General features: G+C 42.3%; 3 protein-coding genes across 4 annotated transcripts; 1 reads left to right on the top strand and 2 right to left on the bottom strand.

Moving 5' to 3' along the window:
* Positions 1-18,958: 18,958 nt before the first annotated feature.
* On the bottom strand, positions 18,959-31,418 carry gpr176 (G protein-coupled receptor 176). The gene is made up of 3 exons (XM_041959246.1): positions 31,190-31,418; positions 23,743-23,995; positions 18,959-20,195 (listed from the first exon to the last, which is right to left on the bottom strand). The coding sequence occupies exons 1-3, from the start codon at positions 31,416-31,418 to the stop codon at positions 18,959-18,961; spliced, it is 1,719 nt and encodes a 572-aa protein (XP_041815180.1).
* A 1,502-nt stretch (positions 31,419-32,920) lies between these two features.
* On the bottom strand, positions 32,921-36,813 carry acot20 (acyl-CoA thioesterase 20). 2 transcript variants are annotated; one of them, XM_041958678.1, is made up of 4 exons: positions 36,734-36,813; positions 35,114-35,650; positions 34,803-35,005; positions 32,921-34,265 (listed from the first exon to the last, which is right to left on the bottom strand). In XM_041958678.1, exons 2-4 carry the CDS (start codon positions 35,568-35,570, stop codon positions 33,678-33,680), a joined length of 1,248 nt encoding a protein of 415 aa, XP_041814612.1. In that variant the 5' UTR covers positions 35,571-35,650; positions 36,734-36,813; the 3' UTR covers positions 32,921-33,677. The 2 variants fall into 2 exon arrangements, with proteins under 2 accessions (XP_041814612.1, XP_041814613.1); XM_041958679.1 differs by lacking the exon at positions 36,734-36,813 and having other exon boundaries at positions 35,114-36,717.
* Positions 36,814-39,828: 3,015 nt separating this feature from the next.
* On the top strand, positions 39,829-71,219 carry susd6 (sushi domain containing 6). The gene is made up of 7 exons (XM_041959159.1): positions 39,829-40,057; positions 46,563-46,733; positions 65,315-65,509; positions 66,059-66,253; positions 66,375-66,513; positions 67,698-68,185; positions 68,723-71,219. Exons 2-7 carry the CDS (start codon positions 46,595-46,597, stop codon positions 68,746-68,748), a joined length of 1,182 nt encoding a protein of 393 aa, XP_041815093.1. The 5' UTR covers positions 39,829-40,057; positions 46,563-46,594; the 3' UTR covers positions 68,749-71,219.
* The last annotated feature ends 427 nt before the right edge of the window (positions 71,220-71,646 follow it).

The following is a 71,646-nucleotide window of genomic DNA, read 5'->3' as shown; positions in this document are numbered from 1 at the left end:
GTGTCGGCCTCTGAGCCTCGCTGCTTTGGATCAGGAGCTGCAGGGAGCTGAGCCTCGCTAGCTGGCAGGTCAATGGCCTCAGTGTTGCTGCACGACATCATGGCTGCTTCTGCCTCTGCCCCATCTCACCCTGCCTGCCTGAGCTCAGCTTTTCCAGTCGTAACTCATTCCTGCTAATTAGGACAAAGGCTCTCGCCGGTCCGCAAGGGAGCCACTTTCACATGGGAAGCCCTCCGTTTGTTTCCACCCCCCCCCCCCCCCCCCCCCCGTGCCCAGGCACAAGTGAGCGGCGTTGTGAGACAAGGCTCTGACTGAGAAAAACACACAGTCAAGAATAATCCTCCGGCTCTTCTCTGAGGTCACCTTCGCTTGGCAAAAAAAGGTTCCCCTCACGTGAGCTCCGCTCAGCCAAATGCACAAACATAAACAATTGATGGAAACGCTTGTGAGCTGCTCATCCGTCATCCAATAGACATTTTTACATGATCTGCCTCGACGCAGAAAAAGTACCATGTGAATTATTTTCCTAAACCACACAAACTTCAAAACAAGCTTCTATTGATCAAAAGCGAACACGTCACAACTCGCTGACATGCTGGCTGTGACATAAATGACTCATCAATTCCAAATCTACACTTCAGCTGTATTCAGAACCGCCAGCTGCATACGAGTGATGATCACAGGATCATACTGCTGGTTTGGTCACATTGTGAAGGTTTCCCTCTTAGCAAAAACAGCATAACCTCAATAAAATACATTTAAAAAATCATGTATTGACAGAATAGCAGCGGCAAGAAAATTTAAAATACCTTTCAGTTTAGCTTGTTTTTTGTCTCTGCCAACTCCCTCTTAGCCACTGAATGCTCCACTATGTTCACCAGCTTTGTCTGCCTGCTGTTTGGTGCTGGGTAGATACTGCATTGTGGCTTTACCAGAGCTTTTTTTTGCTAAAAACAGCTGCCTGCTGCGGCTGTGCTGGCCAAAAAAGTAAAGTACCAGGCAGTAAAACCAAAACAATGAGCTGAAAAGCACTAAAATGTTTGGCAGCGCAGAGGTAGCCTGCAGAGTTTATAAGGACGATGTTGGCATGCATGAATTTGGCATCCCTCAGCGGTAGCGTTAAAAAAAACAAGTTGATAGACAGCGATGCACCCCTGCTATTCAATAATTAGACTAGGAGGCATCATTTTTCAACTCACACTTATCACATCACATCACAAATCACATAATAATCGCAACCATAATGTTTATAATGCATGACCTCAACTTTTGCATTTTGTGTATTTTATGCAAATGCGTAAAAAAATACCCGTATCAAATCAACTTTGTCTTGGCAGACATCTACAAAAGGAAGGTACACTTTGATCTAATATGCAGCTTTGACCTGCCACGTATGTTCATGCCAACATCAACAAGTCTATAACCCCGTAGCCACCACTTTAACATGCCACAGAATGTGACTTTTCCAGCTGATAAAACTGCACCTTGGTAGCAACAACACTCGGCCTGGGGAATGAGACTCCAAGAGCCATTGTGCACGTTTTTATGTGAGACACAGTAAAGTATGTGGCAGAGTGAGGTGACTGGATGGAAATAACAAGAGGAACACACAGCCTGAGCCACTGTGGGGAACAGAGAGAGCTGCTAAACCAGAAATCCTCCCTTAAAATTACAAGAGGCCAAGGGAACAAGAGGCGAGGGTTGGAGGCCAGGATGGGAGCAACAGAAAAAGAAAGAGAAAGTAAGAAAACAAAAATACAAGTAGGAGGCAGTGGCAGTAGAGAGAGGTCATAAAAACTGGAATACACCCTCTGAACATCCAAACAAAGGGCTGCTCGCTCAAGAGGAGCGTCAGTAAATGATTTTAAACGGGACACCCCTCTGAGCTGTCTGTTGTTAAAATGTATACTGCCCTGCAGGCTCCATAAGCTTTGAATGAGGCTTGCAACATTATATCATAGTGATGTAAAAACAACACGTGCTTTCACCGGCCTCTCTGGTCAGAAGCATCTTGCTATGATGGTTGGTATTTTTATGGTAATGATGATTTTATAACATAACAATAAACATATCCACACACATACATACGTGCATCTTAAGGGATAAAAGAGAAGGAAATTTGAACTGCGTTTAAAGGTCCTCTAAAAACACATTCTTGTGTTGACGTTTCTGCCACTGAAACCAAAAGCTTGTCAGAAGTCTTGCGTTGTGCTTGTTTTGTGGGACTCCCTTCTTACAAACAAGTCTATTTGGCACCCAGGAGGTGTTTCTGGCACCAGGGTGAGACCCTGTTCCATGCTAGTTGCAAATGTCAACGTTGCTCTGTGCCCCAGAATAACAAATTTTCTTAAACCAGATTTCTCTCCAAGGCAAAGCACTAGTAAATCTTTCATCAGGCTCATGCAACAAACCTATAAATCAGCATCATGCAGCTCCTGAGCCAGTGCATGTGCTGGAACAGTGTCAGAAAGATAGATTTTCATGATCTGCATTCATATTCGTCTCTTTTTCAGCCCCTGTTCTGTGACATAGATGTGTCTTGGCATCCAGGCTTTGTCAAATTGTGTCAGATATCCTAATTTCTGGTGCATAAAGATGGCAGCACAGTTTAAAAAATGCATTTGTTGGCCCACATATAAACCCACTCACTGCAGTATGGAAATCAAGTGTTTTAACCTGTTGTATCCAGCAGATGGAGCTAGAAGTCTAATCAAACTGAAGTCCCAGATCAGGGCTAATTACCACTTTATTCTGTCTGCTTTGTGTACAGAATTACAAATCAGTCACAGCTGGGTTATTTCTGGGATTCTTATCTCATCCAGTCATATAAATATAGAGCTCTGAATGAAATATCAAGAGGAATTTCAAAGTATTCTTGCCAAACCCAACAAAGCCCACAAATCCTAATTACATTCTGATGATTAATTCCCTTCAGCAGCACTATTTTCAACAGACATTTTTAAGCAGAGCTCATCCAAAACCTGAGAAATTGACCCAGAAAGACCTTGTCAAGCTCGTCCGGTCTCCATGGTCCCACTGGACCTGGTTGTAAATAATATCCATCCCTGTGTTAAGTCCAGCTTGAAAAGTCTTAGACAACATGATTGAGGCGTGCATGAGCATTTCATTAATAATGTAATAATAAATATGTGTTTTTTGTCGGCACAAACAGGGCTTGAACAGCAGTCTGCTGCTTGGCAGTCTACCTGCGGTTTGCAGAATCGTGCAATGCCAACGTTTTATTCTATCGACTGGTAATGAAACAGATGAAATGATATCACATCAGCAGGGGATCATAGCACATATTTGATGCAAATAATGGAAAGATTATTCAGTAGTTGCATGGGTACTGGAATACATACATAATTTAGTTCAGCACATAAATATATGAAATTCCTGCTCACAAATTGCTGTTATTAATGAAACCAAAATTGCCATACTCAGCATACTGAGAAACCTGAGAAGCATTTCCATTTAGATTTTGTCTTATTTCCAGTTTCTGTCCTCCATGTCCTCCATGTGATTTTTTTTTATTTTTTTAATCTAATAAAAACAAATAAAAAGAATATTAATCGTTTGATTTACATGTCTCTTGTTGTGGCAGGCTAAGAATGGCCACAGCTGCTGTAGTTTAATGGTGTTGTGTGTGAAGTGCAACCATTTTTATCGCTGATTTATGTTGCCCTGTCAGCGGACTGTCAGGTTGTGCAGCTTGTTCCATACACAGATCAGCCACAGCATTAAAACCACTGACAGGTGAAGTGAGTAACATTGATCACCTTGATGCAGCGCAGTGTTCTGCTGGGAAATCCTGACATTCACATCGATGTTACTTTGACACGTACCATGCGCCTAAACATTGTTGTAGACCACAGACTGTATAAACAGTGGACGGAGCATCCAGGTCTAAAAAGTGAAGCCAAAGCTGAAGTGCTTGAAATCTGTATTCTTTCTAGTGGCCAGCAGGGGGGCGACTTAACTGGCTGCAAAGTCAGATTGTATGTAAGCTTATGAGAAAATGACCCTACTTCACACTTGATCTATTACCTCAGTAAACAGTTTCCTAATTAGTTCACGGTCTCACATGCTAGTTTCAAGTCTTCCACACTGCATGATGTTCATTCTTGTAAATTATGATCGCATTTCGAGTAAAACATTAGACAAAGCAGGGTATGTTATAGGGTGTGGCTGCAATGTGATTGACAAGTCATGAGCATGGCGTGTCTTCAAGTTCTCAGGCAGAACCAGCCAAGAAAAAGGCGCAGCAACGCCTGGAGAGCATCATTAGAATACAGAATTACAGCAGGGTTTGGCAACCTAACACTGCAACCGAGAAACAGCGATGAAGGTGATATGGATGAAAGATGCGAGCCCAGACAGAGCCTTTATGAGAAGGCTGTCATGAAAGAAGCAGCAGAAGTCATTGTGGCGTCTCATCTTCTTTGAATATGAACCTCAGCCATCAGTGGGAAGACTGTTTGCCAAAGTGCAAATAAACCACTTGAAGATATCGTTTGTTCCAGCCTCCATCAAGCTGCTGAGCAGTCCAATGATACATTTTAGTGCTACAGAACAACGTGCAATAAATACACAAGCAATTTAGTGCTGTAATCCTTAGTTTCTGTTTTTAAAAAATGTTTGTGCTGTTTTTATGTGCGGTAAAAGGCTGTAGCACTCTGCCCAAGACTAACTCAACTTTACTCAACTCTATTCTGAGCATTAGCTCATCCTCCCCAGTCTCTTCTGGCTCCAAAAAAACAAGACGGCAATGGCTATAATGTCAAACTCCAGGCTTCAAAACAGTAGTCCGCAGCCAATAGCTGACGCTACGGTGGGTTTATACGTGTTGCAGCCTCCTGCCCCCAGCAGGACACTGCCCTCCTCCACACATAGAAACTGCTGAGGAACAGCTCAAAGAACATGACAAAGAGCCCGTGGTGTTGACCTCCAAATCTGACCGAGGATCTGCGGGATGTGCCAGAACAAGCCTGATCCACAGAGGCTTCATCCCCAAATCAAAGGATCTGCTGCCAACTCCCCAGTGCCAGACGCCACAGGACATCCCCAGAGGCCCCAGCATCCATGCCTCGATGGGTCAGAGCTGTTTTGGCTGCACACGGAGGGGGGCGACAGAATATTAGACAGATGGTTTTAATGTTGTGGCCGATCAGTGTGGGTCAAAACAATAACAGATTAAAACTGAGGTCAGTGTCAGTCCTCTCTTTTATTTCCTCATGTCAACAGCCATGTAAATCCAATGTCTTTGCCCTAAACCATGTAGCTGTTGGTCTCCGTAGCTGATCTATAGAGGTCTGTCAGGTATATATCAGTGGGAAATGAAACTGATTGCAGACCAGGAGCAGCCCAGCTAACTAGCCTGTATATGACTGATAAAACCCTTAATTCATCCATTAGCAGCCAGTCCTGATGTAGGCTGCGTCTACTGCTGCTAGGACGCTGGTGAGAAGTCACAATTGCATTTTGTGTTTCATTCAAATGAGTATAGTTTGAGATCACACCCAATGCAGGCGTGTGGCAAACTCACAGTCCTGTATGTAATGTTCCGAATGCTTCAAAATCACTGGGTTGAAAACTGAGCCGAGGTGGGTCACTATAAGCGTTGTAACATAGATAAAATAAGACTATATTGATCCCACGCTGGGGAAATTCACTAGTTACAACAGCAAGAATAAAAAGGAGAAGTTGAAAAAGAACAAATAGATGATAAAAAACATGCAAAAGAAAATCAGCTATAGAGGTTATGCACCTTATATACAAACGAGTATAAGAAATATTGCCCTGTGAAGATCTCACAGTGGATTTTGAATTGCACATGAGTAAAATATGAATAGTGAGCTACAGTGTCTTTGTACTATTGCACAGTAATAGCTTTTATACCTTCCTCTTGGAGATTCTGGGGTTGCTAGCCCTGAAGTTGCACTTGCTCCGTCTCTAATTTTAGTTTTTTAAAAGTTCACACTCACTCACCCACCAAGGGGCTGTTCTGATGCAGTAAAAATAACACTACGATGTGTTCTCCTTCACTGGTTGCTGTAAAGACGGCATTGTTAAAAGGAGAACACGGAGTCTCAATGAAAAGGGAGGTATGAAGGAAGAAGGAACGAGGCCACTTATCACAGTCATTTGTGACCTTGCTGGGAAGACTGATGCTATGAAATAGTTCAACACGAAACCACCTGCGTGACAAAAGTGTGTCATTCTTAGGTCAGTGATGCTATGCTACACGTCCCACAAATGTCTGAGGACATGCACAGCCAAGCGTGCACATGCAAACACGTAAAAACAAGTTTATCTCCAGCCTGTGCTTCAGGTTTTTGCACAGATGAACAAACAAAATCCGTGTTAATGAGTAAAATGCAGCACAATAATGACAAAAATAAGAATGATGTGTAATGTGAATGACTTACTAATTAAGAACAGTCTTCAGGAATGCTTGTAATTTTTTGTGCTTGCATTCCTGCACTAAACAACATGCAACACCCCCCCTCTCAGACTGCTGTTGTCATGCAGGCTGCAGCCTCTCTGATTGCTATCAAAGCTTTCATATCTTCCACTGATGTTGGAGATTCTGGGGGTTGGGAGCCCTGAAGTTACACTTGCTCTGTCTCGTTACCGAGCCGAGTGTGATGCTGTGAGTATTTCATTCTTGGCTGACCTGATGTCGAACGTGCACATCATGTTTAGCACACATCCATCTCACGCCTGCTAGGCTGTGTTTGTCTGACTGTTAAAAGAGATCGATGGGCCTCTGTCAGCACATCAGCCTGCCTCCCTGTAACGCTGCTGCAGCTCACATTCCACATGTGAATCTGCTTTAAATCCTCCAAAGCGCTGAAGCTTTGATGGTCGCTGTCATAAAAACATGAAATACATGAAAACGTGTCTCGTGAGCGAAAGCTGTTCTGTAATGTGCGTTTAATTGTCAGGAATGGAGAGAGTGCCCGAAGGGTGGGACAGCCTGTTATCATGACTAGTCAGAGCCAGACGTCTCTCACTCCAGCATGAACTGGAAGTATTACTGTTTTTTTCTCTGACCCAGTTAACATTCCTCAACACTTTGCAGTTTTGTTGATCAAGGAAACCTTCAGTAAATCGGATGTCTGTCTGTTTATTTATTTATGTGCTTTCAGATGTGTGCAGAGAATATGCAGGACATGTCCATGCATCTGGATGTTACTGTCAATAAAAGGAAACCAGCTGAATGGTCGAAGTGCTTCCCATAGGGCACTACTGCCCCCTACTGGCAGAGTGGCCTGTGTTTTAATCTGTTTCTGCCTTCAGCTGTGTGTCCATCCATCCATTATCTATACATCGCTGAATCCTTTGCAGGGTCACGGGGGGGCTGGAGCCTATCCCAGCTGTCTCTCGGGCGAAGGCAGGGGACACCCTGGGCAGGTCGTCAGCCTACCACAGGGCTACATATACAGACAAACAACCACGCACACCACTCATTCACACCTATGGACAATTTAGAGTCATCAATTAACCTCAGCATGTGTTTGGACTGTGGGAGGAAGCCGGAGAACCCGATGAAAACCCACACTGCACAGGGAGAACATGCAAACTCCACACAGAAAGACCCCAGGTGGAATCAAACAAGGGATCTTCTAGCTGTGAGGCGATGCTGCTAACCACTGAGCCACCGTGCAGCCCCTCAGCTGTGTGTTCCCTGACAAAAAAGTTTATATTTTTATATTTTTACTATGTATAGTTTGTTCTTTATAGTCTTATTTTCACTTATTTCACTGTGTGTAATGCTGCTGCTGCACTGCAATTTCCCAGCTTGGGATAAATAAAGTATATCTATCTATCTATCTATCTATCTATCTATATGAAGACTTTATGTTTGATTTAAAATCCTTGATTTTATGCTTTGTGTGTGTCTTTTAATAGGTATGCGTCAATAACTGCGTGATGATTGACATTTGATTGACAATGTGCATGTCCTATTTTCACCGTTGTGCTGATTTCCCTGCAGGGATAATGAAGTCTACTTTGCGCCTTGTATCAGGGAAGGTGTTGAAACAAAGGTCAGGTAAAATTAAATAAAGAACTAACCAACCATGTCATCTAATGGTTCTGGACAAATTCAGAAAATGAAATGTCACGCTGCATCAGGGCCATGTGTGTTAAATGTCTGAGGAAGCCGCATCTCAGCTGAATCAGGAATTATAGTCATGTTCAGGACAAAATGTCAGCTGTCTGGTTCGGCAAGTAATGAGGAAGTCGAAACGTTAAGCCTTTTAAATCACATTCAGATGAAACTGTATGAAATCTCTCCTGTGAAATGCAGTGATGTAACTGAAAAGCAGTTTATAAGCTCGCTTTGAACTCTTTGCGATACTTCTTAAAGCGGCCAGTGCCTCTCTGAATTAGAGCATGAATAGCATGAGTAATCAGCCTTCTCAGTTAGGAGAGCAGCACTTGAGATCAATAGAGGGAACTGTATAATCAGAAGTGCCATAAAACAAACACTCAAGATGAAGGGCTATGTCCAAACTACTGCCTGGGATTGAGTTTGATATTAAGATTAGATCCACATTGAATAAATCTTTATGTTTTAGTGTGAATGAGTAACAGTGATTTTGGAAAATAGAGACAACAGTGTAAATTAACCTGCAAAACCTGATATTTGGTGAACAAAATACTGACATTATCATCTAATAAAGCTGACATGGTGATTGTGTTAGCAGACTATTGCAATAATTTGGAGTCGTGTGTCCAGCCACCTAGCAAAACAAATCCAGTACTCACTCTCTTTTAGCTGTGTGTTTGGTCTCTACCACCTCCTGAGGGCGATATCTGGCTCTTTAGCTTTTAAATGCTCCACTATGTTCACCAGCGAGTCGCTAACTTTGCCTGTCTGTGACAACATGAGAGCGTGGGAGTGATCAGCAAAACCAAAACAATGAGCTTAAAGAAGCTAAAGAAGCTTTGACATCACTCATATTTGTTTTTGCTGTTTTTTGCTGAATATTCATTGTCATCAGAAAAATACTGTATCATAGCAGCTTTAGGGAGCTTTTCATCACCTCTAACCATCTGTGATCGCTCATTTTAAATAAGATGTTCTTTGTTGACCTGTATTTAGGCTGATTTTGTCAGAAGAGACTTGGCAACCATCTGCATCATCTCTGCTCATCAGATTGTCCTGATTTAACAGAAGAACCGTGACGACTGATGTTGATTGACAGGCGATCTCTAGGAACTGTATTGCAGATGATATTGACTTACACCAAAGGTCAGCACCACCTGACATAAGTCCACTGCCACAACTGATTATTGATTCTGTTCGCCCTCTAATTTATGAATTCATCACCTGAAGCAGGCTTGCTGGCGGGCAGCGAGACCTCCAGACCTCCTATTGACTTGTTGGACGTGTTTCGCTGTCGTCACTCCTGAAACAAACGTCCGACACAAGCCCTGCGTGAGACTCAGAGAGCAGAAGACGCCTCGGGTGAACAGGGATGACACTGATGTCTGACAGGCCGGGAAAAGCTGGGGTTCGGTCTCACCCTGCGCTCTCTGCCTGCCTCTAACAGTTAAATATAGACGGCAAAGAGGTGTTTTGACTGCGATTGCCTGAACGACGGGATATTTGAGCGAGATCAGTATTCAGCTCACAAAATTTGACTTGTTGAGACATAAAGCGCAGACTGCGAGAGACTAAAAAGGGAGAAGTTGTTGAACTTTGTCTGGAAAAAAACAACCTTGCATGTGTTTTAATGCTCAATCTTACAGTGCAGATTATACAGATTATATAACAGGTTGCTCTATTCCCACTTTCACCATCATCACCATTTTTCTGAGAACTGGGGGAGAGGTTGCCATGGGGATATTTGCTGGTTGCCATTCACCAGCGCAAATAATTGTTCCTCTTCACTGTCTTTCTCTCTCTCTCGTGTGTCCTCCTCCCCACACTCATTCACCACTTTACTGACAGTCGAGGATGCTCTTCAAAATAGACAAAAAGGTTCGCAGTTCGTTTACTTTGAACAGTAATCACTGATCTAAAACCAAACGAGAGTGTTTGCTGTGCTTTTTGTGATATTCGTGAGGTGTTTTTACCTGATAGTGAAGCTGAGAAACACGAGGTTTGAAACTCAGCTGCTGAGCGTGGTGTCAGGAAATCAAACCCAGAAGACAAATAAGATGCAAAAATATTTATGTTATGATAAAGATGCTGTGAATTACATGCATTAAAAAGTACATTGAATGATTTTTCAAAACAGTCCCTGCTTGAATATCCATTAACAGCAAAAACATACCGTACCCTTGACAGAAACTAAAGGTGAGGACTGCAGGTGTTCACTGTGATGGGTTAGCCACTGAAAGCAGATTTTAAGCCCCTGCACATAGACTGCATTAACTAGTAAATGGACTGCTTTTGTATAGAACCTTTATACTGAACACAAAGGGTTTTACAATAGCTCACATTCACTAACACACACACACACACACACTATTGGTACTGACATACAATATATGGTGGAGTGTGATCAGACTGTCCATGCAACAGACTGCATTTGACCTGGTTGTAGACACAATAGTACAGGGGCCCAAGGGCCAAGGCACTGCGTGGGGGTGGACTTTCAAATTAAAAATGTATTTAGGCCTGATTATTGTTTAGTAGATTCACTTTCTTACAACAATATTGTTATCTTTATGAGTCTATCAGTGTGAACAGATGCCTAAAAACATGAGACATCCATATTGATAACTGGACACTGAATGAATGAGTCCTGGTCACAAAAATAAACCCAAATGACCCGTGGTCCGTCCAGTGCGCTGCTGTCGTTTCCAGGGAATGGCTCAGCTGGGAGCCGAGTGGTTTGATGGTGATGATGATGATGGTGATGATGATAGAGGTGGAGAACAGTCTGTAGAGGGGGTGAACTATGAGTTGCAGACTTTGGAGCTGCCGTTGACGAATACTCTCAGGACAGACTGGGCCTCTTCCACTGATGAGTTAAGTTGTACGCATGCATTTTCTGAACGCGCTAACATCCTGCAGGCCAGATGGGAAGCTTTGGCGAGCAGGATGTGGCCGCCATTTGACAACCACTGTCTTTCATCTAACTTCAGCACTGCAGTAAAGTTGTGTTCATGTTGCCTGGCTGTTCATACATTCAACACTACAAGCACGTCCAGTGCAGTATATATGCTCTCCGTAGCTGGTTCTTTGTGGGGAGGAGGAGACGGGAGTCTAGATGGATCTGCAGTACCAGCATCAGCTCTGCGACAGCCTCAAGGGGAACATGATGGCAGGCCTTTGTCTCCATGAAAATGCATGCTTGATTAAGAGACGTGGAGGTGGGGCTGAGGGCTGCCAGCTGAGCGCTGAGGCCATGTACACACTAACAATTATAAATCTGAAAGTAAGATTTATTCCACGGTCTGAGTTCAGAAAAGTTTATGTTAAAATAGTCCAAGTTCTGTAAACTGTTGGCTGGATGGTGAAAATTCAGTTTTCTGAAAACACTCAGGTGTGAATGTCATGCTTTCACAGATGTGGAGTCAGGGTCAGGACGACCTGACACTCACAGTGATCACACCTGTAGTCACACACACACACACGCAGGACCAACTGCGGTGCTGGATGTTACCATGCAGGCCAGCTTTGCTTTTCCTCTTGATGATTTCAATTTTATTCCATGTTTTAAAACTCATTTCATACCTCCATTTAGCATGTTTCATCAAATGATCATCTTGTCATCATTCAAACATTATCCTCCTGGGCTTCATGACAGAGCTAAGGGACGTGCCGCTGATGAGTTCCGGGCCGAGCGAAGCGTTCGACTCACTCAAACTCCGGCAGAAATGCAAAAAGTCTGCAGAAGCACAAGACTGTGACTAACGATGTTTTCTTTTCCAGGCTGTCAGACAATGTGAGCTGAGCTGAGAAGAAAAGTTGGGTCCCTCTGCCCTCCGGCACTCAAACGGCTCCATCCCACCTGTCAGATTGGGCTGCTTTTATTTATTAAGGCAACAACAACAGCTGTGACTCAGACAGAGTGTCTCGCACCTTTGGGCATATATTTTTATTGATTTTTATTGTTTTGGCCCAACTCTGAGACCACAGAGTATAAGCACAGTACATGTGAGGGATTAACTAAAAGAAAGAGATTTTATTTAACCGAGATTGATTTAGATTAACTCGTAAACAAAAGCAAAAAAATTGCCTCTGACAAATGAAACTGGCAGGAAAGCATGCCAAGGAGAGTATAAGTCAAGAGGCAACTCAACAAATCCACAGTGTCACAGTCATCCACACTACAACAAAAACACTCTGGTTACATCAGTAAAGGTCCGACAATTCAAACCAGTATCAAATTTAATCCACATGAAGATGCTTTTTCATCCCTAATTAGCCAGCAGACATGCTAATCTCTCACGTTTCTGCTGTAGCGCCACGTGACACCTCACTTGACCAGTTAGAATCTTCCATGCCATGTCCACAGCCTCCAGTAGCCACTGAGAGTCTCTGTGAAGCTAAAGTAAAAGTATTAACCAACTGTGCAGAACATCGGCTCTCTGTATAGCCAATGAAATTCCCAAGATGAGGAAATGTTGCTTCTGTAAGTAAATTACTTCAATATAAAGATATTTAGCCTAAATACATGTATAGATACCCAAAATATGAATATAGATAGCCTCAATACAGATTTCCTGAATATACACATGGATGTTTATCTGGATAAATATAGTAAGTGGCCTTTTTTTTAGGGGAAAGCCTTCACATATTGTTAGAAAAACATATGTAAAATATTCATTTTCTGTGGTATTATCAATTAATGTGGTCCCGTTGTGTTTTCCCACTAATAAGTCCCAGATTTGTGTCATCTGCAAGCATCTATTGCAAAAAAAAATCTGTTTTTTTTCTATTTTATTCTACTCTAAAAAGTATAAGCGGAGGTACAAGGGCCATAAAATGAGTTATAAGCAGGAGTATAACCACAGGCCCTGAACCAACATACACCTCAAACTGCTGCAACGACCAAAATAAAGCTAAAGCTTCTTTTTCGATTAACTGATGAACAGGTCTGTTGATACCAAACGGATCCTCCTGCAGTAGTACCCGACCTGCAGTGACATGGCAGCCATTGACCTGTAGTTTCAAAGATTCACCTGTGGTTGGGGCAGCCAGGGCAGGAGCCTCACAGAGGACTGCAAACACACCTTCAAAAGCTTTTTCAGGAGAGCAGATATATTTTACTTTACTCTTCAGAAAGACTGTCAGCAGCGGCACAACATTTCTACAGAAATCTCTGCCAAAAATATATAACAAACCAGAAAAAAGACATTTACCTTATATTCATAAAATTGGATATGGTATAATGCAGCAAGAGGACAAACTGGTGCTGAAAATTGGCCTTTGTTTATCTTCTCCGATTATAGAATTATTATTTTAAGAAAACTGATTTCTGAGCTTTTCCTCCTAAAATCCCTTTAAAGAAATTACCATCAGAGAGTGAAGAAGCACAAAATGTGTGATTGTTCATTCTTGACTTTGGAAACGTTCGTTGGTACAAAACATTTAACTCAAGGTCCCACTTACGTTCTTTCTCCACAACAACTGTGTAAACACTTTCTGAGGAAGGCTGCAAAAATGAAAAAGGCCTGGAAAAGGCCTTCGCTGTGCTTCCAGGTGATTCCCTTGACACTGACAGAAGTGCACGTGTGAAGTCTGAATTTTGAGGAGGAAGGATGCAATTGTATAAGTAATAATCATAACTGTATGAGTAATAAGTAATAAATTACATTTTTTGAATAATGGGCCCAAATCTTGATAAGACCATTGATATTACTCTCCTGTTTGTGTGTTAAAGGGACAGTTCACTTCAAAATCATATACATTTTTTATGTATGTAAATATGTATTTTTGATTTTGAGGTGAACTGTCCCTTTAATGACCAAGCTAAACCAGGAGGTGATTAGCCTAGCTTAGCATAAAGACTGGAAATAGAATGCAACAGTTAGCCTCGTTATCATATAGCGCTGAGGAGTGAGAGCTGGACAAGACGTATACGTTTGTGAGCTAGATTGATAAGTCATATAAGAAGCTGAAATGAGGCATAAGGCGTCAGACAAAATGTCACATTGATTTCCAAAGAAGCTCGGCTACGTCAAGGAGAGCCTGGGTGAAAAAAAATGGCATTTTTTTTTTACTCTCCTTTCCTCTTGATAGGAATTGAAAGCACTTTGCCAGCGTTCACTGACTCATTCCACATGAGCACCATCTTTCTATGTCACGTCCTCAGCCTCACACTTGGGCCGGCCTCAGCCCCTGTGTTTAAAGTCGGCACTGTGGCTACTGCAGAACCTGCTCTGAAGCATCTGGGTTACCTGTTGCCTAGCAACCTGGCTAATTAAATCAGCCTTTCCTTCCAGTTATTACGAGTGATAGCAACCATGCAAAAAAATCAAGTTGTTAAAAACTCTTTCATGCTGCAGCGATTTGTAAGTCCAGTAAGTGGACTTGCTGTTAATGAATGTATCCATGGTGCCAACATTGGCTCAGTGAACACTCTGGTGATTGATTTTCTCTAATGACAATAACCTTTGACTGCTGCATAATAAGAGAGAGCATATTAAATGGTCATTATTGTGCATCTGAATGAACCAGTCACAGGCAATGCTCCACTATTGTTTTCTATGATTCACTGTCAGCAGCACCAGTTCATATTAATGTATAGTTTTATCTGTAAAACAGCTGAAAATCAGGTCCATGTTCTTTCAAACAGGAAGGCAATTACTATTCAAATGTTCTCATCATACTGGGTCTCTGCCTCCCAGTTACCATGTAACTGAAGTCTCTCTGTTACGTTTGCAGGCTTCGCCATCAGCCAAGCTCAGTAGCTGATTGGTAGTCAAACGGTCGGGTCACAGTCCTTGCTGTGAACATTTGTCTACTGGAAGCCCCTAAACAGAATCCCCAAAATTACTGTTGACAATCAGATCTGTGGGTTATCCAGATGTACTTGGACCTGCAGGGACAAGCGACCTCTGGTGACAATGGACGAAGAAAGAAGCAGTCTGAAGTTGTTGTAGAGCATCAAACTTTGACACAAGAGACTGTTGGTGTCCCGTCCACTGCCGTTAGCCCACACTATTTCTATTAACCGTGCCTGCTGTCCGTCCCTTTCTTTTTAGCTGCCTTAACTTAACCAAACCTTAATCATAGAGGAGAAGATATCTTGTGAGAGCCACAAACAAAACTCCATTCACCTTCATTGTATTGGAAATGAACCTGAAACAAACTGCATGGCTAGATGCTATTAGGGGTAAGTAGAAAATATCTCTCTATTGTATCTCTATTATAACTGGGTGAAATGAGCCTTTAAACCAGCCAACCCTCCCGTCTCTTTGTAGTCATTTCAGGGTGCGCCCGTTGACCTCCATCATCCTGCTGTCTGTGTGGTAGAAAAATGTGTTGTTATAGGGGCTCTTTAAAGCTTTTTTGTCTGTTTGAATTTCCATCTCTTAACTTCTGTGAGATAGTTCTTGATGACATCACTGCTTTTGTGTCCGCTGACTTTCACTGCACCAATAACACAAAACCATTTTCCACCTCCATGAAGATCATGACTGAGGAGAAAAACCCCAAGAATGACGATCCCGGTGACGACATGAATAACGCCGCTGACGGCAGCGCCTGCTTAGATTACCGCAAACCAAAGCTGATAACAAACGCAGACTTTGTTCTCCTGCTTCTGCTGCTCAAAAGCTCCTCATGTGCTCCTTCTTACACAGACTGCAAAGAGGATTAGACTCTACTTCTACATACTTGTACAGTCTGGATTGCAGCTGCTATGATTTGCTAGAATTCAAAATGTTGCAACCACGACTCCGCTGCCATCGAACGATTCAGATGAGGAGACTGTTAAACAAATGAAAAGCTAATAAAAGGTTTGAGATGACCTGGATTTGGGGTTATATTGTTAATGTGCTGCTGGATGTCCAAACCCAGTGGTTGTGCTGCTGACGGAATACATTAGAGCTTTTGCGTGGGCAGTAAGCCTCTGATCTCTTATTAACATGTCTAGACATTTACTACCCCATCAGTTGCAAAAGCAAAATCCTTGAAAACCACCGCTTTCTTCGAGAGCCACTGGAGGAAAAAAATATATCTATCCACTGTACCCCTGCACAGTGGTTATGTAAGGACCCAGAGTCTTTTATAGATATGGTGCATTATGTACTTACATTAAGTGGCAAACATGTACAATAGCACACATATCTCCTTTCTCCAGTTTCTTTGGCTAATAGTACATTTGCATTAAAGCAAATAATTACTTTGAGAAAATATATCACTACAAGGTCCATTTATTAGCTGTTCAGGAGCTTTCAGTCCTATCACACCATCTTCCTCTGCAACTGGAGTTTGTCCAGTTCGAATTTCTGTTTTTTTTTCGCATCATTTTAATGACTACTTGTGCACGTTGGCTTAAAAACTCAAATTCAAAGTTGACTTTTGACCTTGAATCCAGACGAGGGGAAGATCAAATGACCAAAAGCTCCGGAACACCTACTAAATGGGCCTTGTGGTGAGATTGTTTTCAAAGTGAAGTCATCACAGTGCTCAGCAAAATAATAATAATAATAATAACTTGAACATCTACAGACAACTGGGCTAACTCCACCCGCTGATGAAGATCACACGATATGATTGAAAGCTCCAGAACAGCTGCAACACTGCGGTGAAACCTGTTTCTGAGGTCAAGTAAACTCGGAAATGATTTTGTTCAACATTAGCATCTAATGATAATTCAATAAATTACAGGCGCTGTTAAAGCCCATGAAAACTGCAGAATTTCTCTTAACATTTAATATTCATGACTGAATTAGAAACAAAGTTAAAGTTTGTGGATAAAAAACAAACATTAGTCATTATTTTTAAAACAAGAGTTTAAAACACTAAGTTAATCTGATTTGATTTGACAGCACTAACATCAAACAACCAACCGTCATCACATTTTGTTGCTAATTTCTGATTGGTGCACAGAAATACATAACATCAACTCTTTCCAACTAAGCCCCGCCCACTTTGGGCTGGTGATAATAAAAATAAAAAAATAAAATAAAATAAAAAAATAAAAATCTCTCGTGTGAAACCAAAACTGTTCTGCATAACTTTGGCAGAGGATTTTGTGTTCATGTTGGATCCCATCAGTCAAGTTTGAGGGCCTTTAATACAAGAAATGACACTCTGAACTGAGGGGTGCTTTCAATCCTACCCTTTAAGGACCCATCATCTGTGCAAATCAATGCTCAAAGATTCTGAAACTCACCTCTCTGTATGTTAACAAACAGTATCTCTGTTGTCAAGCTCTAAATGGCTGGTGTTTGGATAAGCCTCGAGTCAAATCAGGTGGAAAACATGAGCCAAGGCTAGAATATTCTTAAACACTCACAGCTGAGAAAGTCGACCTTCCTGTTTCGTGTGATGCTTTGAATCACCGACAGCATTTTGGGCTCAGTATGCTCTGTATCTGCGTACAATCTGTAATAACGCTCACAACCAAAGCAGACGCGTAAGAATAAACACATTGCTCATCTCGTTCCCATTTTTAAGTAGTAGCGCTGGCTGCTGTTTCCAGTCAGGCGTGACTCAGTGTTGCCTGATAACACCAGGGACAGGACGCAGCATAGATTCAGGTTCTTTGTGGACATAGCAGGGGTTTGCGGGTAGCCCCCGAAGGGAGTTACGGCTTGACAAATATTTGAAGTGCAGCCCGGCTCTGTTTACCTCAGCCAAAGCCTCAGGATGAGGCTGCTACGACTGAATTATGCATCAGAGACAGCGCCGACAGTGTCAGAGCCAGAAAAATTCTCAATTGGAAACATTTCACAGACGTTCTGATGATGTGAAAATACTTTCGCTCTCATTCGCTTTATTTTACAGTCATTTAAATGAGCAATTGATTTTTTGAGGAAACCTGGGAGAAATCAATAAGATTGATCTAAGAGGACTACAAGATCCCCAACCTGGATGACTGATTTTCTTTCTTATTTTTATCAGAACACACTGGTAATATTCTTCCATTTTTTCCTCTCTATTTCATGCACTCTGTGTTCCTGAAAACAAATCTAAACACTCAGTTAAACTCTGAAGATTTCACATTTTTATAACATGTATTTGCATACTGTACATCTGCATTTTCCATCTTCTCAAATCCGGTTACATTTAAAGTACAAATGACAACAACACCTACCACATCAGAAGAAATGTGAATATTCCAAAGGTGAGGAAAAAAAAGGCCAGCAAAGGGTTCTGCAAATCCCAAATATTGAAGCAAAACTTCAATCATGGTTACAAAAAACAGTCCCACAAAGGGTTAAGTGAAAGGACTGACACTGAGATGTGTTCATTTACAGAGTGCAATCACAGCATAACCATTTTACAAAATGTTTTGTTTCGGAGGTTCAACGTCCTCGCTTGATTATTTGCTATGGAAATATATTATTCCATATCAGTGCATCTCTCAGGATAATTGGATTTGTACAGGGTGTTCATTTACCTAATGGTGCCAGCTCTAATCAGAAGAGGGAGATTTAAAATGATATCTGCCTTCTCAATCATGTAGCCGTTGTAGGAGTCCTTAATTACAGAGCTGGATGTGTCCAAGTTGTAGTGCAGTTGGACTAAGCAGACGTATTTCTCGCAGCATTGTAAATATTTCATAACAAATTGATTTTCAGCCAATAAGAAAGTTGCAGTGCCTCAGGCGTCTGCCGTTTGTGCAGCAAAGTGGAAACCTGAATGCTGGAGTTGCGACGGCATCTGAGAAAAAAGGTGAAAAGGTTTAAAAGAAGCAAACCATCTCACTAAGCAGCCTGACACATCAATATCCTTCCAAGGCCTGGTCAACACAAGAGACCTGCCCTGCATGTGAATCGTGTCCAGGGTTGCACATCAGCGGCCGGCAGGAACGGTTCAGGGGTCCACAGTGGGGATGGTGCTCACTTTGTTGTTCCTGCTGATTCTCCGTTCAGGCCGCGGCCTGGGCAGCTTGGTCTGGATCAGCTCCTCAGGTGTGTTACCCAGCGGAGGCAGCAGCCTCTTCTTGCTGTTTCTGGTCTCTGGTAACCACTGAGGCGGCAGCTCGAAGGGTCCAAAACCAAACTGTGTAGAGTCCTCGGCTTCTGTAGGTGTAGCTGGTGCCACCTGAGATGAAGAGGCATAAGCACATGTGTGGACCGGAGAGGCCCGGGGCGCTATGATTGAAGGAGGGCCATCCTTGGTGATGACCAGCCCTCCCCCAGTCCCCTGCTGAGGGTCCTTTTTGGCGATTGCCTCCGCTCTGAGGCTACCCAGTCTTGACCTACCCTTGTGGTCCTCTTTGGGTCCAGAGCAGCCTCCTGATCCTTGAGAAGGGATCTCATTCTCTACATCTTCTTCTTCCTCTTCTTCCTCTGAGGGCCTGAAGATCTGCTGCTGGCCGATGTTAAACATCTCCAGAAGCTGGCTCCCAGACCGGCCAGCTGTCTCCAGTCCCACCGGCTCCCCGATCACACCCTCTGCTCCTAAAGAGGCCAGACCCCCGGTGCTGACCACGTTACGGCGGCTGTAGCGTCTGTGAATCCGAGCCAGCAGGTCCAGCCAGCTATGACGAGCTGAGCGGTTAACAGTTAGAAACAAAAGTGGATTGGTGAGTAGGGACACCTTGGGTAGCCAGAGGGCTGTCAGATACAGTGAGATGGGCAGCTCTTTAGTGTCTGCCAAAATGGTGCGATAAACCACCAAGGCGCCATAGGGGGCACTGCAGGCTGAGAAAGCCAGCACCACAGCCAGCAGGGTGGCGTGTAGCTCAGCCTCTCTCTGGGACACATACGGGATGGAGATGCTGTTTTGGGGAGTCCGCAGCGCTGCAATTATCACCTTCTTCTTCTGGCTGGCACTGAGCGCCCTGCGGATCAGCAGCATGAAGAGGAAGACCAGGGCGAGGGGGAGGATCACCGTGGTGACGTTGTAGATCAACACGTACACCATGTGGCCCAGGGAGCGGGCGTGGTCATCTGAGCAGGACGTGGTGACGTACACATCCGTCACGTTGGTCACAGCGAAAACAGGGAGGCTCACCACCGCCGCGTGGACCCAGATGTAGATGACCAGATCTCGGGATCTTGCGTCGGAGATCTTCCTCTCTAATGGGTACAGCACGGAGTAGTACCTAGACACAAAAAGACAAATCATTTGAGCATCGAGGCGTACATTTATGGCTTTTTTAGCAGGAGAAGCCCAGTTGTGAAATAACATTAATGATGCCTGAATTCCATTTAGCAGCTTCAGTTTCAGGGTCCTGGCATTGTTCATGCTGGCACACTGTCACGGCTTAATGGGACACTTGACTAAAACAGAGGAATTGTTAATGTTATTAGCAAATGTGCTTCTCTTTCTATGACAAGTCAAAGTGTCTGCTCATAAAGGGGCCTATTGGCTGACTAGAGTGTTACCTGAATACAGTCATGCTGATACGGCTTATGAAAATCTCTCTTAAGATAATCTACATGAAAATACAAACAAACAGACTGGAAATAAAAAAGTGAATGCACCCAAAATACCCACATCAGTAACAGAAGCTTTAGCAGACTGCTCTGAAAATACATTTCCACTATTTTTAGTGGGCGTATAGTTAATCAAGTACATTAAGTAAAACTAAAACGATGACTCTCTCACCGAGGTAGAGCTTCAAGTGGTTCTGTTGGAAAGACAGTACAAACCCACCCATTCATGCGCCCCTTATATAAGATAAAATACTGGCAAAATGGAAATAGGTGCAGCAATTTTTCTGCTTTCATCTGTAGACACCAAATTTATCCTGCAACCACTTACGGTGTTATTGTATTGCAGGGGCTTAATTGGAGTAAGTCTTTGTGGTGGTTTTCTTTAAAGAGTGAAAATGTAATAAATGCTTCTGCAAAAAAATTACTTACTTAAAATACAGACAAAAATTAGTTGAGAACACACATTTTTAGCAAATAGTAGCTCATTTGAATGTGCTTAGAAGAACCCAACTAATAATCAATCAATTTTAAAAAATCAATAACAAAGGTATCTTGAATCATATTGGCTTGTCAACTGAATACCCTTTCTGAAATAATGCTATAACCCAAAAAATGGCTGCAACATAACCTCCTGTAATAAATGTAAAAATATGGGTGAAAAGAACAAATGTGCATCTTTTAAAAATGAGGATGAAAGGATTTTCTCTGCATTTATCTGTAGCGTTTGTCCCTTATTAATAAACAAAACAAATTGCATGAAGGCCTTGCTTATTTCCCTGGATTGTCTCTTCATCACCACATGCAAGTGCATGAGTGTGTGTGTGCATGAGCCTGTAACTGCTGCAGCCTGCCTGTATATTCACAACCTCCACTGCCCTCCTTGAGAATAAATAATTCATTGCTTTGATAGCTTTCTGACTGTATTAGTTGCTATGGAGGCAATATAATCTGCGTAGCAGTGAAACCAAGGCTGAGACGAGGCTGCAAGAAGACAACATCTGAATGCAATCGTTATGGAAACAATAAATTGAATACACACTTCAATTTGTTTTACCTAACTCAGCATGGTTATACTGAAGTCCTGCATGGTTTTTAAATCTTGGAGAAATAGGATTAATAATGTAGCAATCATGCTTCCAATATTAGTTTTTTGCATTGACATGTGGTGTCTGATACATTTTGAGGAAGCTGCATTTTCATAAATGCCGACTTTATGAATTAAACATCCAGAACGAGGTGCACTCCCAACTTGTGCAGCAGACAAGCAGCAGGAATTTCATATATGCTAATGCTATTTTTTATGCTAAGAATTGGAGCTAGCATTGCGCAGTCTGGGTTAGTGTTATCCCTGGTATTAGCTGCCGGAGCTGACAGTGGCTGATAAATGGTAATTTATTTCTAAATAAATTTCTAAGCAGGTTGGTTTATTTCTAAATACTGAAAATGAAAATATATACACTATATATTCACTGTGCATCACCATCCACTTTTATTCAACCTGCTCTGTTGGAGCATGAACTTGTCCCATTAGTGACCAAGCTAGCTTGACAGCTAGCAAGCCTGCTAGCTTGGAGAACTTTACTTCCCCTTCAGTAATTTTTAATGAAAATGAGGACGACAAAATGCCAGAAGGGGTAAAACATACAGGACAAAAACTGACTAGTGCTAGCATGTTTTTGGATGGCTACCTTGTGGGCAGTTAGCTCATGGCTACAGTGATTAGTTAGCTAGCCCTGCCTGTAGTCACGTTTCTAAAGCCAAATATTTACAATAAGGTAATGTAAAATAAGTAGTCATTCTGTTCTTTTTACTTAAAATGAACAGAGTACTTACTTTAATGGGAGTTAAGACTTTTTAACAGTTAGCTCATAGCTATAGTGTTTGGCTAGCTAGCCCTGCCAGTAGCCAGCACATCACCAAATTTCTAAAGCCAAATATTTGCAAATATTGCAAAGTAAGTGGTGATTGTGTTCTTTTTACAAAAACAGAGAGCTTGCTCTCAGGGAGGTTAACATTTTTTTTCCAATCTAGTTCAGATATTTAGTGTTTTATAGACTAGCAGAAGCAGCAACAGACATGGCAGTAAGCAGCCTAGCAGCAGGCACGGCCATAGCAACAATTAAGGACATCATGATCATCATTGTCTTCGGTAATGTTTTTATCACATGAGAAGGAGTTTATATTCTATGATTTCCAATTTTCTGGTCTGATCCTTTTTAATATTAGGTTTTAGGTGAGAAACTAATATTAACGTTAACTGAATTAGGGTTTGGTATCTAAAATTTGATTACTGGGGGTCTTTAAAAGGCTTTAAACATTCAGATAATTTCCTAAGGAGATACAATTTGCAGAAAGTTAGATATTTTTAAAAACTTAACAGAGTTTGGTTGGTGCCTAAAAATGTTTTTAACTATGTTTTTCTGGTTATCTCTGGTATTAAGGACAATACACGTAGCTACAGTACTGATAGGCTTATTCTAATTACTAGCTGTAAACAAAAACACAGTTTAAAGTGAGAAAGCTACAAAAAAAATGTATATTTAGTAGAGGTAAACCTTGCTTCCAGGTTCGTAAGGGCATGATTAGCATTATGTCTAAAAAGTGATGGGTGTGTGACACCTTCTGTGGGCGGCTGCAGCCATCTCAGCCTGCTTTTTGCTGCAGCTTTCAGCCCTACAGGGAGGCTGCTCAGCATGGCGTATACACGCTCTATCGACCCCCAACCCCTCTCGTCCACACCACAGGGTGCAGATGGAGATTGAAAAAGACTATCTCCCCTATGAGAAACAATCTTCCAGAGCTTAGCCCCAGTCGTTGCTCCACTTGTGCAGCCTGAATGTTTTATTCTCACAAGTCTCCGTTTTCAGAGAATTGCTACCGCTCACTCAGCCAAGCAGCATATTGATAAACTGATCAGAGAATTGATTTAGACTGTCCACCTCTCTGAAGTGGTACTTTCAAATCCTGTGAAGTGAGTGGGAGGTACCCACCAGTCTTTTGCAAACACATATTTCAAAGTCACTGGTTTTTATTGCAGAAAAATAAAACGTCACTCTCTACCTAGTCCTGGACAAAGGGTTTTTGGTTTTTACCAGTTCTGTTATTTAATTATGTATCATTAATTATCTACAATAGAGAAAAATATGGTCATTTATTATCGTGTCATGCTTTAACTGTGTGTATAAACTGGCCAGCATTTCATGTCAAACTGACCTGTCAAGTGCGATGGCGCTGAAACTGAGCACAGTGACCGAGCAGAAGAGTTTGTGGAGGAACTTGAGGGCCTTGCAGATCAGCAGAGTGTGGAGCCACCAGCAGCAGCGAGGGCTGGCCCCGAGTGCAACGTCGAAGGGAACGCAGACCAGGCCGGCGCAGATGCCCGAGCACGCCAGGTTCTTGATGAATCGGTTGGTTACGGATTTGAAGACGTTTGTGCAGCAGGTGCACCACAACACCGTGGCATTTCCTGTGTGGAGGAGGAAAAAGGTGCATTATTTTTGCAGCCTGAACTCTGCTGTCATTGCTGTCACCTGTCCAACCGAATGTAGCTAAAAGGAAAAAACCCTTCAGTGTTGTTGGAAACAACTCCAAACATTGGTGTTAATCCATCCTTTAACAACTAAAATATTTATGAAGGTTGAGTCCCTGGATCATTCTGTATCCTCTTCTCATGCTTGTTTAGGTTTCCTCCTGGCACTCCATTTTCCTCCCACAGTCCAGACAGAAAATAGTGAGGTCGCCTAGAGACTCTAAATTGCACATTGGTATGAAAGAAGGATGACAGTCTGTCTAATCTATGTGAGTTAGCACGGACAGATGATTTATCCACCATGTCTTTCAGACTTCCATCAAGCACAGAGACTGTGATTGAAGAAATTAAGGAATAAAGGATTGCATGAAGTTAAGATTTAACCATATTTAACCATATCACACACCTAATAACATATTGCTTCTGAGCTCTTCATCTTACAGCCTTTAGCTATTACCTGAGTAAGGCCAAAACTGCCTACTAATTGCCTACTAATACAACCAAGATATCGACTTTAATGTCCACACAATCAAAGAAAACCCTTCTGTTTTCATTTCTTTAAAGGGCACTGAAACAGATAATAATAATAATAATAACAATAATAATCATAATCATAATAATAGTAATAATAATAATAATAATAATAATAATAATAATAATAATAATAATAATAATAATAATAATAATAATAATAACAATAATAATAATTGTGTAATTCTGTTTGTGCTGTTGTTGTGACGTTAGCTATAGCCGCAGGTGGAGAGGTGAGTATCGCTGTCTGGAGCCGGCTTTGTCAGCAACTGCAGCGATAGCTTGCTAACCCACAGCCTAGCTAGCTAGCTTAGCTATGTTACATGCTTTGTCTGGACAATGATGACAAAGGGTTTTATACCCACAAAAAGCTAAAACCGCTGCTAGCACGGTAGGATTATTTTGCTACGTGCATAATTCAAAATGCTATGCTAGGTAGCCTTACCTTCTTGTTAGCTTAGCTACAAAACTGCAGCCAGGTCTTTGGCCGATGTGGTTTTGGAAAAACAATCTTAACGACTAGTTTTCACTCTGTTGTGTTTTAGACGCTGCGTTTGTGTGCTTCCATGTCATACAGCTTCATGCTTGCTTTGCGTCAGCTATGAGAAATATGTTAGTGTTAGTGAGCATGGAATCATGGATGTGGGGGGCAAAGCTTCTGAAGGCGCACTGATAGGAGGGGCATATTTGTTTCGCTGTTGAATTCAAATAACAGCAATCTCTAGAATTGCCAACCCCACCTTTAAATAGTAAACGTTTTATAATTTTAATGTTTAAATATAAACTGCTGCAGGTAGCAGTAGTTTATAGAGAAAGAGCTCTTTGCAGGGTGAAGAAATCAACTGAACCTTAACTGAGTGAGACAGCACACAATCAGGTGCAAGCGGGGACACTGGCATTTTGAAGATCCCTCCATAATTTGGAGCAATTGGAGAGCAATGACTGTTAATTAGGTTTAAAAGGTGAACTTTATCCTCCCTGTGGTGCACTGACTGATGTCAGGTCACACCGGTGATCGTATGTGATAGCAGCCTCTCCAAATGCAATTACCTGCAGAGTGCTAGCAGTGCTCTCATCTTCAGAAACAGAGAGACATCGTCTCTGCTGAGGAATACTGTTTTCTTTTTTTCCTAAGGTTGTTTGCGCCTGATGTCTGTAAATGTTAAAAAAACAGCCCACAGTCAGTCTGAGAACAGCACTCATCATCAATGTTCTGAACCACAAAAGCAAGACTGGATATAAGATTCAATTATCGTGGACTGGGTTGTTGAGATTTGGCCTGCGAGCTTTTAGATGGAGCTGGAAGAAGCTGTTTTTCGGGGAACGTGGTGCTTTGTTTCTAACTGTGCAGGATTTCGGGAACACTGCGTTACAGAGCAGCACACAGGAGTAGTATTTCGGGGAAACCCTAATGTAGCGGTAATCAATGCTCAGCCTCCTCTCTGACTCACACGGGATAATGAAACTTGTTCAGAATGCAGCTTTACGTTAAACATAAAAGGATGTTTACAGCAGAGATATATTCAGACTCCTACATGTACCGAATCTACTATACTGACACTGTGACTTACTGTGACTAATGAAGGAGATGGACAAGAATAGGAACAATGAGGTGTAAGGGGACAAAAAGAAGGCCTCCACCAAACCAAATGACATGACACGTCCTTTGTTACCGCCGCACAAAAAAACCCATTAGCACAACATCATTTGCCAGTGCCCTCGCAAAACATTTGCATATGAGTGTTAAAGAAAGAAAGTCCTTGGCCATGGTCATCGCTAAAAGACATCAGGGTTTGCAGTTCATCGGAAACAGGATGCAAACTGCAATCATCTGTGTCAAACACTCCTTGCATCCAGCAAGTTTTCTGGTGTTATCACAATGCCGTGCCAGTTCCATCTTTGCTTCTGAGCACCAACAGATCCAGTGAACCAACAGTTCACTGCCAATGTGTCGTGCTGTCTAGAATATCTGTGTATGTACAGTGGTTAAGGTATGGTGAGAGGAGCAAAAGGCTTAATTAAGTTTGGGATATTTTGGGATATGATTAATTAACACAACTAAGAGTCAACAGCCATGCTGAGATAACAATAGGGGGAAACATTAGAATTTTCCTGTAGGGGATTAATAATGTAACTCTATTTATTATTAATGGAATGTAATGTTGACAGCTAAAACGTTGAAGCTAATCAAGTACAGTGTTCACCGTCTTAAGTTACCTTGTGTTTTGAATGTAACACGAAGTACAGCTGCGGCTGATGGGAATGTCATTAATAAATAAAGGTAATTCGTCAAAAAACAAAATATTGGCACTGAATGGTGAGGGAAGAGGGGGGGGGGAAAGAAGGGAAATCGTACAATCATGTTTTATTATGCTGTATTATTATGAGGAAACATTTGTCACACTCAAAACACTATTTCAGAAGTGGCAAGTTCAACCTGTATTCAATCCCTGATCATTCTCAGCGCTTGCAAATCACTGGAGGTAATATTAGTACGTGGAGGCTTCTCAACAGGAGCTGTGAGAGTGTCACTTTAGTACAGCTGCGATGGTGCGATGTCACACCCTCCCTGTGGGTGCAACGCGAGCGATGTATGTGGGATCACACAACACAACACAACACGATATTTAAGATGAGAAAAACGTGCTCTGTTGCCCTCATTTCAAATAATTTAGCACATAAACAAACAAACAAGAAGCGGGAGAGTGTTCAGATTCTAATCAGCAAGTAACATTATGTATGATATTTCATTATTCCTACATAAGAATTATGTATGGAGGTGATAAAAGCGGTATGCTTGGACAAATATTGCATAAATAAGAGTGTTAGAGGTTATTAAGAACTTCTATGAAAGTAAAAGTTTTTGAGCAGCCTTTGAGGCTTAAGTGTTACAAAGCACTTTACATAACTGCATCCAACTCATCAAATATGTCCTTGTAAGTGTCTTCCTGCAGACAACATCGGGACTTTCTTTTAAGTCTGAGCTTGCGCTGTCTGAAAAATCACCTTGTCCTTTTGTGCCTGAAATACTCACCTGGCACTTCAGGGACACCTTGGCAACCATGCCTACAGCAGCCAATGGGGAGAAAGAGCAAACACTAAACATGATTGCTTTTCCCACTTATCAAATGGCAGCCCACCTACAGGTAGCAACACACAAAAAAAACCCAATACAGCAAAAAAAAAAGGCTACCTCTATCTGCCTCGCGTCGCACATGACACAAGTTGTGTCATCTGTGGATTGGTGTTAATAAGCTGCTGTTATCAATGAGGGCTTTCAGAAATAAGACTCATCCAGGGGTCTAAACATAGTAGCCTCTGCTGTTAAAACTGAAAGTGTGAAACATCATTATCACGCTCAACACATCCTTACTTGCATCCCTGAGGTGTTAGAATTACTTCAGTGTCAATGAAAGACTTTATGAATGTAAGCAACAGAGAGCCAGATGTCCACGTGGTCCACGTGCACATTGTGGCAAATTAATTGGATTTACAGTCGAACTCTGATCTGGAAAAACTGATAATTGCCTCTGCTAATTAGTTGGAATGCCAAAAACTTAAAAGAATAGTTCAGCATCTTGAGAAACACATTTATTTGCTTTCTTGCTGAGTGTTAGATGGGAAGATCAATATGACCTCCATGTCTGCGCATTAAGTACAGAGGAGACTGTTAGCCTAGCTTAGCATACGGACTGGCAGCAGGGGGGAAAGAGCTAGCCTAGCTTTGTCCAAAGTTCAAAAATCCTCCCGTCAGCACCTCTGAAGCTCATTAATTAACCACCGACTCAGAGGTACAAATGACAGATCGTGGTTTAAGGGGAGTTAAGAGCTTGAACTACCTCATGAAGAACATTTTACGTATCCGTCCATGACTTCTGTGCAGCTGTTTCCGCTGTAGCACAGGTTGCCAGATGAGGTCTGTGGCTTGTATAGGTCTCTGTCCAGGCACAATGTTGCCACATCTGGCAACCTCATCGTCATGACAAGACACCAGAGAGTGCAACAGAGCAAACAAACAAGATCCAGCAGGTTAATTAGTGAGTTTTAGGTTTGCTGGTATGTGTAATTTTAAACATGACTGAACCTTTTCAACATCGCAGATCTGCTGCTTTGTTCAAACCCACAAAGCTTTATTTTAACTCCTAGTGGAGATCCCAAAGGTTTTAAAGATACCAAATATGTGAGGCTGAATTTTGGGGAAGTGTGCTGCATATAAAGCCTCAGTCTGAATTTTTCACTCTGTGTACACCTCATATTGCTGCAATGATCCGGAACACGCCAGTGCAGAACACACTGTATGACACACTCAGACTGTGTGGAATAAGATGTTTTTCCAACACTGCCAACCATCCGCATCACTGCTACAACCTGAATGATCACTGCTTGTTGTCAGGGCGAGACCTTGTATGCGAGTGTGCAGTTTGAATAGCACGAGGTCACGCTTTCTTCTCACCTCTTCGCATCTCTGTGCGTCACGGACAAGGAATGGAGATGAAGACGAAGCAGTTATTTATAACCGTGTTTTTCGTGTCCGCGTGTCACGCTTTTGTATGTTAGTCTGCTCATGCCTTCTGGTTGTTTAATTGTTCGGGTTCTAACTCTGCTGTCATTTCAGATCTTGCCACTCCCACCAGCAGTTCCACCAATAGAATCACCTCACCTGCTCACCTGTTTCCCATTCCCTCATTAGCTCCCTCGGGTATATACTGGTCCATCTCCAATATGTCTCTGCAGGTTGTTTATGTGCTATGTTATTAGATTTTGCCTTAGCCTGACCCTTTCTTCCTTGGATTTCTGTGTCTTCATACCTTTTTTCCAGCCTCCTGTGTCATGCAATTTACTTCTATTGTATTTTTTGATGCCATGCATCACAAATCTGATTTGTGTGCATGCATCATACGTTCCTTGATCTGCAGAGACGCTATGTAAGTGAACCCTGCATTTACCAAAGCTCTCTTAGAGATCTGGACAGCTCAAATACTCTGGATATGGATTGCTGGCAGGGGTGGTCTGGAGTCAGGGCAATACTCATTTTTTTCATGTCAGTTTCACCCTATTTCATCATTTTGAACTATTGGTGGAAGCTGCACAAAGTCCACCGTCTAACTGGGTCCGTGCTTTTCCAAACTGCGATCACAGCTGAGTGTGTTTTGTGCAGCGAGGAGACAGATGTTGGACGTTTCAGCCACATTTGTGACAAATGACTGCTTCTGGCTGCCAATAAGATGGAGGGGATGTCAAAGCCAGGACTGTGCGAGACTGATGTGCTGGTGCGAGCCATCAATTCACTACTTCCTCACTTAATCAGCAGCAGCAGCCTACTGGCACAATCATAGAGCCAGTACAGATTCAGCTTGAGAGAAGTTCAAAACGTGTATGTTAAATTACTGCTACTATTATTTCCCACTTTCATGGTGAAATATGTAGCTGACACCTGTCAGGTTGCCACCACAGCCTGTACCAACATGCAAAAATTGCCTAAAAATCCACTTAAATTAAATAAAATACGCATTCTACATTTTGCTGAAATCTACATTTGCTTCGTGTATGTTATTGCGTTTGTGTTTGATTAACATATGAATGTAGTTCTGTTTAACATCCAATGATCAAGTTAGATTATGCATATATGAATGAGCACACATGCACACATGGGAGCAAACAGGATGATTTGGTCTCCAGTTATGTCGTGCCCATGGTCAGCGGCAGTTCTTTAGGGACAGAGCTGCTAACAGGAGCGTTTTATAATGACCGAAGAACTGGTGCATGCCTTCAAATCCCCGTAACCTCAAAATAACAGAAGGAAGTGGAGTTCATTGTAATGAAAATATGGAGGATGTGCACAGGGAGTCTGACCAGGCACAGGCTGAATAAAGGGCGTGTGATCACCTGTCACGGGCAAAGTTGCATCCTTCAGGTAAAATGCCTCCATCCCATTCTGTCACGTGCACTGAAGTCAAAATTTGGGGACCCAACATGAGGGAGTTTGGCTGTTGGGTAATGTTCCAGTGTTTGTTAACAATGGGAGGCTAACATTTATATTGCAACATGACTAAAAGAGCTCTGATCAGTGCTTTGAATGGAGGATACCAGCATATTGAGTTGTTTTCATTATTGGTTATGTTTTCACATCTCCACATTGATTGCTTTTTCATGTTTTTGGAGGTGTGAAACAGCCTTTTGTGCACAGCATCTGTTTCAGGTGTAAGACCTGCAGGCATCTGGGCTGTTAAGATGGACAAATCTTTGCACAGTTCAATTCCAGGCCTGTGGTGACCTGTGACCATGTGACTGTGTTTCCAGGTAGAGAAGACACCATACTGCTGCTTCCTATTCACCCGAAGTCTTTAAAGCATTGATGATCAGGCTACTTTTGCAGATTTCCTCTGATATCTGAATGATTCTGCCATAAAGGGTCTCCCCATCGCTTCCCCTGACCCAGATTCAGGAACCAAACTGAGGCTCATGAAAACATAAAGAAAGTGAACGACCTAATCAAGCAATTCCATTTTTTAAAAAATCATCTGCAGGATTCTTGGGGCCTTTCTGTCAAGTATGCACAATATTATATGTACTGATCAATATTTATATGAGGCGACTTACCGAGCAGCGAACTTATGAGGATGAGAACCTGAACGGCGGTGGTGAAGTCCCGGTAGGCTTGCTCTCGGATGAGGCGCTGCTGCTCATCCAGCCCGGTCCCCTCGGCGGGTGGGCTGCTGTCCCACCGGGTCGGCGGGCTCGACGCGTTCAGGAGATCCAGTCTGAGGTGGGCTGCTGTGAAATTGGCTGCACCGTCCCCGACCGTCGCAACCCGGCTCCCACTATCCATGTCGGTCCTCCACCCCTCCCTCGGCGATCCTGACGGGCTTTTTTTTTTTTTTTTTTTTTTTTTAGAAGGCTGGCGGGATGTGAGCATCCAGCGCTGAAGAGGCATTTCTGACCACTGCTGTGCTACTTGTGGGGATGATGATGATGATGATGATGATAATGATGAGGGCTTGCAAGAAAAATCTACAAAACGCTGTGCGGAGATGTCAGTGAAGCTGTGAGACGGACACAGGTAGCCAGTGCGCGCAGCTGCCCGCAACGAGAAGCCGGTGAATATGATGAATTAGGCAAAAACATGGTGTGATAATCACACATCAGAGCAAGGGAAAAGACCGGCCGAGGATGCATGCCCCATCATCCCCCAATGCGGATGCATGGCAGAGAGAGCCACAGAAATCCGTGCGCAGGGAGCCCGGCTGGATGCTGCTCTGTGACACCCGGTGCACCTAAAACCACACCGGGTTGCGAAGTGTCCATTCCGGGAACGAAGCTTGCAGCGCCGGGAACACACTGGCATCACCTCTCGCCGTCCATGAAAGCATACTGAGCGCGTCGGGCTGTCAGACCCTGGTTATTGGTAGACTGGCTGGCGTGGGGAGCCCGCAACGGAATATTTCACAGCGTGAGGTGCAAGACCGGAGAGGAGAGCCCCTCCTCTTCTCACGGCACCAAGAAACTCCACTGAATCTTATGAATGACAAAGAAGAGGGAGGAAGGGGAGTGTGAGCAAATGACACAGTGATCGGCGATAAGATGGGCACACTTCCTCCAGGGGTCATCACCCAGACAGACAGAAATCCAGCTGGAGAATTCATATGGGTGTAGATGTTAGAGTGATCAGCCTGTGTTAACCCCAGAAGGCTGTTTTCAGGCACAGAAAGGTAACCCAGCATCACTGGACATGAGGTTTCCCCTCAACAACAACCCTGCTGTTGTCTTGCACTGTTCTCTCGCAGCAGCTTGTGACATTCCTCTCTGGTTTGCTGAAAATGGCAAAATAGGAGAGGACACAGGGTGCCTCAGTAAAACAAAACAGCATCTTAGAAATGACTTTGTTTTCATCTGTTCGAAACAGTGAGTCCAACGGGGTGTCCCTTGTGTTAAGGCGTGGAGCCACAGCAGAGAAGCAGCTCCAGATCCACATGGAAGGCGAGAGAATGAAAGAATTGCTTCATCCAAACATGCATGTGTTAAACATGTTAATAGAAACCTCTGTGGAACAAAACCAGAATGATCATGTTTGATAATCATGATTATTATAGAGCAAAATAAAAACATAAATATAAAAATACATGTCATGCACGACTGTCTTGATAAAATGGGATGTGGTGGGAGAGACGCTTTTGTCTTTGTCTCCTACTTCAGACTCCTTTCTTTGATGCAGGCTACAGTGTTAATAAAGCCCCAGAGAAAACACTTACACCATCAAAGTAAATTCACCTCCTTTTTGAAACAGAAAACAGCCCTTCCAAGGTTTTCAACTTTAATCTGGGAGTACAACAGTGGGATTCACGCCATCTAAAATGCATGCTTTCGTTTCAGTCTCTCATCATGAAAGCTCGCCTCCCCCTCTGCTGCACATACATTTTGTATCTGACAAAACATTATCTCACGTTTGCTATGTGTTAGAGAAAATGTGGGGATAAACGTAGGAAGGCCGAGCTGCCACTAGATGGCGGCATTTGCACTAACTGAACTCTGGGAAACAAATAAATGTCACTTAACTGTGTTATAACCGCACTGATCGGTGCAAGAGGAGGCATTACAATGACAGGCTGAAACATGCTCATGTAATTGTTATGTACTTTTATTATTAAGACTATTTTTCTAATATCAATATAAATCATAATGAGGCAAATGTATGGAGAATCACAAACCAAAGTCATATTAATGCTCAGTGTAGCTATCTGCCACTCATTTAGTTTTTAAAGATCTATTTGTACTGCAAAATGTTTTTAACAGCAAAAATATGACAATATCATCACAATACCACACCAAAATATAATACTTAATAACTATTAGCCCTTTGCAGGTGCAAAAGCAGTAAAACTTTTCCCACCAACACTGAGAATTCAAATGGCAATACTGAGGCAAAGAGTGTTCTATACAGAGAGCTTGATTTATCCCAGATGATTAGTAACTGACACATTATGTTATGCACTCTGAGATATTTTATCCTTTAATTCATGACAAACTAAAGACTAGGCTAAGCAGAGGCACGGACGGCCGTTCTGGGAGCTTGATTCAGCACTGCTTGCGATCAAGTGCTCTTGGCGGCCAAGTGGCTCTTGAAGAACTCCTGGACTTTTTCCCACAGGTCCAGCTGAGCCTCAGAGTGGGCTTTTGGCTCCCCACCAAACACCACGTCCCTCCCCACTGCCGCATGAAACGTTGACGGACAGTAGGGCATGTGAGGGACTTCCAAGAAGTGTCCAGCTTTGGGGTATGTTAGCACCTTAAACGACTCTTTGCCGTGATTTCTCAGAATTTCAGCACCCCGCTTGGCAAAAAGCGGACTGTTCCAGTTGCGGTCATCTTCGGAAACGGCAAACAGGAACTGGCAGCTGGCACGTTCAATTGGCAACAATGACGCCCTGTTCTCTTCCAAGACAGGGTCTGGTAAGGCATCGCGTATATCTACAAGCCCAGAGTCTGTGAATTTAACATTCTGAATGACGGGCGTAAGTGGAGGTATAACCATGTCTTTGTAGCGTAACGGAATCACAGTGTTTGCGATGCAAGCATTAATACAGACGGTCGCTGAGATGCCAGAGAGGAAAGATGACATGGACAAAGCCAAACCGCCACTGTGAGAGATTGATATGATGCCAATCCCAGGACCTTTAACCTGCACAGAGAATGACCATGTTAATAATCTTGGTACAGCTAATATATCCAGTGCCATACGATGTGATGAAATAGAAATAACAACCACACCTCAATTCAACCAAGAAGCAGGAGCTCAAATAAACTGGGGTAATCAATTAATAGTATTTGTATTTTCATATAAAATAAATGAAAATAGCAAATTCATGATAAGAAGATGGAACTTACAATATGTGGCAATTTTTGCAAATCAGTTATCAAAATGGTTGCAGATCAATTATCTGTCCATCCATGACTTACGGATTAATTAACTGATCATTTCAGCTCTTAAATATGCAAAATTTACAAAAAAAAAAAAAAAAAAAGTAGAGAGTAGCCAGCAGATAGCAACATTAACGCAGTAGATATAAATATGGGCCTTTATCTCAGCTACATTCTCACTTGGGTATGAATTCAGTTGACACAGTTTTCACAATAAGTAAACATCCCATGATGGGATAAAATGGAGATTCAAATACCATAAATATGATGATCATTTGTTTCAATCTTCGCTACTAACCTCCGGCTGTCGCCTGAGATATGTTACAGCCTCTTCAAAGTACTCCAAATCCAAGCATTTTGGTTTTTTTGGTAAATCCTTGTAGCCGTAATAGGCCAGTGCCAGGACAACAAAGCCATTTTTTGCCAGGAGGCTGGCTCTGGGCTCAGTGAGACCCCCACCAAATGTGTACAAATCCACTATTCCTGGGAATGGCCCCTTTCCTGGTGGAAAGAAGGGAATAAAAAAGGAGAGAGTTGAATAGAATATTGACATCCCACAAACTTCTATGGATCGTCTTCAGCGCTCATCCCTCACACTACACAACTAACCTGGCGGTACGAAGAGGACTCCTCGAATTCGTCCCTCCTCCACAGGTATCCTCTTCATCCCCTCGACCATGAATCCTCTCTCGTTGGTTTCAGAGGCTAAGAGTTCACCGGTCTCTCCACTCAGCGCTTCTATCTCCACCAGCGTTGGGCTGAGCACATTCTTCTTCATGAGTTTATTGTGCGGAGTCTCTGGTGCCATGGCCCAAAACAAACCCATGGGCTCCACTCCGGTGTAACTCCCTCCCAGAGAGGGCGCACGGCAGACATCCACCTGGCCAGCTTCGTCTGCTTTGTACTGGGCCGAAGCCTTGAAAATCACCCCTCTGTCATCCACCAGTCTGGACCTCAGTTCAACTGGTTTGTGAGGAGCAAGTCCCTCCACTTTTACCTGCACCCGTTTGCTGAAGAGACAACGAGCACTGGGCAGAATTTTCAGGCGGATCTGTGAGTAAGCCATATCAGCTCCGTGGTGACGTTCTGAATGTCCTTTCCCTTTACCAGGGCCTTTATTGAAATACAGCTACGGCGTCAATACAACTGTCAGCAAAACAAAGAATTGAATGAATGTAAAGTGTTACTGAGAGGCTTTGCTGTGTGGCTGTTCAGCAATAACCAGTAATCTTGTCATAGGAACATTTGAATAGTTATTTCATGTTGTGACTCAAAGTTATATATAGAGTGTCCCAGGTACCTGAGCTCATGCATGCATAATTAACCACCATAAAAATCTACACTGGCAAGGCAGAGACATTTCTTAAAATACTGAAATTCTTTGAACTTCTGTAAATTGCCTCACATGCCACCAAACTTGTTTTCTATTTTTAGAATTTTACATTTGTTTTACATGTTCGCCATAAGCAGTGTGCAGGGGTAGTAAACACCTGTCACCTTTCACACAGATAATTAGGAACCCATTAGGGCAGTACTTCTGTATTCAATCTGTTAGAGCATTTGAAACACTAGATTAGAGCTGCAACGATTAATCGATTATATGTCAATTCCAAACCATGATAATCAATTAACCGTTTTGAGTAACTGAATATCTTTGGGTTGTGGACAAAACAAGACTTTTGAGGACGTTATCTTGTGCTTTGGGAAAAAATGATTCAACACTTTTCACCTTTCCTTTCCTGACATTTTGTAGACCAAACAACTAGTTGATTCATTGAGAAAATAATCGACAATGAAGATAATCATTAGTTGCAGACTAGATGGACATTTGGCACCCAATGACCTGCCACTGACAACGTGCTCGAGAGAAGCTAACTGACAATGAAGGTGGGGGTCTTCAGTTGATGGAGAACAGTGCATTCATGGACACACAGTGTCTGACTGGGTGAAAGGTCAAGTAAGGCTAACACAGCTCACTATTCTGCAAAATGTAGCCACATACGAGCAGTTAACCAGCAGAACAACAACTAACTTCACACTGTGGATGAAGTCCTCATATGGATTTAATGTTTAATGAACTAGCTAGTTAGCTAGATTAGTTAGATTTAAGCTTAACTGTCGTTTGGGCTTTTGCTTGCCGCATTTGTTTCGAAACTATACACTAATCATACTGTAAAAACCTAACAAGATAATATCTCCCACCAGCCAGAAAGTGACCGAAACGCATACCTGTACAAGCAGGAGTCTATCTTGTTTACAATGGAAAGTCAACACTTTTAAAAGCAGCACACACCAAGCAGGAAGCAACTGGGCGCAACCACTTTGCCAGCGAAGGTGGGGGGAGCAATTTTGAATCAGCTGCCTTTGGTGTTTGTTTGCTCGTTTGTTAATCTTGTGAGTGTACCCCATCGTATAGCTGTTTTTTGAAATAATATCTGAAATCTGAAGAGAAACCTATGGTAGTCCGACAAGGACAGCAGAGCTTTTACCCCCCACCCCCCGTGTGGAATGAAATGGTCTATATATTTACCAGGCCCTTAAAATATGTAATATAATACAATAAACATTTTATTTAAAAAAATACATTTTATTTCAATACTATTTCAATATTATTTGAATGAAAAAATATTTGTAAACAGAAATGCTCCACTCACGAACCTATACACGGATGTAGTAAGGTGAAGTAGCCACTAGATGTCATCATTGGCCCACAGTATTAAAACTTGCTTGAAATGTTAAGACGCCCTTCCTGTACAAGAGAAACATTTAATTTTGATCTCGTTACAAGGTATATTGTATTTGTAGTGTGCCCCAGAGTTATTATCATGAGCACAGTGAGACAAGGAGAGCACATGACATGAAACTCATTTACACCACATGCTCACTCTATGGAATAGATAATCTGATTAGATATTGGACCACCTTGCTGCCTGTTTGAATTAATGAGCAAAGTGGTATGAGACTGGGCTTATCTGTCTCTTGTTTATCCCCAGGGAAGACCTGTGTGTGTCGTGTCAGATGTTTTTTACAGGACTCAATGTCATGTCAAGGTGTTTAGCAGGAGTTTTATCCTCTTAATCAGTTGTTGGCCAGTGCCAGGACTCCCAAACCGTAAAGTGGGGAAATTAAGACAAGATTGGAGTGTAAATAGAGATTAGGCAGGGAGCCAAATTTAATTGGAACTGGAGGAAGTGAAAGTAAAGGTGGATTTAATGACACCCATATAGAACTGACAAACTTGTAAAGATCTGACAGAGTTTGTTTCATTGTGCCAATGAAATTAAATGTTCTGGTTTTAAATAAAGGGGATTTGTTTTTGGACTTGGCATTGTGGCATCTTTCAACTTGTGCATTTCTACATTTACAGGAGCACCTTTTAGTCATTGCTGAGGTACGAATTTCCCGGCTTGAATTTTCCTCCTACTTACAACTATTGCATGAAAGGATTTATATGACCGGACCTTTGCACCATTTGCTAAGTGCTATAACATCATACCGAGTACAAAGAAGAGTTTATTGAGACCAACATTTGGAGGACAGACAATGAAATATGTCAAGGTAGAGGGAAATCACAGATAAGTTAAACATGCTGTACATATCAAGAATTGCTTCACTAAACACTATGAGCCATACAAATTCTTGTCTATAAAATGTAACACTATAAAAAATCTTGCCTCTACTTGCTAAATATTAATAGGGGTGTAGTTTTGTAAAGGCAGTAGAAGCTTCCTATAATGCTCTATACATTTGTCTTCACCCACTTATTACTTTCTATGTGAGTTGAAAATGGGTAAGAGGATAAAGGACAGGTCACTGTATGATAATGCAAAAAATTATCCTCACATTCAAGCCAGTTTATATCTTCCTTGTTAACATTTTCCTTAATAAACCTTATTTGGATGCCATAGCATCCCTTTAAATTCCAAGGATTCATAATAACCCATTAATTTTCTATGGAACAACTACTCCTTATGCGTGGATGACATGATATCTTGAATGTTTTCTGATCTCTAGCTTTAGGACAGAGATGTTTGCAAGAACTTCATGAACTCTCTCAGAGTATGGGATAGGGATTTCAGAAATATGTGACTGACGCTTTTGATGCTTCTCTGCAGTGACGCATTGTGTTTTGCAAGGTCACAGTACAGCATGAACTACGATTCAGTACGATGAGAGATCTCACTTTTTCTACCCTCTGAGTGAATGAAAGTAACATTTCCACCCACTCATTCCCTTCTATCTTCCATCTGCAAGCACTTTGTGTAAATGCAGTGCAGAACTGTATATTATATAATGAAATATACCCATTCTGTATAAGCACATTTAGATCATGAGTCTATTTATTTATCATCTTTTGATTTTAACAGCTACTCGTCTAAGTGTATATCGATTGCATATGCACACTGTGATATGGTACCCTTTCCAGTGGCAGCAACTACAAAGACAGACCATATCAGAGGATCCAATGAAACATCCTAGAGGCAACAACCAAGACTTTGTGTGAACTGTCAGAGATTAAAGAGGTATTGAATTCACAGTAAGAGCCTTTCAGATGGTGTAGCTATAGGTGCTGCCAGATAAGCATTTTAGTTTGGTTTAGTTGACTGACAACATTCTATTAAATTCATAAAATGCAACTTGTCAGACTTTGTCAGGAATATAACAATAAAGTCTCAAATTTATTTTCCTTTTTGTCAGTGGTGTTTACACAGTCCATCAACCCCTATCAAGATGGAGGCAGGCATGTGATGTCTGACATTGAAACACTTATTAAAAGGGACTAGAAAGCTACAAAATTCAAATTACATGAGCAAACCTAGGAACAAAGAAACCCCCCTTTTTCAGGAAGCAGACAAATAAAACACATTATAACACAGGGGCCATTATTCTGCATTTTAGATTTTGATTTTTTTGAAAAAGGTAAATGGGCCAACATCACATAGTCAGGTTCAGTCCTCTCTGTACTTAAATTATGCTCACCTTAAATATTAAATGATGATGGAGTATAGTGATAAGATGATAAAATAAAATAACAAAATGACATAAAAATATATATAGCTGTTTTTGTCACCTTACAAGAAGTAGTTGGATAAGGATAGCAAATTATCTGCAAATAGTTCGGTTTATTTAATCCATCCACATTTTAGTATCTAGCTGAGACATTATTGTTCTGAATTTTGTCGTATTTGTATTTTCTTTGTAGATTCTTTTGTCTCTCCCCACTGAATTCCGTGCTTTTATTTTGAAGTCAAGCCTTGTGGTTGGCCTGACAGATTAGGACCCGCCCTTCAACGGGGTAGCCATGGAGACCGCGCGAGAGCGAGGCAGCTGGTAGAGTTCTCACAGCGAGTGTTTCCGCACACCTAGAATAAAGAGCTGGCGAGCCGAGGACGAGGGACAACACGGCCGCGCTGACGGAAGTAGACGACGAAAACATTAGATTTTTGTATTTTCCTGACACATTCTGGTTCGGGTGTAGCTGTTTTAACGACCGTTAATGCCTCGAATGTGAAGCAGTGAGAGGAGGGCTCGCCGCTGGTAACCTTTACGTTGGTGAGTCTTGTCTGTTTTTTTTTCGCAAGCTAAGCACAGATAGGCCACTACGAGATCTCTGGCTGCCTTTCTCTTTCCGTCCGCCTGTACGTGTTGGCTACATAATTAAAAACACGAAACAAGTGGCTCAAGCTAGGTCAACGTTTAGCAGATTCTCAATGAGAACAACGACTAGTCAGTTTTTTGTGTTTGCCAACTAGCCTAATGAAGTGTGCTGTTAATTAAGCTAGTCATGATCCGCCGCAAACGGTGATATCTGTTAACGTTAAGATAACTAACCGAAATTTTGACAGGTCTGCCGCATTCAGTTGGCTGTAAGTCTTTATCGGCTAACACCCCTTGCTTTACAAAGTGCTTAGACATACAATGAGGGAGAAAACCGGCTCGAGAAGCTAGCTTGTTAACAGTTAAAATCTGTAGCGTTACTGGATCGTTACGTTTCGGTCATGTGAACAAAATAATAAGTACAACGCAGCTGTGCCACGGCTAAAAAACGTTGTCGCATAATGTCTTAATTATGAACGGTGTATAAACATGAGACTATCTGAGACAAAGCACTAACAATTCCATTTGTTGCTTTGTTAGAATGGGATTGCTTTGTTTTTGTCCAACTGTGTGTGTGTGTGTGTGTGTGTGTGTGTGTAGTCCTGGCAGCCCACCACACTCTTTGTTTAAATGGCTCGCAGTACAGTTGTTGCACGTGTCGAAGCGTGTGACTCTGCTTTAGAGCTGCTATGAAGGCAGTTGTCCACGTTTCACAGAGTTGCGGGGCTGCATTAGTGTGGAGGGTCCCTCTGCTGAGATTTGCCCAACACTGTAATTTCCCACACCCTCGCTTCTGTTCCAGTAAAAGTTTTGTGTCGTTTCCTGCTAGCTGCGTAGGATAATATATGACGCTGCACATAGCAAAGGACAGGGAAGTCCAGATGTGAGCTGCTGCTTATCATCATAATGGAGAACAAAGATCAAAACATTGTGAGAGACCTATTAAGTCAGGAAGAGGAAGGCATCCAGGTACCCTGTGTCTCATGGAGTGCTGATTAGTGTTTTGATCTAATCACTGCTGTAAATTAATTGTCTCCCCACAAGTATAAAACCAGCTGTTAGTGAACGTTGTCCTCACCATGGATTACTTTGTCGTGCAGGACAGAGATCACGAACAAAATCTAAAAACTGACCAAACATTGTGTTGTTTGCACTTAGTCATTGCTCCACTTTGCCCATACAAATTCAGCTGCTTAAAGTTTTAACGGTAGCTGTTATCTTATGTGAGAGAATGTAATGGCTTCAGTTATTTCCCGATGTTTTAATGTTTTTATTAATTCTATATTTCTGATCTATTTTCATTTTTATTGTTCACCAAACCTAGTGTTTTTGTAAATATTTGGAGGCAGCTTATTTTGTTGCACAGTATGAGTTCTTTATTTTATGGCTTGATTCAAACCTAAATATGTTTTCCTTTGCAGAACTGATTACATTTTTCAAGCGTCACAATCACTCATTTGACTCCCATTGTTTAGATTGCCGTGTTTTGTTTTGACACGTTGTACATACTCTGGCTTTCACAGAGGAACTAGCAGACATACAATGTGCAGCTTTAATGGTTCTCAATTTAAGACCCATTGTGTTGCTGCAGTGAGATTTTTATAACTCCCAGTCCAGCATTCAGAGGCTTTTTCTGTTTGACAACATAGTTCAGAGAAAACATCTTGTGAGTAAAGATACGAACACTGCATTTGGCTTCAGTCCCGTTCTCAGATTTCCCTACCTTTCACCACTGTCACATGACAGTGTTTCTCCCAGTTTTAGCGTGTTTCTCCTTTTAATCTCTTGTATCGTCTCGCTTCTTTCTCCTCGTGTTTTTACTTTTCACTCTCTTTCACTCTCTTCTCCATCTTTCTGTCTGTTTCTGTCCCCACTTCCTTGCGGCAGTACAGAGGGATGCTTGGGTGCTGTGGGGCTTAACACTACATAATACTTCATAACAAAGGGTCCTTTCTGTGCTGCCATGCAGAGCCCCATCTCTGGGCTCCCTCCGCAGGCCCAGGCGGGCTCTACCATCAGCAGTAGCATTGGGGCCTATCGGGTGGAAATCTCCTCCCGGCTGTTTCTTTGGCACACTGAGTGCTCTCTGTTCCCGGACCACATGCCTGTGCTGCTGCTCTCCTTGGCTCCCTTTGCATTCCAGGAGCCCCGGGCAGCTGAAAAACTGCAGTAGCAGCCTGCTGGCTGGCTGGTTGTCTCACTGGTGTCTGAAGTGGAGAGTTGCATAGTTTTTTCCCCAAGTGGTGGACTAAACAGACAAAGTATTTATGCTGTAAAAACCTTGACTTTCTTATTGCAGAGGGCTGAAGCATGACCTACACAACTGACAAATAGCATTGCTATTTTTAGAAATGTCATTTAGGGCTGCAACTGACGATTGCTTTCATTAGCGATTATATTTGTCCAACCAACAGTTGCAAACGCAAATATACTGAATTCATATAAAACAGAGAAAAAAGCAAATCCTTGGAGCTTCTTATTGGAGGAGCTGCAATTAACAAATTTAGCATTTTTGCTTGATAAATGACTTTAACCATTATATTGACAACCAAAATCGACCGCTAACCGACCCCAGATAAGCAGCGGATGACCTGGCATGATGTTTGATTTCAATACAGCTTCTCAAGGTGGACAACTTCAGAGTAGCTTTGCTCTGCTTGTGGCGTTATTTCCTTCTTAAGAATGACATTTTACACTATCCTGTTAATCTGACTGTCTGACAGATTTGAGATTTTGTACAATATACTCTAGTCCTTTATCTACTGTGGTAGACTAGAACTGGTAACAGCAGTTTCATTGGATAGCTAGTATTGCCTCTTCATGCACTTGTGGCATATATATTTTTTATAGAGCCATTGTCTCTTTTGTAAAACTGACGCTCAAATTATTAATTTGTCCCAGCCACACAGAACTTTTTTTATTATGAAACTAGGAGCTTGTCTTGTTCTTTTGTATGACGCAAGGTAGTGTTCGCGTTTCTTGCAACATCTGTGTGCATGGGCTGCTGGTGTTTCATACCATTGCATGTTCTTTATCAAATCTGTTAAGTCAGTCTAGATGACCTTTCCTTTGCTTCCTTCTGCCTGTTTTGTGCTCCTTTAATAGCCTTATTGTTGGGTGCTTCAGGTCTGATGAGATGCATTGTATTCTGTCAACTGTCCCGTTTCAGTGACACTGATATAACTGAGAGTAGTCGTAGTGCAATAATGGCTTGAACGTCAGCCATTTAAAATGACTTTGAAATGATACGGATAGCTATTTAAACATGCACTGTTTGACTGTACACACACCAATGTCATTACAGGCCCTAAACTGTGATTTGGATATGCTAATGTTACCTGGCTACATGCAGCTGCCGGCAGGAAGTGTTTGTTTATGTGGTTTTGTACTGAATTCTGTTCCAGGAAACAAGGAAACAGAACCTAAATCTCTTGAAGTTTAAAATAGCAGCACAATCTTTAATGTGATGTGTCAAGCTTAGCATTTTTAGTGCTGCCTGACAGGAAACACACACACACACACACAGCTGCAAGTTAGAAAGTTGACATCCAAATTTGAAGTATTTCTGTTCTTTTGCTGTCAAGCTGCCTGCCATGTTACTAATCAATTAAATGCATGATCATTAAGTCAGTGCATTAAAAGATCTGCAGAAAGGCTCCAAGCTAGCTTGTTCTAGTTAATTAGAATGCTGTATTTTGTGGGATACCTTAACACAGCGTTAATGACTTTCTCCTTTCACAGATGCTCTTGTGTGAAGGCAATTAAGCTAATTCTGCTTAAGTTTTCACTTTACAAACATACCGGCCGGTCAATACTCTGCCCTCAACGCTCTCCGGAGGTCAGTCCTGCATTATAAGTGCAGTCCCGAGTGGTTATTTACATCTCAACAAGCGCCTTGAACAAAACACGTGTTTGTTTTTTCTGCCTTTAACTTTTCTTTGCCGTTCTTTCTAAGTCATGCATTTGGCAAGAACATTATCTGAGTTTGCGTTGGGCCTCTCAGTAACCCAGGCGTTAGTAGCAGTGTGTAGCTGCAATGCTTTGATCCCAACATGGACAAATGAGAAAACTGTCTGTGGATCAAATGGCTGGCACAGGTCCCCTGCATGTGTTTTTGACTGTTTGCCCTTTGGCTCAATGCAGTATCCAAACTGTTCTGCCAAATCCAACTTACGTCACTCTCTCCCACTGACCTGCACTGCATGCCGGTATGCCTCACCATCCTACTCTTGTGGTCATTAGAAAGGTGACAGGCAGTAGGGGGCTCTGCTCTTTATGTGTTTTGGAAAATTTCTGCAAACTATACTGGTATTGTTCAATTTTGGGTAACTATTGTACAGCAACCTGTCCTTATTTAGGAGGCTGCTTTTGCCAACCTGGAGTTTTGTAATATGTTGATTATTTTCTCAATTAAGCTAAAAAATATCTGAAAAATCCCAAAGTGTAGAGCTCAACGATCAATCAGTTAATTAATTAATCTGCAACTATTTTTGAGAAGCAATTTGTCTCTTCAGTCATTTTCCAAACAAAATGGTGAGACATGATCAGGTTTCGGCTTCTGAAATGAGAAGATTTGTTCATCATATATGTTTATAAACTGAATACCTCTGGGTTTGTGAATTTAACAACAACTGGCTTTTAAAATAATTGCAGTTTCTGTCGATCGACTCATTGATTGATCGACTATTTTTTTCTGTTTTATGCAGTATATAGTAGTTAGCAGTATAATAGCTATGCAGTATAATAGTTTATGCACTGTCAATCAACCATATACTGTATGTGCATGTGCGTCTACAGCTACTTCCCTCATTACAGCAGTTCCGGGTCGTCGGTGGCAGTGCCAGTGGCCATGCAGCAGATCTGCAATCAAATTCGCGGCTCTCTAAGTGCAGCCATGCCATTACTGTAGCCATTAGCTCAGCAGCCTTGTGTAACTGTAATGGGCCCTCTGCCCTCTCTTGAGGATATGCTGCCTGCCAGCAAGCTAGTTCCTTACAAAACGCAACTACTGCTACTTCATCCCAGTCTGTCTGTAGCAACGTGACCGTGACTATGTGCACCTGCATCTCATTTATGTAATGACAGTGTGCGTCTCGCCGTATCCTCCCAATCAACCAACAAATGCTTTTAGGTAGTTAGTCAAGTTGGTATTACAGAGAGAGATTTGTGAAGAGAGGATGAGGGTGTTATTGTCTGTGTGCAAATGGATGTATTTTTCCTCCCCCTAATGTTGTTTAAAGGTTTTTCCCAGTAGCTCTGTATCTCCTCCCTGCTTTCCTCTGCTGTTCTGGGAACATGGCGTTTGACTTTACATTTACACTGTAGATTTTTTTTTTCAGAAATTTAAATCAGATATTACTTAAGGTGGACATAAACTTAGACAAATGAAGCAACAACATTTTTGCAGTCAGTAATAACTGGTGAAAGGAATAAAACAGGAGCTTATATGGCTGATATGGTTTGCATGTTATATAGTGTGTTGGTCATATTAGCAGCTAAAGAATACAGCAGATATATCAGAAAGTAGCACCTGATGTAGTTTACATAATTTATCCATCAAACTCAATCGCTTGTAACTATCTGCAGCATATGGCAGTGTAGCATCACAGCTGAGCACACGGTGGTACGACATCTGTTTATCATTCAGCTGTAAAGTACTCTACCCGCTTTGTCATAACTCTTTCATTGCTACGTTTGAGGAAGCCCTGCTACGAAAGCTTTGTTTGGATGCATTCATAAATGCATGAGAAAACTAATATTGAACAAACAACAAAAAAAAGCTTGGCTAATAGGCAGTGCTGCCCAAACACCAGGGAGCAGTCGGAGTCAAAAACCTGTTGAAATTTTGCTTATTTTATTATGAAGCTACAGTAAAATGCAGCTCCTTTTGCAAACTCCTCTCCTGACCTTCAGGACTTTTGCAAAAGTTGCAGTTATAATCACTGTTTTGTTTTTGCGCTGACTCTCCCATGCACATTTTTAGCCTCTCTCGTCCTAATGCTGCTACCTCATCAGCAGCAGGGATCTGTTTCCCCGTTACATCATCTACAGCAGAGTGTAATGGCTGATTTATTTAGTTAGATCTTGTGGCAGAGCCAAATGTGGGGATCGAGGGGAGATCAGAGGGAGTGTCCTGCTGCTGCTGCCACCGGTGATTTTTTTTAAAAAGGAGAGCTGGAAATTGTTATCTCTCTGTCTGGGGGGGTAGGTTAAATAGCAGGATGCAGTTGTTATTATCAGTAAACCAATGGTTGCTTGATGATGTACAAAGAAGGCCTTTTCTCTGTCACTCTGACATTCTCTCTGCTCTGTTTTTACAGTCTTCAGAGCTCTGTCACTTTATTTCCCCCTGTCTCTCTGTGTTGCTTTTGGTTACATAATCCTCGTTGAATGTTGATAGTAATCCGCGTCCTCCCTCCCCCTCCCTCTCTATCCCTTCCTCCCTATGTGGCCTGGACAGGTTAAGCCGTAGAGGACTCGCCGGGGGAAAAGATGTGCGATGGAATGGTAGCGTTTCAGACGAGAGCCCTGTCCTCCTCTTCCTTCGCCTCCTCCTCCTCTCTAGCCCACAGGCTGGCTGCCTCCGCGCTTCTCCTCCTCTTCACCCTGCTCCCTCATGGTCACGCATCAGGTAAGACGCAGACACACAAACCCCCACACCTTTTTTTTTTCTCTCCATCTTTGCTCCCACATGAGACACCTCGGCTAAACCGCCATCTTCGCCCATCTCTTGTGAATTGATTGAGGTTATTTTCCCCTTGTCTTGCAGGTCAGTTAGATTAAATTGGCTTCCTTTACCCTTGCCTTGATCAGGTTGCTCTGCCTCAGAGCGGCAGCTGAGAGCTCAGTCCCACACACTGTGAATCCATTCACTGCCCTAATGAGTCACAACAGTTTTCCTCTGCTATTGAGTGAAACAGAGAGATGATGTTGTCTGCGGTCACATTGCTGTCATAAGGTTTTAATCAGCCATGACATTTACTGTCCTCTGAGAGCTTTTAGCGTGGCTAGCCAGCTCTGGTTATTACTCCACAACAACCTTCAGATCAGGTTTTGTATTTCAGCCTTAGAGATATTACAGTATTATCTCTGAACGTGAAGTATCAGGTTTGCAAATGGAGCTGATTTTTGTGTGGTGGTGGCATTCACACATGGAAGTTAAAGTAAACATAGGTAGCGCTGGTATTTATCAAGCACCACAGGACCTGTAGGGCTTGTGTCCTTTGTTTCTTCAAAAGGAATACAATGTTGACGGCATGTACTCACTGAACCCCTTCACTTGTGCCAGCTTTCCTTTCACTTTAGACCTCCAATGTTCCAGTCCCCTCCCCCCAAAACAAACACACACTACCTACACACATGCATTAACCACACACGCGCACGCACGCACACACACAAACACACACACAGACACACACACACTCCCCTCACATAGCCAGCTTGTGAAATGTGCCAGATGTCCTTGCCACAGAGAGGAGGCAGACTGAGTATGTGTGAAAAAGTGAATATGTGTGAGGGGTGGTTTAAGGCTCTGGGATGTTTTTAAAACATTAATTAATTTCATTTCTTAAATGTCTTCAATAAATTAATGTGTGTATGTGTGTGTGAGAATCAGCAACAGAATGAATTGACAGAGAGCTGGGCGGATGGGCAGGGGGAGGGCACTGCTGATCCCAACTATATCCCCTCCCTCTCCCTCTCTCTCTCTCTCTCTCTCGGTATGTGTGTGTGTGTGTCTTATGTAATACACATGATTCATGTTGAGCCCAGAGGCGCTGCTATCACGCTCACGTTCTGCGTTTCACCACACTCACACACTGCCTACCAATAGCAAGGAAGTGTGTCCTCAAATCCCCAGCCCATGTGCTCTGTGTAGTGTATTTGAGTGTGCAATGTGTGCAAACCTGCATTTCTATGTCCTCCACATATGCTGATTATTCATGGATGTTATACAGTACATACTGCATGAAATACAGTATAAGGTTGTACCCAAAATTCTGTCAGTCTATCAAAATACAGACCCTGTATCGACCATGTTCGTGACAGTTGGTGCATTACGTAGGGACAAATGTCCTCCCAAGAATTTCTTTCCAGTACCCATGATGCACCTGTGCCTTTAAGACTGCCAGTCAACTGATGGAAAAGGACAGATAGTTCTCTAGACTCCACCACTAGGACTATTTTCAACTGGCTTGTTTAAAGACATTTATGAACTGCGTGGTCTAAATCTTTCTAGAATTCATGAGCTGCTTGAAGGAATGTGTGTGGACAACACACCCAAATAAACCAACTCTTTATTTTTCACATAGTTTCTTTTGTTTTCATATTACCACTGGAATTATTTCTTGTTGTAATTAGCCCAGCTTTCACACATGTCATGGAAAATTGTAGAGGGTGCTTTGAGTGAACGTGTTATTTGTAGGCGTTGTCATAGCTGTGTATTAATAGCGTGATTGCTTCCTTATACGACACAAGACGGTATTTATGCTGACTCACAGCAAAGAGTTACGGCTCTTCAAAATGGTGGATAGCACTTTATATTTGCTTTCTTGCATTAAATGAAGCTAAAATATATATTAGTAACACCGGGCAATGGCTAATGCACAGGTTTCTATGCAAACTGTATTGAAATCTCTTCCCTAACATGTTAATAATGAATGAGAACAGTATTTTTGGGGGGGGAGGGGGCATTTTTAAATTCAGGCACAGTAGTTTAAAATATTAAATGCTACAAACTTTAATACGATGGACTTGAAAAATTAATCAAGCATCACAAGTAACTTAACTCAAGGAAGAAGACAGTATGTCCTTGATAACAGAAGCAACAGAAAAACCTACAGCTCCTTTCTCATAGTTGCTTTTTTTATGATGAAACTTTAATGCTTATCGATGAGAAATAGGTTCACTTCATTGCAGTTAAAAACAAGATGACAGCCAAGAAAAATGAATATAAATCAGAAACAGCACAAATGGAGTGAATGCAAACATATAAAGACATGGCAGCAATTACAAATACTTAAAAAAACAAGACTTGAATTTCAGCATGAGAATTATGAAATTAAACCTAAAATTAGAGGTATTAACATAAAGGTGGGACGCTCATTTTAAAGCTTTAAAGTCATCATGTTATTAGTTCTTCTGTTCACTGGCCTCCCTCTCTCTCCAGCTCACCATACATAATTCACATAGGTAATCCCTTGGCGTGTTCCAGGGATGGAGATTGCTCTGGAAATTTTCATGAATATGAAATTTCATCACTGCTGACAGGCTTATTCCAGACTCATACAAATAGCAGTGTGCAGTATGAATAGAAATTGATACTTAGAAAAAATATACTGTACAGAATTTGCATACTAGAGCCTAAATTTTAAACGCTAGAGACCAGCATACAGCACAGAGCAGCAAAAACAGAGCAGCAGCAAACTTCTATTTTTGGTCGATGGAGGTTTGCGTTACTTTTGTGGTTTGTTTTGTTTTTTGTGGATATTATTCTTGTGGAAATGTGGCCTTTAAGTGATGAGAAATAAGATGGAGAGACAGGATGATAGACAGAAATGGTCGAGGAAGTCTTTGCTCCCACCTTTGCTTACTTTAACAAAGAAAGGAAAAGCTTTAAGCTTCCTCATTGGTGGCTTCGTGTTCTCTGTTGAAAGGTCAGGACAACAATTTCTTGTATCTGTTAATACGCTCTGTTAGGAAGTAGTCACAAAGCCTTTTGGGGCTGAGGTATTTTTAGAACCAGTCACAGTCCAAGTCATGTCTTTTTTATCTGTCGTTCAGCTGTTCATTGTAAACAAGATTACCAGCGGGGTATCTGCTGAGCTAATGTAAATGGCTCTTTCAAATTTGTGTTTGTGATTACTGTGTATGATTACATTCGTGTTTATGATTCAGAACATTCTTCCAAAAGTAGCAACATGCTAAACAAAACATCCTCTGCATTCAAGCAGGGTGCCAGTAAACAAACACAGCAACAAAGCAGCACCTTGAGTCTTGTGTATGCACAAGCTAAATGGCATCAGTCTGGAGGATTTTCAGGGCACAGTGCAAATATTGCTTGTTTCACATCTTTTCTGAGTCTATTTGACATCCCACTAATGTTGGCTGCATAGAGCTCAGTTCTTAATATGGTGTCAGTTCCTTACAGTGAGCCTTTGTGGTTTGTGTCAGAGGAAGTGGACCTAGACAGTGAGTCAGAACTGAGAGGGTAAAGATGGGAACTCGGAGCACCAGAGGGTCTATTCACATGATTGCCTGGCTTGTTTTCTGTGCTAACAGTGTATATGCCAGGAGGCAAAAAGGCTTGGACCATCCTTGTGGGTCCTCTTACATAGATAAACGATGCCCTCTAAAAACCCATTGTCCTCTGAAGTTGAGTTAAAGCTATACAGGGAAGTGCCAGCGAGGACCAGAAGTCTCCCACAAACAAGCCTGCTGTGTGCTCTGCGTGGTGGCGACTTTTATGTATGTTCATGTGTGAGAACGGGAAATGGTTTTCCCCGGGCCTGGAAGAAAAGTGGTGTCGTAGGGTAAAGAAAAGAACAAGGTGAAAGGGGAGGGGAGCAGAGAGGTGCCTTTGTAATTTCCTCCGAGATTTGTGCTTTTTTTTGACCATCGATTGTTATCCATTCTTGGCTTGGCTTGAATACATTTTTGTCCCCCTGATGAAGGCCTATTGCACAGATTCATCCTTTTGTTTTGGCAGGCCTCGCACCGGTGTGTAGGACCTACCCAAGGATATGAGGAAGTTTTCTCGACAGTCAAGTTGCTCAAGGAAATACTTGACAACTCCCTTTTTGTCTTTAATAACAGAGTAGACTCCAGCGGCTAGCATAGCGTCATTGCTTTGACCACAGAGGAAAATATCTGAATGAGCCATGCCCTACTTCTGGCGTCTTCAAACAGCTGTAGCCTTTGAAACTTGTTGCTTTCTGTAGCCAAACAAAATTTGGTGTGTGTGTCTGCACAAAAAACCCCACAGTGTATGAGCCTGTCTGCGCACTGTGGGCTTCCCCTCGCAGAACGTTTGCTGGGGTTTACAAACAGTGCAGCCCGAGGGGCGGGGCGAAACAAAGGGTCCTGTGCAATTAACTGTTCAGAATAGTCCCCTGTAGTCCTGTTAGCAAGGCAGCTCGCAAGCAGGCAGGGGTAAGGTAATACGTTGGCTACTGGCTCCTTTCTGAAATGTGAGAAAGATAAGATCGACTTTATTAATACCCAGCTGGGGAAATTTGGTGTTACAGACAACATCAATAAAAATAGCAAATAGCAAAGGCAATGGAAAATTAAAAAAATACAAAAAGCAAACTAAGAAGCTGACTTTTATACAAAGGCCTATAGAAAATGTATTGTCAATGGAAAGTACTTGAGAAAGATTGAAAAATAATTGCACAGGGATTGAAACAAAAATTGCACGTGGTTATGGATAAATGAAGTACAGTAATTGCTCTATTGCACAGTAGATGAATATAAATATATATGTAGAACTGTGTGTCACAGTGGAAATAAAAAAGAGGGCTTTGGGTGGTGGTGGGGGTGGGGGGGTTGGAAGCCACAGGCCAAACCATAGCAGGCTGCTGCACCACAACTAGATCACCAGTCTGCAATTAGGACTGCTAAGTGTGTGTGTGTGTGTGTGTGTGTTTGTGTGTGTGTGAGAGAGAGAGAGAGAGAGAGAGAGACTGAGTATATTGAGCACAGCACGGCCCCCCTTTCTATGATGTCTCTGTTCTTCTTTCTCTGCCTCTCTCTAAGGCTTCAGCCATTAGCCAGGTGAGACCAGAGCCCATTAGAGGCAGTCTGGTCGAATCCATCAGCCTCTCTCTTTCATTACCTGTGTGTTTATCACTTGAGCCATCACTCTCTGCTCTCACCCTGTGTCATTTAACAGCTCTCCCACCCAATCAAGCCCTAAAGGGAAACTTTAAACGCCTCACCAGACACACACGCAGACACACACACATAGACAGACAAAAACCCACCATGGAAACAGAAACTGCAGTGTGGACAAGCGACGCAAGACCATTTCATTCACTTTAAACAGTTGACCACACAGTTCCATTACTTGGTGAAGGTCCCAGATGGCCAGGATTTTTGTTAGCTACACAGCACTGCTACTTCCCCTGCTAACACTAAGCTCATCATAGTATCTGATTTTCATTTTTTGACTCCCATTTGATGTTTTTTAAATTTTGTTTTAATGGTTTTTGGTGTTTTCCTACTGATACGGATATTTTTCAGCTGTAGTCTGACTGACTACTTTCTTTCATTTCTCCACTGGTGAGAAGCGCTGTATAGTAAAGGTTAATGAATGTCGAAGCGAGGGAGTGGTGGCACTGGCAGCACCAAGCACATCAACGGTCAAATCTGATAACTTACAAAATAAGTTAAGCATTATGGAGCTGCATTCATGACCAAGCTCTTACTGGTTATTTTTCAAGCTAATGCAGTGGATGTAATGTGAAAACCCACGCAGTTACTATTAAAATCACCATGCTACTTTGCGTCGTTCAAAGCTTTGTTTTTGGGCCTCTCTCCAGAACTTGAGGATTATTTTGAAGCTACATTAAGGCTGGGGAGAGGAGAGGCAGTTTGTAAATTGTTTTCCAGTGAAATGTGTGTGGTTGTCTGAAGCAGCAGGCAGTCATAATGATTTCCAAAGGGCCTCATCCGAGGGACCAGCCTGCTGAGTAGAGGACATCTCTGACTAATGAGCTGCTAAATATATCCCCCAGTCTCTCCTGTCTTCTGTTGCTTCTGCTTCTGTTCGTTCTTTCAGTCTTTTATTCATTCTTTTTCTTTAGTTCTTTGCTTTCAGTCTGTGTTTTGACCATTATTGTACTTGCGTGTGTGTGTACTGGTGTGTTTTTTTACTTTTGGATTTGCATTGTCAAGCTGTCTCCTCAAAATCTTGCCCAAGTACATATTCATGTTAATCTCTTTTTTTTTTAACTTTTTAATCTCTTTTCTGTCTCTTATTTTCTTCATCTGTCTTGTATTTTCTTTCCCTCGTCTCTCACCTCCTCTTTGATGTGTGTTTTTGAGGCCCACTGAAACCGTGTGGGCTGGTTTTTCATTACACCGTTAGTCAACAGCAGCATCCTGTTCAAGCAAGTTCATCATCTTACACATAAAGCACTGAGCATCCTACACACATGCTGAATTTGCCAATGGTTGAGACATCGACGGCACGCCAGACTGTGAGCAACCATGTAAGAGCTCATGACGTGGGTGCAGCATGAATGGTTTGCCACACTAGAGTGCAGAAGGGTAAAAGATGATATCTTGATGAGAAGTTTAAGGCCTGGGGTTTAATCGTCTAACCAGTGTTCCGTAGCTTTTGCCATTTTCCCAGAATATCATCAGGAAAATTTTAATCTGTAAACTGAGAACAAGTGCAGAAAAGCATCCACATCATGCCCATAGAATAAGGAGATCGCAGTTGTTCAGCAACCGTGGTAACAAATAATGCTGCACTTCCTGTATCCGATTCACACTAAAGCTTTCTAGTGGTTTCTAGGCTTTTAATGTGAAGCAGCAGCAGCAGTAAATGTTTGGCTTGCATTAACACTATCTTAAAACGGCAATTACAACTCCAAGCCACAGAAATTCTTAGGTTAGACAGCAGCTACTAAATTACTGGCAGCTGAATATAACGTTTTCTGTGGTTTCTATTTAGCAGCTTGCATAACCTTCAGTTTAGCACAACAGCGCGGCTAGCTCGGAGAGCGGCGACTGTCATGTTTGGACCGAAATATCGGCGGTCAGCGTGGTTATCACCTGCTGGGAATCCACACTGGAGTACAGAGCAGAAATGCATACAGTCATGCCTCAACGTGCCACAGCTGTAGCGAGACAGTGGAAATGGGGCAGTGCTGTGCTGCATCAGGCACAAGCCCTTAATCTGTTGATTCAGCTTTTAGCTTTAGTCCAAGTTTAGCTTTGTCAGAAGCTCTCTGCTAGTTTACTTGCTAAATAAATTATCCAAAGTGCCTCGAGGCTACTCAAACACAGCCAGTCTTAGGCAGAAAAATAAAGCAAACCACGAGATATGACAGACTTGCTGGTACTGAGCTGAGGGAAAGGGTTGGGCTATACATGTGCTATCCTGCCACATTTGTGTTGCTTGCTGTCATGGGTGGAAACGTTGTACAGCTGTTTCTCTTTAACTGACTGGAGTTCAGCAGAAACGGCTCCATCATTGCTGCCTTTATTTTTTGGCAATTTCTGCTTTTGTAGATGCTTAATTGAGATTGTAAATAATGGAAAGAGATGGGGGGAGGGGGGGTTCTTTTCTGATCTCAGAGCTCTGAGTTAAGTACGACTTAAGTCCTTACTTAAAGGAAGGCCTCCCGAGTTCCCACACCACCCTTTTTTCACAGCTAGAATCCAGTTGTTACCGTGACTACATGGTACATGGCTTGGCCTCATTTCTGCCACAAGGCTTTGCTAATTATCATTCAATATTTCCTGTCTACTTCTCATTATTTCCTGGTCGCATTCCCCTTGAACTGTAACCAGTCCATTAGATGGAGTGTTGAGATGTTTAGTGGCCAGTTGGCTTAGCTCCACTCTAATGCCCTCTGTCCTTATTACATCATCTGTAAACAGCTCTCTGCAACAAACAACAGCCAAAGGGTGAAGGCCTTTGTATAGGCTTCACTGGAATCCATTTGGATAATTGTGTCTGGATTTATGAAGAGTATTTGTGTGTCTGTATGTCTTATCTATATGTATTTGTATAAGTCTCTTCATTCATACATAATTCTTTGAATTTATATTCAGCTGAAAAAATAATGATGAATAGCCGTCACGAGACTATCAGAGTCCAAAGACTTATTTTAATTGCTGCCTTAGTCTGACCCATTGCCTAAAAGCTCCAATAATCAGCTTATAATGAGAAATGTGAGCAACTCTTAGCATTTGAGAAGCTGCAACCTGCAAATATTTGGTGTTAATTGATAAATGACTGAAACAACTATCAAAACTGGATGTGATTAATTTTCTATTGATAGGCTGATCTTTTCAGCACTATAAACACGTCATATTTAACAGCTTGTATGTGTAGGTCGAAGTCATCGTCCTTAACTGTACATGTCAGTTGGGCTTGACTCATAAATGCTGTTATTTATAATTTACTTGGCACATTTGAAAATAACATGAACGTGTGACTTTCCTATGACGTATTTGATGACTAAAGGCTTGACGACTTCTAAATCACAACGTAAATAACTAGGATATTGTCTAATGTTTATTGTGCTGTGCTTCCGTTCACACTCTCAGTTGCTCACGCAGCTACATGTTACGTGAGGAGTGTAGGTGATGTACCCATGCTCTTTATGCTGGCATCATTCCCATTCAGGCTTTGGTTGAGTTTCATATCTGTGTTTGAGTCCTCAAACTGTTTGCTGTGTTGGAGGTCTAGCCAGCAATATAAACAATACTTTGTATCTTACTCTTGATGATAAACAGTAGTTTCTGCTTGCCTGCTGAAAAAATCCAGTCATATAGAATTTTTGTCTTGAGTCAAACTTGTCTACGAGAATGTTTGAACTTGGTCAACTTTGCTTCTTTCATTGTGAAAATGTCAGGCTTCAATATTATATTCTCATGTCTCAGTTTGATTTCAGTGTTATGCGGCAGTGACTATTATCTGAAAGAAAATGCTCACAGTTAGAAACTGACTAGGACTGAAGCTTTCTCCAACTTGCCCTGACATGGTTAGCTTGTTTTTTTCTCAAGGCTAATGGATAGTTGCCTGGGAATTTTGTTTTCTTTTTGTTTTTTTTCTTGGGAATGTTTTGTTATCCCTGCCAGTACAGGTACGCCGCTAATCCCAGTTTTTCTACTTATAACGATAGAGCTGGCATAGTGGCACCAGTGAGTGGGCATATGCTGATCAAGTTTTTTTTTTTTGCCCCTGATCCAGATCCAAGCTCTTATTCGAATATTTTGCATTGAACAGACACTGTACAGTTCATAGCTGGCTAATGCATGCTGATGTATGCAGTTAAATTGCTGGCTGCTGTACTTGTTGGCTGAGCTCTTCATATGCTCATAATGGCATTCGTTAGGAACAGCAGTTGCTATATAAAGAGCAAACATAGATTTAGAAATGCGTCAAGCCTGAATGTGTATAGCTGATACAATCTATCAAAAACAACGCCAACCTCACTAGCAAGATTAACTAATATTCACCACAATGTATGCAGACTTGTGGTATCTGCACCTGCTTTTACAGCCCTAGATCAGCTTCCCCTTCTGATTTAGGTGATTGGTAAACATATAGTATGTTCGCATGTAAGAACCTACTGTTGTGAAAAACACGGGACACACACTGTCAGCAACAGGCATACCATGAGCATGTGTTAAGAGGTTATACACTTGGTGCCATTTGATCACCCTCTAGGCGACTCGCTAGAGGAGTTGCTCTATCAAAGCTCAGTTTGGTCTGCAGCTTTGTCTTAATGCAGTTAAAAAAAATCCACAGTATATCAGCTCTCAACAGACTTATACTGCCCTCACCTCAGTAGTACTACCAACATATCAGCGTGCCAGCTCTGGTAAGCAGGGTTGGGATTATCTCTGTGACTTTCACCTTCAACAAATGTCCCAGGCTCAGCACTCATACCTCTGCTGGCTAGCAAGCCCAGGCTGCTGAAATATGAGCAGCCAACAGTTGCATTGACAGTTTTTTTGGGGGTGGGTTGTGTGTGTGTGTCTGAACACATGCACGTGTGTGTGGGAGGGGTTCCACACACTCTTTTGTTTTCCTCTGAAAGCTGAGAAGAAGGAATGTCTGCCTCCCAGCTGTCCTCAGCAGTGAGGGTGATAGAAGAGAGAAGGGGGAGCTCACTGTTCGCATTCGCTAACATCCTCCCATCTGTTACTCGAGGGCAGAGTGTGCGTGCATGTGTGTGTATGCTTGTGTCTCGGGGTTGGAAAGAGGGTCACACAATGGTGCTCCCCCTTGCCCTCACCCACTTTGGCCTCTCATGCATATTTAACCCTTCAAATGCAAAGTTGTCTGTTGTCCTTTTCAGAGGCACGCTGCTTAAATCTGTCACTGCGCCCCATCCCTCAGTGAGTGGGGACAATGCAGTGTAATGGCAGCACACGTGGCTTGCTAAATGCATTGCAACAGCAGGGGAGGAATGGGTGGGGAGATGGAGGATGTGTCTGTCTGTTAAGAGACTTCCTTCACCCTGGGTGTATGCAGCATGCGTGTTTGCTTCTGTGCTTTGCAGCTGCAGGAAGAGATGTTATGAGTGGACCGCTGAGTTCTCTGGAAACTCTGTTCTGGAAGCCCATGACTCGTGTTTTCTAGCAAATTTCCTGTTTACTGTAGAAATGACACTGTTTGCTGTGGCACCTGTATAATATATAGACAGTGGTTGGCTTTTTTAGGTGTGTGTGGTGATTTAACCATTCACTCACATTTACAACACAGATAGGATGTCAGCTAGCAACACAAACCTGCTGTTTACAAAGGTGCCTTGGGACACTTGCAGCCTACACTTGCATAGTGAGTAAACTGTACGCCTGTATCTGTGTGTAGTCAGGCTTTTGTATAAATGAGCCGGCACCTCCCTCACACTGCTTCCCTGTTCTTCATCCTCCTCCACCTCCACCCCCCTTTCTCCTCAGTTAGGTCCCTCCACATTCCCCTAGAGGCCCTGGAAATGGAAAAATGTCTCTTTTGGAAAAAAAAGGGTTTCATGCTTTAAGATTTCAGCTTTGCTCTGCATTCTGTCTGCCCTACAGTAATACAAGTTCACCTTTCTAAGCTTTTTTCACGTTTTCTTTCCCTTAAACTTTCCCCTTGTTCAACACAATGTGCTTCAGTTCTCTTTGAGTGAGGGCCCAGTTGTTATGAGGGGACAGAGTATGAAAGCAGAAATAAGTTGGAGTGTGTGCGTGTGTGTGCCTCAGTGTTACAGCATGACAACTTCTCACTCGCTCACAGCAGAACATGACACTTCTAGTATCGCTCACAGAGACATTAAGCTTTCAATGTTACGATCCCGTGTCACCCACCCAGGTCAGTGTACAGAGTCGTGTCATTTCATACTGTGTGAAGTGTCTCCCTCTGAAAGCTCATCTGTGATGTTTGTGTATGTGTGTGGTGCAGGAAGCTTACGCTTTACACGTACAGACACACCGTAGCACATTTTGAAGTTGCATTGTGACTAGCTGAATATTTTCGACTTTACAGTTTCTGAGACCAATTGATGTTTGAAAACCTTTAACTGTCATTTTACAAGCTATGAGGCGACAAACTGTTGGAGAGAGATGTTGATTCAACAATAAGATCATATGACAGGTGTTTCTTTTATTTTGTCCAGTGCATTTATACCAGTTATTTACTTGATTATGAAGTAGTGAAAAATGGCCATTACATGTTTCCAGAGCCCATGTTGATGTATTTAAATGTCTTTTGCTTTGTCCAGCTGGCCGTCCACTCAAATGTATTCAGTTTAATATCATGAAAGCCCAAAAAAGAAAAAAAAAACTTAAACTATTATGTGAAACCTGGGGCTGGAACCACTTAATTTTTGCGATTTCTGTTTAAAAAGTGTCTTAATGAATATTCAAATTTCATCATTTTAGTGCTTCTGCACCTCCTTAGAAGTTTTTAATGGTGTGTAACAAAGATGGAAAACAAAATGTTCTTTCAGGTGTGCAGTGGCAGAGGGATTAAGAGCGTCCTGGGACCTTTGTTATATGTTATTCCCCTCTGTCTCCATCTCCACATGTTTCCTGTTCTCAGGTACACTTTCAGCGGTGCAATAAAATGCCCCAAAAAATCTCAGACAGAAAAAAATACTTTTATACAACTACAATCCACAAATGGCAGAAATGAGTCGTGAGCCCTCCCATTCTTTCCAACATTTCCCCACCGTGGGCTCTACTGCACTGTACTGCACTCTAATAACAACAGCTTGGCTAAAAATCCCATGGATTAGCGAGAGAGACGGGGAACGTGGCAAAAAACAAAAACACCCTCAGCCCAGAAATGACATCAACATCATCAAAAACAACAAAAACAGGCCAACAAAGGACCAAAAACACATACCAGGCCAAAGAGAGCATCATCATCCTCTGTGTCTTTAGCTTAATCCACCCACAACCCCCCTTGGTATACATTCATACACACACAGATTCCCCTGCTTCTGGACACACACACACACACACACACACACCCTCTTTTATGTCCTATTGTTCTATAGAGCGACCAAACAGCTGGTTGCAGAAGTCATCAGTATCTGATCTGCTTTAGAGCGCTCCCATCTTGTAATAGAGGATAATTAGAATTTTAATTTGCCTGGGCAAAGAGGGCTAAAACCCTTGTCTTCCCCCCACTCGTATTTTCCACAATCCACCTACCAGCTCTTAGCGGGTGAGTGCCATCAGTAACAGATGGTGAAAGGGAGATATTCACAGCCAGGCAGGCACTTCAGAGCATAGCGGGGGATTTTAACGCCCCCCATGGCCTGAGTCTCCTCCGGTACTGCCTTAAGGCGCTGGATGTTGGGATTAGCAATCCGCCTCATGGGCACTCTGTCCTGGCCCAGTCCCCCCACTACATGAAGTGGGAACCTTTTAGCAATTAAGCTCTTTGATCAGCTTACGGTTGTGCGCCCAGAAGACTCTGAATAGTTTAACCTTTTCGTATGGCCATTTTATTTAACTCAATATGGCAAATGTCAGAACTTAAACACTGTTAGTCTTCACTGGATATTAAAAGCAAACACCGGATGATCTCAGACACACCTTTAAATGCAAATGTACAGTACATTTCTAATGTTTTTTAATTCATGCTATTATGTTTTTCTTACATGCACTTTCCAGTAGCTTTCGCAAGGCACTCGTGACACTGTGTCAGTCATGATTGTTTTCGACATTTCTCAAAAGCCTGTTCTCTTGAGCAAACTCTTCACATCAGACCAGGGGGAGAACAGCTTGTGTTTAACTGTGACTCATTCCCTTCCTCATAAGCAGAAAACATGGCGTGCTGAAATCCACTCTGGCATTGCTTAGTGCTTTAATCAGTTTTTTTTTTTCCGCGTGTGTTTTCAAAGCCAATATTCAATCTAGGCTGAGAGAGCGATGGAAAAGGAAGAGACAGCAAGGTTTTGTATCTTAACCACTTGACCATCTCTGGATACTGAACCAGCAGTCATTCTTTCCTTTAACAGAGTCTCAGTTTGTGCTAGCCCAACCCACAGTGTGGTATGTGCTGTAGCTGCCTCCTCTTCCCATTGTTGCTGTACAGAGCCTCTCCCTCACACACGGAACTATTGGTCGACCGGCCACGACATGTCTCTTTTTGGCTTGTAATTGCTCATGGCCACAGTGCTCCACTCTGCCGACGTTTTTCGGCGCTCTCTTCCTTCCTCTCTCTGCCCGTTAATCTGATGCTGGCTACCTTTTCCCGTCAATATTTTTCGTCTTTCTTTTGAATATTTCTTTCTTTCCTCGCTCCTTCCTAACCTCACCTTCCTCTTTTGTGGTAATTTGCAAGTTTTTGATGGTGAATAAATTTCTGTGTTCCTAAGGTAGGCTCTGACTTCTTTTGACAAGTGTAATCCCAAGGGAGAGTGAGTTACAAGGCAAAATCCTTCCCTGCTCCAAGTTTAACAACCGTTTTTTTTTTTTTACATTTCTTTATCCTTCCATATTTTGTCTTTATTTCTTTTTTTAAGCTGACATGGGTATGAGTTGTTCTATTCTCAGGAGGTGTTGTGTGAAAGAAAAGTTTCTTTGTGCATTTATGCATATCTGGTCTATATTTGGGTTCCATGTTGTTTGTTGCTGCTGATATGCAATATACAGTCCATAAAACAGTCCATAAAGTGCCTAATATAGCTTCCCAGAGCCTGAGGTGATGTATTCAAATAAATGTTTCTCCAGACACCTGTCCAAAACCCAAATACATTCAGTTTACATGCGAATGTGGCAAAGAAAATTAGCAAATTCTCATTTTTTATAAGCTGGAATCCTAAAAAATTTGGCATCGTTGTGTACAAAATGACAAACAATAAAAGTAGTTGCTAATTACCTTTCTGTGGATCTAAAAATATTGAATAATTGACGAATTGTTTCAGCTCTAGTGCAATCAAACATGACATTAGTAACAGCTAGTAACATGGTAACCCAGAGATGCATATCGGTGTCCTCTCAATCAGCTAATACCATCTTTTAAAAGTGATTTCAGTATCAGTCCCATTAGTGTTGTAGTCAGTTAATAGAGTCCAATTATCAACATTGTTATGTTGGCACATTTTGCTCTTTCACATACTGTAATAATGTACCTGGCTGTGTGTGTTTCATGGCAGGTAAAGGCTTGTAGCAGATCTTTTAAATGCCATCTAACCACACAGCCAATATACGTACTTGAGTAAGTGCGGCTGATGCAAATGACATTTGGAAAAGTCAGATGAAAGAACTGGCTGCTTTGTATAGGCAGGCAGCACAAGCTTTCCCTGGCATGAGAGTGAGAGTGTGGTTTGTTGCGCTTCTGAAAGGACCGCGAGTTTCAAAATGGACATTTTACTGGCTTTATGGTTCATTTAGACTGACCTGACTTCACTGACCGCTGTGACCTGATCTGTCTGCGAAAATTAACCCTCAAGTGGGTTAAGCCTGACTCTGAAACCAATTCTTAGAGCTTTATCAACTAACAGCATGCTCATGCAGGGAAGTTCCTTGCAGATGTTACAATATAAACAACAGTGGATTTGCTTAAAGCTACCAGAAAAACTAGCTTGTCTCATTCTGTATGTAAATCTTGCAACTGATGAGGACCACGTCTTTCTTTGAGTTAAAGCCAGATTATGTTTACGTTCTTCCGACTGGAGCTCAGTCTCTGGCCTTATCAGTGTTTCCCTCCTGACTATTTTTATGGAGCAGTTTAAATGCAGTGTGTACTCTGATTTGATCAAAACCTTTGTGCGGAAGAAGCCTTTTCTGGTATTGGAAAGAGCCCGTCTTTGAAATACAAGGCAGATATTTTGGTAATGAAAAATACTTCTGTATGCCTTTTACACGAAAATGAAGGCTTACATATGCATGTGCCTTTATTTCCGAGACAATCCTCCAGATACGAAAGCAATTCAAAATAAAAGGATGATGAATGACGTTAACGCTCATCTGCCTTCTGCAGTGGTATTGACTGCCTTGCAGCACACCACAAAAGATCATAATAGTGGCTGTTGGCTACAGGCTATTGTTCTAAACTGCCCCCTACGGCTTTTTTGTCCCCTGCTGCCTCCCAGCCGGGGGTCATCAATTCATCACCTTTAGCACCTCCATTAGCACCATCTCCTCCTTTGAGAGCCTTTAGTCGCCCTGAAGCAGCTCAGTGAACAACTGCTCAGGTCATGGTGTCAAATGGCATCCTGAAATATGTGCGTGCAGATAGTGTTTCTGCATGCAGGAGAAAGAGCTCTGATGTGTTTGAGTGCGAAAGACTAATACTGCTTTAGCACGCAAACCTCACGTATGTAGTAAAATATTGAACAAACCTTCAGCTTGTGTTTGAGACATTAAACTGAGACTGTTTCTTATGGCTCAATCCTGTGTCATCATTGTCAGAACAGTACCTTGATCTGCATGTGTGCAAATGTGGTCCTCCACATACCACTGCTCAAGAACTGAATCATACAGACTATAATTCTGTGCTTTACAGGGCTTTTATTTAGTCTCCTCGTAAAAGAACATGCAGCGTATAATTAGAGCTGAAATGATTAGTCGATCAATTGATTGGTCAGTCGACAGAAAATTAATCTGACAGCTATATTGTTAATTGTTTATAAATAATTTTAAGCAACAATGGCAAACAGTCTCTTGTTCCAGCTTTTCAAATGTGAATATTTTCTGCTTTTCTTTGTCTTCTTCTTCTTAATTAAGAGTCTTCTGGGCATTTTCACTTCATTTGTGGATCAAACGATACATTGATTAATCAAGAAGATAATCAGCAGGTTGATTAGAAATGAAAGTAATAATTACTGTAGTTGTAGCTGTAAAACAAAGTCTCTTGTGGTAGAAAAGGATGGTATTCGAGTAGACTAGAACCTACCTTCAGTATCTTCAGTGGCTGAATCATAACTGTGGTTTTATAATATACCTGTGTTACCAGCAGTGTTAGCACTTCTTGAGCACACACACTAAATCTGTCCCCAGCTGAATTCAATAACACACCCTTTGGTATCAGTCGACTTAGTCCTGGGAGTTTCTTTGTTTATGGGTGTTGACTTTGTTTCTGTGTGTTGCTGAGTAGGCGCTCGCACATTTGAGTGTTTGCATTTAATCTTGTGCTGCCAGCTTAGAGCGACGTTTCTCCCCGGAGATTAGAGGATGTTAGAGGCACTGCTGTGGAAATAGTCTCTCTTTCAATCTCTACACACACACACACAGGCAAGACAAAGTGGCTGTTTGCAATGTCGGTGTGTTTGTTTATGTCAAGCAAGTGATAAGGCCCTGCAATAGACCATGGCTAATATGTTTTATAAATACTCAGACCAAGGATTAAATAATGAGCCATATGGTCATTAGTGTTGATGGTGTTATTAATGTCCTTTATTGTGGGGAGGTTGTTCTTATGTCTTGTTACTGAGAGGAATCGCTGTGCATTGTATAATTCCATTTAATAAATCAAACCGTTAAGATGTACAGATAAAAGACTGAAATGCTTTCAGTTATTATGACGGACTTGATTTATCTATAATGGCCCAGATGGGTTTTAGGTATTCAGAGTTAGAATTGAAAACATTTCCACAGAAGCCAAACCCATATTCTTGCAAAACCACTTCACGGATAAGCCAGATCAGTGGTAATAAAATTGGTATGTCTATATCTGTGGTTTCCATCTTTTCCATCTTGGGCTATTCTTGAAGATCAATAATTCTGAAAGTGAAGTGAACCTCCTGCTGTGATGCCTCAGTTTACACAGGTGTTGCAATGTTGTGTCAGACCGACTGGATTTAGATGCTCTGCTCTCTCCAGAATGCAGCTCCTTATGTGTGTGTATATTAACGTGAGTGTGTGTGGACAGTGTTTGGAGCTCTGGGAGTGCAGCACAAATTCAGATAATTTACTCTCATACTGCGATGCGACACACACTGAAGCGCAAGGATGTAGCGTGACACTGCAACATCATAGACGGAGCATGGGAAGGTGGATCAAAGCACAATTAACTTTAGGTCTTCTGCCTCATCCTGTCTTTATTGGCTGGCTTAGAGCTTCAAGTGTGTCTTAGAGCCAAGTAAATGAGCCTCGTTCATGGTCCTGTCTCACCGCCAGACAGACAGACCCAATGCTGGCATGGGATGAAGACAGTTTAATGAGCAGGAGATAATCGAGAGAAATTAGATCTATATGAAGCTCCTTGTGACATTTTAATCCACTGTAGGCACTTCAGGTATTCTCTATACTGCACAGCATGGCTGTCTCCACCTAACTTGTCATGCTGATGCAGTGCCTCTCCCTTGCCTGTGTAAAATGCAGCCTAGTTTCAAGTAACAATACCTCTGAGCTTTAATTATCAGCTCAACCTGTCAACTTGACAGAGTTTCCCTGTGAAAAGTTGTTTGACCCAGTGGCAGCTGCCTGCAGAGGAGACCAGCCGACAGTTTATGTCAGCATAATGATAGAACAGCGCAATATTCCAGCAGTACCACATTACTGTAATAGAGTCACTGGAAAACTATTATCAGTGTTCTCTATTAGACTGTGATGGAACCAGCTGTAATAAGCACCATCAGTGATGAACTCATGGAAATACTCTGTTTATTTGACATAATATTGGTACATTATTCTTTAAAGAATCAGGCCACATGTGAGACAAATTGTCCTTGTTTCCCCAGCAGGCCTGTAATACATAGTAATCCCTTCGTAAATTGAAAATTAAGATGCTACATATTGTATCCTGTCTACAGGCAGTTCTACCTCTACTAAGTTTTCTTACATACCTTATAATTACCCTGTTACCTTAAGGTATTAAAACATGGTTCAGGATTCCAATTTGGCTGGCCTGAAGCTGGCAGATCCCTATATATAAGCAGTAAATGATCATAAATTCAGCCTAGAGTCAGAGGAAGAGGCTTCATATCATAGTTTTGTTCTGTTCAGAAAGCAAAACCTGAAGGGCTCCTATCATTTAAGCCTTCAAGCGACAACTGATTCCTACTCTCTTCTTGTTTCTGTCTTAAGGTTGTGCGCGGCCACCCGGCGTGCAGCACGGAGACCTGCTGAACCAGACCGAAGCTAACCGGGGCTCTTTCCCTCCGGGCACCCTGCTGACTTATGGCTGTGAGCCTGGCTACACTGCAGATGGACCCACCAGCATCATTTGTACCAGTTCTGGAGCCTGGTCCCATCAACCGCCACGCTGCATCAGAAGCAACGGTGAGCAAGACTCTAAAATCTGCACATGAGACAAAGCACTTAGAACATATTGTAGTGTTCTTGTTTTACTTCTTTTGGTAATAAATTTTGAAGTAGTGTATGGTCTGTTTTGCAGCTTTTCTTTCTTGGTTCATATGGCTGTCTGAGTATAATTTTTTCCAGCATATATAAACACCTTTTCTATAACTGGAATGATTCATTTTCATCGGTTTTCTTTAAAAAAAACATGTCAGGGTCAAGTTCATGGGATGATTGACTTCATGATTCATTTCTCACTTCCTGAAAAGTCGGTTTCATAAACTGCTGCAGCTGAGCATGTGTACTTCACATGCATGACTGCATCAAAACTGAAACATCACATCAGATCAGTACCACACAGCATCATAACACCAATAGCGAGGATTGTCCTTGAGAACCAGCAGGGAACACTGGGAAATTTCACATTTAAACAACAGGAATCAAGCCTGACCACAGGTAGAAATAATGCCAAACAGTACACAACAAAAAGCTGCAATTGTTAGAATCTCTTTTTGCTCTGCCTCCTCCCAGTGTGCTCGCCGCCCACTGAGCCAGAGAACGGGGGCTACCGCTGCCACCCATCTCCCTGCCACCGCCTCACCCAGAAAACCGTCATCGAGTATTTCTGCGACGAGGGCTACGCTCTGAAGGGCGACTACAAATTCCTCACCTGCCAGAACGGCGAGTGGGACGGTCCCATGCAGATCAGCTGCCGTCTCACACAAGGTCTGTCACCCCGGCTAACTTTCACCCCTGTGTACTCTATCTGTGTACTCACAGCCTCGCACAGGAAGCTTAAAATGTGAACCGCATTTTCACTTCCTCTCATTATTCTTGTGTCCCTCAGACAAAGAGCCAAATTCTCCTCTGGGTATTCCAGCTCTGTCTATTGTGGCGTCCACGGCTAGTTCTGTGGCACTCATCCTGCTTTTAGTGGTGCTGTTTGTTCTTGTACAGCCCAAACTCAAGTCCTTCCATCACAGCAGGTAAAATACACACACACACACACACACACACACACACAGTCAAATTAATTGTTGATACTTGGGTACAATAACTGTTCAGTGCTGACACATCTCATATAGTTATTAGTGCTGCTGTTTATGCAAACCTAAGACAGATTCTAGTTTCTTACATTCTAGATCTTATTTTAGCTGCCAGTTTAATTATAACAACATATCACTTTGTTTTAGGTGCCATACACATCGTAGAGTTGCACAGCATATCTCTACACAGTCATGACTTGCTGTAGCTTTGAGTTGCAGTTTTGTGCTTGAAATTCAGGCTGTGAAATGACGGCTCTACATAATTGCATTTTTTGAAGAATACAATGAGCTGCTCTGTTTCTTTAGCGTCTTGTGTTGCTTGCCTTAATGGCATCCACTGTGAAGTTACAAGAGTTCCATAAAATATCATCATATTCTTTGAGACCACATATGCCTCTTTAGTTTTATTAAAAAAGAGAGCGTACAGTGAATGTGTCAATCTGTGTCGCTGTGTGTGCTTTTTGTTTTCTTCTTGGCTTTACTGAAGAGGAGGAACATGTTGAAAAGGGTTTTTTAATCAGCCCTTCACTTCTTACACAAACTGTGATTGGCAGAAACGCTTGAAAGCTTTAGTTCTGTTTGCTGTGGAAAAACACTGCCCTTTTATGTTTGGTGCTATAAAACCACCTCCCAACATGTCACAAAGCAACAAAGCAGATTGTGCGATTAATTCTTCCTGCGGACATACCTGTTATTCAGCATAGGTTGAAACTAGTTACATAGACAAGTTGTCCACATGAGTTTCCAGTAAGACGTGGCAGCTCGTTTTACCAGTTTGCATTTCTTAAATACGTCAGAAATGAAAGTGAAAGTATGAAAAGGAGTTCTGTTTTTATCACAGTCACCAACGCCTCTGCTGTGGCTCTGTGATAAAACGGCCGGGATGATTTGATCTAATGCTCATTGGCACTCTTGTTGATTGTGTAGTGGCCTGAGGGCTTAGTGCAGCCTGCTATAAAGGGATTGTGCAGTCAATGCTAATCACCTCTTCTCAGAGGTTATCTGCAGCACGCAACACACCTGACTGCACCATGCCCATAGACCTGCGCCCGGTGTCGTGATCCACCTCCTGCACGCTCGTCCTTCTGTCCGTCTCACTCTGTCTTCGTCTCTCTTCCCGTCAGGAGGGAGCAGGGAGTCTCAGGCCAGCCCAGCTCCATCATGGTGGAGGGCGTCCAGGTGACGCTGCCCTCTTACGAAGAGGCTGTATATGGAAGCAGTGGACCTTGCGGCGCTTCCGGTCCTCCTCCTTCTCCGCCACCTCCTCCGGCTCCTCCAGAGTCTCGAGTCCCGATCGTGCTCTCTGAGGGTCTTCCTCAGGGAGCCACGGGAGGCCAAGGCCCCGGCAGAACCCGCCACCACAGAGACTTAGACTTCTGTCTCCCATCCACATCCTCCTCATCATCCTTCTCCTCCCGCCGTCATGCAGAGACAGTGCTGGTTCATCAGGCCCCCTCTACCTCCTCCTCCTCCTCCTCCTCTTCTTCTTCATCATGGGCTAGAGAGCACCCTGGGGGTGCATGCGCAGGCCCCCTACCGCTCCGTAGAGACTCTGAGAGTAGCGACCAGCACAGTCTGCTTTCTGTCACCTCTACAGATGAGTTTTCTGACGGTAAGAGGAGACGTCCATGTCAGTCCACACATTTACTTTATCACAAGGACTTAACCAACATATTTATCCGTCTAGCTCTAATAACAAGTCACACAAAATCATTCTCACACAACTTTTTACTGGGTTGCCAAGGAAGCCTGTCAAGAGTTATATCATTGGCCAAAATAATCAATACTTTTTAATAGAAATGTCACCCCAATGTTACTCTATTTATTGCATAGACTCTCATACTGCTCAAGATATTAAGTAAAGACCAGAAAGTTTGCACTGCCTGTATCGGATTAAGTTCATAATTAGCCATACCACACATGTGAATAACTTCTCCTAAACATCTACAATACACTGTTGTTTATTTGTTAAGATCTCAATCTTGCGTGTAGCCGATTTTAGAATTTGCCAAAACAATGACTTCAACACAGGAAATCCAGTAGCATTGAAATGTTTCTGTGACGTAATGGATGACTAATGTATGGAGGGTGGACAGCTGACTCTAGAGCCACTGCTCTGTTCTAATATATCTGTTCTGTTCCTCTGCAGATATTCCCCTGTTGAAGGAAGCATGAAGCCTGCCAGCCCGTTATCAGCATCAGCAGCAGAGCCCCTATTTCCCTATCTCTCACTGCTGACCAGGACTGACTGTGGCTGTCAACCTACTTCACCCGACTCCCCTCAGCAGCCAGCAGAGAAAAGACTAGAACTACGCCCATTCCCCACGCAACCTCTTCTGCCATTGCTACCCATGCAGAGCAAAGCCAACAACCAATACTCACTGCATCATAAGCAATTATGGAGCACCACTGGACCCAGCTACTGGATCAAATTAAAGACAAGCCGGACAAACAGAGTGGTGCCAGCTCAACATAAATCCTGTAGATCCAATGTATATGAGTAAAACATGCGTACTGAGTCAAGGTTGTGTACTATAGGCTATGTATTACTCTACACTTGCCTCCTCCCAGGTGTAGTTCTCTATATTATCATGGCTCACAGAGGCTTCGTCGGAGAAGGCTATAGCAATCGAGACACGTCGACTCTGTCTGGGATTACTTCAGATAAAAAAAAAAAGTACAAAAAAAAAAACTTGTGATGTTTGCTCCTGACGCTGTGGCGCTCAGAATCAGAATCGTCTTCCCGCTGTACTTGAAAAGTTGTGAGTGGCGGCTGGGTTTTCGCAGCCCGCTTTGTGAATGTCGCATGTTGTTTTTAGTTATTGCTGTCACAGCACGGTGGCCCACTCTGAATGAAGCATGAAGCCTCTTCTGTCTCCCATCCCCCCCCCTCTCTCTCTCTCTCTCTCTCTGTCTCTCTCTCTCTAGCTGTCTGTGTTTCCGGGTGGCGTCTAGCATGTGGATTAGTGGGATTGAGAACCACTTCACAAGAGCTAAAAGCAGGGTGCAGCGTTTTACGAAGCACCGTATCACAACTATAAAAAGACCTATCTTGCTCCTTTCTTTTCTGTTGCCAGCTGCACCCGGTATCTGGAAGGTGCTTCTTCTGGCGCATGAGTGGGCTTGATTGGTGTTTTGGTTCCAGGACTGTTCTGTGTGTCTTACCTGTATGAGGAGAGGGAGACATAATGTCACATTTTGTCTGAAAGCTGAGGAGAGGGTTGTCTTTCAACACGGCGATTGGGCGCATGACTGAACTTTAAGGTTGTTTAATTTCCTTCTTACTGTATTTATTGTTTGGTTTGTGGCTCGGGTTGCTTTGAGTTGCTGAATCTGAGTGCATGTGTGTGTGTGTGCGCGTGCGTTTGTGTGTGTGTGTGCATGTTTGTGTGTCAGCTAGGCAGGAGATGACATGTCCTCATATGGTAGGCCTCGACACAGCCATTGCCTGATTTGCGTCTCTTCAGATCAGAGACTGGCTGCACAATGTCCCCATCTTTCACCATAGGAAAATACCCCCCCAGCACTGAACAAGTCACATGAACAAAGCGGCGTCACTTCAGGCAACGAGTGCACCACACAATGTGTGTATTATCCATCTACTCTCAAGCTAGAATATTTATCATTTTCTGCTGAATGGCTGGAAAACACAAGTCTCCTTAGAGGAACCGGCTCCCGCCCACCTTCACACTGTACCGAAGTCTCTCCACTTTTGTGCATTATTGACACAACTGCAACGGGTTGCAGTGAAACGGTGAAGTTCTGTTATACAGCACCCCACCCCCACCACACACACTCACGCTCCCTCCTGATGCCAAGTGCAGATTTAAGAGAGAATCGTGTTATTCTGTTAGAAATCATCCTCTGTTTTCATTGCCACTTGAAAAGCTTTGGTGGTTGAGCTGGTCACCGTGGAAACAGCATGACTCTGAAGGATCCTGAGAACTACTTTTCAAGCTTAACTGCTCAGAAAAAAACCCCCAGAGCAACCCGTCTGGATTCCTGTTCTCAGTTTTATTTGGCATTTGTGGCTGTGTGTCAGTGTCAACGGCTACATTATTAATGCAAACAGGATGTTGCCTTAGACTTGTATATTTTCTTTCTTTTTTTTTTTTTGGATGTGTAATCTTAAGCTCCGCGTTGGTTGCTTTACAGTATTGCAACGTGTTCTGTTTTCCCAATGGCCTTACTCTGTTCTTTTCTATTCTATGCATAAAACTGTCTTTGTGTATTTATCAACGAGTTTACTTTTGTTGTGGACACGACTAAACGAATGTCCATCCTTCTTTGTCCTCCCCTAGCTTTTCCAGCTACTGTGATGATGATGATGATGAACCTATAAGCACCTATATTTCACTATTCCTTTGCTTCTCTTTTGCTACAAGGCATTAAAATATTATGGGATTGAAAAGAAAAAAGTGAAATTAACTTTGCGTTCAGAAGCACTGTTGTACGGTGTTGCTTCCCTGAAAATAACTGGTTAAAAAAAGTACACATCTTGATTCTTTGTTTCGATGCTTTCAGCTTTGGTTTTTCCTCTGTACATGGCAGTGGGTGTGAAGATAGTAATTTAATATTTGTATAAAGTTTAATTTAATTTTACAGTGTGTATATAACTTTCTAATTAAAGCTTTCTTTTGAATGTGGAAGATGATGTGTCATTATTTAAGCCCATGTCAGGCTGCTTTCTGTGTTACTGTGCCATTCTTGGAAAATGTTGACCTCACTGACATAAAGTACACATTTTCAGGCTAAAAAAGTTAGGGTTGCATCAAATGTGAAGACATTCCCACTACTTACAATCCATGGCAATGTGTATCTGCTTGTATTTGTCAAAACAACGTGATTCCATTTTCCTTTGGATTAGATTCTGGAAGATCGTAATGCACATGGAAAATCCTGCACTAGCCCACTTCCTGTCACTGTGGAGCCGAAAGCTTTTCCTAGTCTACCTAAGGTGTATGGTAGTACAATTTGTCACATTATAATTCCTCGTAATACTCTTTAAAGATTGCTTTAAAGCCTTTGTTTAGGGTGGCGTGCCATCTGCTCCATCAGTTTTCATACAAGTCA

Source organism: Chelmon rostratus, chromosome 18, assembly GCF_017976325.1.
Source record: "Chelmon rostratus isolate fCheRos1 chromosome 18, fCheRos1.pri, whole genome shotgun sequence".
In the NCBI taxonomy this organism is placed as follows: Eukaryota; Metazoa; Chordata; class Actinopteri; order Chaetodontiformes; family Chaetodontidae; genus Chelmon; species Chelmon rostratus.
The sequence above is the reverse complement of the archived record's forward strand: the minus strand, read 5'-3'. Positions and strand labels throughout refer to the sequence as shown.

What these genes read in the sequence shown, in the direction of transcription:
- gpr176 (XM_041959246.1), bottom strand. Translation starts at nt 31,418, where the DNA reads ATGGATAGTGGGAGCCGGGTTGCGACGGTCGGGGACGGTGCAGCCAAT. An exon ending in CCTCATAAGTTCGCTGCTCG is followed by an intron (nt 23,996 to 31,189) that starts GTAAGTCGCCTC and finishes TCCTCCACACAG; the next exon opens with GAAATGCCACGGTGTTGTGG. An exon ending in AGCGCCATCGCACTTGACAG is followed by an intron (nt 20,196 to 23,742) that starts GTCAGTTTGACA and finishes TTTTGTGTCTAG; the next exon opens with GTACTACTCCGTGCTGTACC.
- acot20 (XM_041958678.1), bottom strand. Translation starts at nt 35,570, where the DNA reads ATGGCTTACTCACAGATCCGCCTGAAAATTCTGCCCAGTGCTCGTTGT. An exon ending in AGTCCTCTTCGTACCGCCAG is followed by an intron (nt 35,006 to 35,113) that starts GTTAGTTGTGTA and finishes TCTTTCCACCAG; the next exon opens with GAAAGGGGCCATTCCCAGGA. An exon ending in ATCTCAGGCGACAGCCGGAG is followed by an intron (nt 34,266 to 34,802) that starts GTTAGTAGCGAA and finishes TTCTCTGTGCAG; the next exon opens with GTTAAAGGTCCTGGGATTGG.
- susd6 (XM_041959159.1), top strand. Translation starts at nt 46,595, where the DNA reads ATGTGCGATGGAATGGTAGCGTTTCAGACGAGAGCCCTGTCCTCCTCT. An exon ending in ACGCTGCATCAGAAGCAACG is followed by an intron (nt 65,510 to 66,058) that starts GTGAGCAAGACT and finishes GCCTCCTCCCAG; the next exon opens with TGTGCTCGCCGCCCACTGAG. An exon ending in AAGTCCTTCCATCACAGCAG is followed by an intron (nt 66,514 to 67,697) that starts GTAAAATACACA and finishes TCTTCCCGTCAG; the next exon opens with GAGGGAGCAGGGAGTCTCAG.